At 36.4% G+C, this 72,089-nt stretch overlaps 4 protein-coding genes across 4 annotated transcripts in view; 2 read left to right on the top strand and 2 right to left on the bottom strand.

Moving 5' to 3' along the window:
• Window positions 1-26,762, bottom strand: part of glcci1a (glucocorticoid induced 1a) — a 64,078-nt gene extending 37,316 nt beyond the window's left edge. The window contains exon 1 of the mRNA XM_073821580.1: window positions 26,059-26,762. Coding sequence (XP_073677681.1) covers window positions 26,059-26,542 — 484 coding nt within the window. The 5' untranslated portion in view covers window positions 26,543-26,762. The remainder of the gene's footprint in view (window positions 1-26,058) is intronic.
• Window positions 26,763-29,348: 2,586 nt separating this feature from the next.
• Window positions 29,349-53,537, bottom strand: umad1 (UBAP1-MVB12-associated (UMA) domain containing 1). The gene is made up of 3 exons (XM_073821590.1): window positions 53,049-53,537; window positions 47,182-47,267; window positions 29,349-33,406 (listed from the first exon to the last, which is right to left on the bottom strand). The coding sequence occupies exons 1-3, from the start codon at window positions 53,125-53,127 to the stop codon at window positions 33,128-33,130; spliced, it is 444 nt and encodes a 147-aa protein (XP_073677691.1). The 5' UTR covers window positions 53,128-53,537; the 3' UTR covers window positions 29,349-33,127.
• Window positions 53,538-55,327: 1,790 nt separating this feature from the next.
• rpa3 (replication protein A3) lies at window positions 55,328-56,787 on the top strand. Its single transcript, XM_073821592.1, has 4 exons — window positions 55,328-55,530; window positions 56,235-56,309; window positions 56,402-56,510; window positions 56,592-56,787. Exons 1-4 carry the CDS (start codon window positions 55,432-55,434, stop codon window positions 56,672-56,674), a joined length of 366 nt encoding a protein of 121 aa, XP_073677693.1. The 5' UTR covers window positions 55,328-55,431; the 3' UTR covers window positions 56,675-56,787.
• Window positions 56,788-66,368: 9,581 nt separating this feature from the next.
• Window positions 66,369-72,089, top strand: part of col28a1a (collagen, type XXVIII, alpha 1a) — a 35,720-nt gene continuing 29,999 nt past the window's right edge. The window contains exons 1-5 of the mRNA XM_073821593.1: window positions 66,369-66,532; window positions 67,341-67,485; window positions 69,274-69,839; window positions 71,528-71,548; window positions 71,735-71,794. Of these exons, the coding sequence (XP_073677694.1) occupies window positions 67,365-67,485; window positions 69,274-69,839; window positions 71,528-71,548; window positions 71,735-71,794 (768 nt within the window). The 5' untranslated portion in view covers window positions 66,369-66,532; window positions 67,341-67,364. The remainder of the gene's footprint in view (window positions 66,533-67,340; window positions 67,486-69,273; window positions 69,840-71,527; window positions 71,549-71,734; window positions 71,795-72,089) is intronic.

Below are 72,089 nucleotides of genomic sequence, written 5' to 3'. Positions count from 1 at the left end.
ATTTGGCATTGTACGATGTCTAATGTGAAACATCGCGATGGACGATAGCATCGTCTGCGGGGGGCGGGGCGGGATGGTTGTTGTTAAATAATTTATTCATAACGAATTAATTAATTGTAGCTTACCGTGTCCACCAGTGCTTAATTTGAGCCTGATCCTGTTCTGGAAAATGTCCGATTTTGGATTTTTGCGTTCCGGTATTTGTTTTTAAAGATCCGGCATTAACAAGTACATTAGATCGTGACAGTGCGTGCATGCAGACGAGACAAGAGCAAGCGCGGGTTTATATAGATGCATTTGGAGGATGTGTGTTGGTCCTTAACATATTTTCGAAAAGTCAGCTTTTTTAAGTTCAATAACGCTCTCATTGTTTGCTTACTGCTTAACCCACTCTCTCCAAACGCATTTACTGAGCAGCAGAATGTTTAGAGAGAAAGGGTAATATCAGAAATAATACCAAATCAAGCGAAATATAATGTATTAACATTATAAACACTATAAACATAGCTATAAGTTAGTTACCCTGACGCCTGACCCAAAATGAATGATTTAAATGTAGAGGTATTTAAAACAGAACAGAAATGAAACAAAATATATAAAGTTAAGAAACTAAAACAAAGCGAAACTAAAAATAGCGCGTTGGGCTCACGCACCTCTGTTTTTCGGCACAAATCCAAGTGTTTCCATATTCCCAATGTATTTGAATGATAAAGTGTTATTTATAATGTATACTAGGCTTTGTATTGTACATTCGTATTTCGATTGAAAAAAAGATATACTCTTGTTTTTGTTCCAAGCTCTGTTCATTATGGTAAAACCACGAAAAGGGCATATTTGGTGTAGTTTATTTAATCTAATTTAATTAAAATTATTTAGATTTTTGTTCTGCTGTTTTTGTATGCCTCATTTATTAATGTAAACGAACTTGTATGTAATTCGTTAGGAGTTCACTGTAATTTGTATTGTGATCACTAACAACTTCCTTGTTATTATTTCCTCATAATAATAATAATAAAATTAATAAAGATGCAGAAATGGAAAGCATGCATTTCATTTGGCTTTAAAGTGAGATTAAGTTTGTGTTTTTCGTGAGCGGGTTGCTGCTGCGGCGGGGGCGGGGCGGGGCGCTGCGGGGGCGGGGCGGAGGATCGCGATGCCGGCTCAGCATCGTGATGTCTATTGGCCATCGGCGATGGACGATGGCATCGTCTATCGACCCAACCCTAAAGGCAAGTAGTTGGCTTCCCTATCAATGAGCTTTACTAGCACCCTGGTCTTCTAGCCTGGTAAATTAGAGCAAAACACAAGTTGTTGGAGGACTAGAATAGATAATCTGTCCCATCCCCATCAACCAGATTCAATACCATAGTTTGGCTGGTCAACAGCATGGCTGTGCTGGACTATTAGCTAGACTAACACTAACCAGCATAATCCAGTCTTGATAAGCATGAATCCAGACCAACTGGTGAACTTTGAGTCCTTTGAACTTTTGATCTGCAAATTCTAGTCAGGTGAAACATCTCAAAAAGCAATGCCATGCAACTTCTAATCTGGTGAATCATCACCTCAAAAAACAATTTTGAATTTGATCATTTATGTGGATCTGTCTGACCCCACTAACATGCTTACTAGTCAACTACACTAACCATGTTGCTGTTTGTTGGATAACTAGTCGGCCATCCTGTTCCATTCCCATCAACCATCTTCACTACCAAAATTTTGAATATCTGATAAACAGTATGATTTGTTTGTCCACCATCTAGACTAGCACAAGCCAGGTTGGACCACTAAGGAAATTCAGGATAAATCCAGACCAACTTGTAAGCTTTGTATCCTTGACCTGTTAGCAAGTTCTAGTTTGGTGAATCATCCTGAATTTCATCATATTTATTTGCTTCATTTAAAACCCACTACTAGTAAACTCACTAGTCAACCATATAAGCCAAGTAGTTGGTTTCCCTATCAATAAGCTTTACTAGCACCCTGATCTTCTAGCCTGGTAAATGAGCAGTAAATTTGAGTGACTAGTTGGCTGTCCTATCAATGAACTTCACTAGCAGTTTGACCTTCTAGTCTGGTAAACCAGACCAAAAGAACAATTTTGCATTTGATCACATTACAACTAAATTAGTCAGCTGTTGGAGGACTAGTTGAATAATCTGTCCCATGCCTATGTGTTTCAATACCATCGTTTGGGTGGTTAACATCATGGCTATGCTGGACCATTAGCTAGACTAACACTAACCAGCATAATCCAGTCTTGATAAGCATGAATCCAGACCAACTGGTGAACTTTGAGTCCTCTGAACTGTTGATCTGCAAGTTCTAGTCAGGTGAAACATCTCAAAAAGCAATGACATGCACCTTCTAATCTGGTGAATCATCACCTCAAAAAACAATTTTGAATTTGATCATTTATGTGGATCTGCCACTACACTAACCATGTTGCTGTTTGTTGGATAACTAGTCAGCCATCCTGTTCCATTCCCATCAACCATCTTCACTACCAAAATTTTGAATATCTGATAAACAGTATGATTTGTTTGTCCACCGTCTAGACTAGCACAAGCCAGGTTGGACCAGCAGGGAAATTCAGGATAAATCCTGACCAACTGGTAAATAAACTTTGTATCCTTGACCTGCTAGCAAGTTCTAGTTTAGCGAATCATCCTGAATTTCATCATATTTATTTTGCTTCTGTTCAACTCCACTACTAGAAAACTCATTACTCATGGTCAATTAGACCAAAAGAGCAATTTTGCATTGTATCCCATTTATGGGCTTCTGTACAACTACACTAATAAACTAGACAGTTTTTGGAGGACTAGTTAGATAATCCGTCCCATCCCTGTCAACCAGATTCAATACCATAGTTTGGCTGGCCAACAGCATGGCTATACTGCACCAACAGATAGACTAATACTAACCAGCATAATCCAGCCTTGACAAGTATGAATCCAGACCAACTGGTGAACTCAGTGCATTCCTTAGACCTGCAACTTCTAGTCAGGTGAATCATCATCTCAATAAGCAATTTTGAAATGTATCAGATTTATGTGGTCTGTCTGACCTCACTAATACACCTACTAGTCATCTACACTAACCATGTAGTTGGTTGTTGGATGACTAATCATCATATCCTATTCCCATCACCATCTTCACTATTAAAATTTAGAATTTTGATGTTAACAACATGGCTATAGTGTTCCACCAGCTAGACCAGCACAAGCCAGGTTGGACCAGCATTGAAAATTAGGCAAGTTCTAGTCTGGTAAATCCTAGTAAATTGCATCATGTTTTTTTGCTAACCCATAAACCAAACTCGAACTGGATGGATATTCAGGATGAATCCAAAACAATAGGTATGATCTGCATTCTTGACCTGTTGATCAGCGACTTCCAGTCTGGTCCTCTCATAAGAACAGTTTAGCAATTTATATTGCATTTATGTGCATCTGTGCAACCTCACCCTGCACAGTGAAAGTAACTTTTGACAGAAAGCATGCACAGAACTAAGTACATTAAATGTGTGATTACGCTGTGACCCAAGCCGACTGCTTATTTTACAGCTACGGAGTCGGTTCACACAATAGGCTGTTTTAAGCCTGATGACATCTCACTCAGTTGCAGGTTGCCAAAAGCTGTTCACACCTCCCTCAATTATATTATCATCGTCCATGTGTTTGCATGGTGTGAAGCCCACATCAGACGAGCAAAGCGAGCATCAAGTGAAACCAACAGAGACAGTAATAAAGAAACTGAGAGGAGAATAAACAAGATCAGAGATCCAAGTTAGCTGCGAGTAAATGTCAGAGCAAGTGGGCAAAACGTAAACCACATGTTCTCAGATATGTGGTGTAAATAATTAGATCCAAGGTACTAAGCAGGATTCACAGAATGAGATTACGACTAAAAGACAAACTTGTGCATGAGAGACGCTTTGGACACGGTGAGTGTCCTGTTGCTATGGTGATAAACAGGGTCATTCGGAGCAAAGCTAATGGATTACAGTCCATTCTAGAAGAACATATTTAGACTTGGCCCTTATCTCACTGTGTGCCTTTTAGGAAGTGCCTAACTAGAGACTGAGTCACTGGAAAATTAGGTTAACTCCTTTTAAAGTCCTGGCGAACTACAAAATAAACGTATTTAAACAGCAAACATAGGCCTAATGAATATGTTAACATTTTTTTTGCAAAGTATGTTTTATAAAGATGATGTTTATTCAGAAAAATCATTTGGGAAAGCCTTTTAAGTTCTTAATTTGTAACTTATAAATACAGTTGAAATCAAAAGTTTACATACACCTTGCAAACAATGACTGTATGATTTTGAGATCCATCTTTTCAAACTGTGGACAACTGAGGGACTCATATGCAACTATTACAGAAGGTTCAAATGCTCACTGATGCTTCAGAAGGAAAAGAGCCGGGGGGTGAAAACTTTTGAACAGAATGCAGATGTGTACATTTTTCTTATTTCGTCTTAATATCATATTGTTTTCATTTAGTACTGTCCTTTAGAAGCTACAGAATATACTTACATGTTTCCCAGAAGACAAAATAAGTTAAAACTATGCAACTATTACAGAAGGTTCAAACGTTCACTGATTCCAGAAGGAAACAATGCATTAAGAGTCATTAAATTCGAACATCATGGTAAATTGAACTTATTTTGTCTTCTGGGAAGCATGTAAGTATCTTCTGTAGCTTCTGAAGGGCAGTATTAAATGAAAAAAAAAGGCAAAATAAAAAAAATGCACACATCTTAATTCTGTTCAAAAGTTCACACCCCCGGCTCTTAATGCATCATACTTCCTTCTGGAGCATCAGTGAGCGTTTGAACCTTCTGTAATAGTCCCCCGGTTGTCCTCAGTGTGAAAAGATGGATCTCAAAATCATACAGTCATTGTTGGAAAGGGTTCAAATACACAAAAATGCTGAAAAACCAATGAATTTGTGGGACCTGAAAGATTTTTTTGAAGAACAGCGGGCAGTTTAACTGTTTAGGACATTTTGCAGATTCTGCAAGGTGTAAACATTTGACTTCTACTGTATAATGATTTTAGTTGTGCAGTTCATATGCATTAAAATATAAATGTTATGAATTTATCTGACTTTCGTGTCATGCATTTATTTTGACAAAACCTTTTTTCTGTGGTAAGTGGCATCATGTTGACAGATCTTAATGTTCACTTAACTATCATGTAATGTAATGCTTGTTAATGTTATTCATTTAAGGTATTGTAAGGTGTTATCAATCATCGTTGTATTGAATATATATGAGAGGAATGAAAGATCTCTCTGTTAAGATGTGATAGATGGGAAAAGCTAAAGAGAGAGAGTGAATGACAGATAGCAGGTTAAGTAAGAAGTTGTAAAACAAGCTTATGCTGAGTTATTGTATCAGTTTGGCTCTGACATCTGGACTCGGGCCAGATTTAGCAGTGCATTCACAAGGTCTGTTATACAGTAGATCTAAAAACAACCTCAGACTGTGTTAAAAAAGGAACTGATCTGTAAAAAGCATTAAACTTTTGATTCCTTAAGTTTAAATGACAAAATATTAGACATTTAGTCATGTTCAACCAAATTTATTGATTACAGCAGCCTGACAGATATACAAAACTACTAGAAGTTGCTACAACAACAACAAAAAAGTTGATTAAAACAGGAAGCTGGGGTGAGATATTTAGAGAGGCCTATCATTTTTAGCCTTTAGTTTATGGCACAAAATCTTGGCAAAAACTTTAGCAGTTTACTGTACAAAAATTGCATAAAAAGAAACTAAATTACTTTTTTCAAGTAACTAGTAATTACATTTAGTAAAGTAAGTTACTTTTTCAAATATGGTTTTGTAGGCTTAAGTTCTAGACTTAATGTGAACATGCATTTACTCATCTTACTTGACAAAAACAGGTTCAGTATTCCTCAAAATGAAAAAAAAAAAGTGAAATGCAAACTGTGTTAATTTTAATGTAAAAGGGCTTTTATATATGCCAAACATATAATTTTTTATATTAAAAACATACAAGCACGCACAGCCCAGATGAGAAAAAGAAACGCAAAAGTAATGTAACACATAACTTTTCATAAAATGTAACTTTTTAAGGGGAGACACTGCTGGCAAAAACGATGTTTTTTCATGTACCTATCAAGTTTGAGATGTTAGGCTTTTTTGCTTTTTATAAAGTGTTTTTTTTTTCCGATTAGTGGAAAGAAAACCTCTGAAAAACACTATCTATTTGTGTCAATAGATTTTGCATATTTTTAAAGGCAGTTTTCTTAAAATGAGTTTTTCTCCTACACTGAACCATAAATCTCCACTTCAGTAACACTTACACCAAACTTTACGTTTTTATTCCAGTCTATATCCTGAAGGTTTTTACAGAGGGATTTATTCATATATAATTTGCTTGATACAACACAAAAAAATGGTAAAAATATAGCGTTTCCTGTCTGTTCCAATCATGACGAAATGAGATACCTAAAATCCCCTTTGTAAAAACTTTTGACTCTAATATGTCAAAAAAAAAAAAAAAAACAAGAATTTTGAAACTGACTTCATCCAGTGTTTAGATTTTTGTACTAGAAATGTATGGAAATTAGTGCATATTTCATTAAATAATGCCTTACTTGCATGTGTAAACCTAACATTTTAGAAAACTTGTAATACAAAAAATGTTTGCAATTATCAATGTAATCAACCGGGCAAGTAAGGTGATAACTATTAGTTGTTGTTTTTTTACCCCATTCACCTGCAGTGTCTCGCCTTAAAGAAGTAACTAAATATTGTAATGCATTACTTTTAAAAAAAGTAACTTCCCCAACACTGATCATCCTTTGCTCAGCCTCATGTCATTCCAAACCTGCATGAGTTTCTTTCTCAACACAAAGCCTTGTACAAAGAAGTGCCATATTTCAACACGTTGTAGCATATATGCTAACTACTATGCCACAGCTCCAACCTGTAATTATTCTTAACATTGTTTTTAAACCAAACTGTGCAATGCATTAGAACTGCAAGCTTGGCCTGTTAAAAAGCTAAAAGCAGTCAGATTGCTGTGGTCCTTGGCATTAATTCACTAAAACAAATGCTTATTCTTATCCCACGCTAGCTATGCTTATTTGCACGTCAAGCTGGTATTGTTAAACACGAGGTGGCCGAGTTTGTCTTGGCGTGTGGTTTGACTTGCCCAAATGTTGCTCAGTGAGTGTGGAAGGCATTTGCTCATGGAGGCCTGGCACTGCACCGCTTCCTCTCGGCCTGTTTTACAGTTTCCTGAGAGCAGATGGAAAGAGGCAGGGCAGGCTTATGCCAAGAAGCGTTTCAGGAGAGCATACTGACACCCCCACAGCAGGGCAGGGCCGACAGATTGAGAGATGGAGAGAGAAATATCTTCACGTCATCTTTCCTTTTGACCGATTCAGAGCTGCAACTAACAGCCTTTTTTTAACTGATTAATTTGTTGATTATTTGTTGGAATAATCAGTGAATCAGGATTATGGAAGGGTGATAAAATGATAAACGGTAATTATCACAATATAAATTCCTTGATAAAATGATAAGAAGAGTTTGAAAAATGTTTGATATAATGTGGCAAAAGCGGAACAAAACAGGACTCTTCATGAACATTTAAGCGTTTAAATCTCAGACAATTCTGACACAAACACAAACTACTCTGTGATTTAAACCAATTTAAAGCCGCATGAAAAAGTGCTGACAGACAAACTGACACACACTGTGCATATCGATACAGATCGCCATCATTTACCATGGATTTACTGTAGTAACACTAACTGCACCATGGTATTGTGGCAGAAATGTGGGATATTCATATCGAATTTTATTATATTATTAATATAAACGCATTAAATGTATTAAAGCAGCAATGGAACATAATTACAGTGTTTTTTGCAATTAAGCTATAGAGTTTGTGCATTTAAACTAAATGTATTCACAATAAATCGCATTCAAAATAAAACTTTATGATTACATACTATGTGTGTGTGTACTGTGTATATTTATTATGTATATATATTAGGGCCGGGACTTTAACGCGTTAATTTAGATTAATTAATTACACAAAAATAACGCGTTAAAATTTTTTAACGCATTTTAATCGCACTTAGTTTTGCACCGCGGAACGTTTCTCACTGGATGAGATTCCGCGGACCGATTATACTGGAGCACCAACTAGCATTCAGATTCAGACAAGATGCGTTCGTCCTAAATGGTATTGTATGTCCCAAATCGTAGTTTGTTTAAAAAGGTATTCCAAAGATTCCCGGATGGTTTACTACTTAACGATCAATGCACACTCTTAACGGCTAATATTGCCCGCAACACACTGCGCCGTGAACGAGGATTCGATTAGAACTACAAACACGCATAAAAAGTGTTAAAAAACTACAAACATGGAGGATATGCGCGACCAATGGACTGGTAGACAAAGGGGTTTGAGTGATAAATAATCAGTGTGTAACCTGATAAAAAATATTTTTTAAATGTTATCCGCGTTATATTCCATGTGCAGCAACATTTACAATGATAGGTTTGGTCATTAACGTTTAAATGCATAATTAAGCAAACACAAGAGCAGAGTTCTCGGCATGAAAGACTCGTTAAAGAACGTGCCTCTTGCTACACTTAATGGCAATATTGCACTGGTCTGTTGGACTTGGTTGAACAAAGATAAACAATATTTTGTTGCTTCAGTTTATGTATTCAGTCATTATTCAATGGTATACTAAAAATCCATGTAAAAATCTTACTTCTCACTGTTCTCAGGTCAAATATTTATATGCGATTAAAATGCGATTAATTTCGATTAATTAATTACAAAGCCTCTAATTAATTAGATTAAATTTTTTAATCGAGTCCCGGCCCTAATATATATATATATATATATATATGTATATATGTATATATGTATATATGTATATATGTATATATGTATATATATGTATATATGTATATATGTATATATGTATATATATATATATATATATATATATATATATATATATATATATATATATACACATCGATCAGATGGTATATTTCAAGACATTCGTTCCGTTTTATCCTTGAAATGCTACTGTGAGTAGGATTAATTTCTTATGCAGCGCATCCAACCCTTCGTTGCTAGTTCCAAAACGTCATTTTAGAACTAGTAACCAGTGATGGGAATAACGGCGCTATAAATAAACGGCGTTACTAACGGCGATACTTTTTTCAGTAACGAGTAATCAAACGAATTACTGTTTCCCCCGTTACAACGCCGTTACCGTTAATGACAATAAAATGCGCGTTACTATAATTAACAACACTGAAGCAGTTTTCATGCGAGCAGCGTCTCTCTCAGCCATAGGACCTCTCTTTCTCTGGGGTGTGTGTGTGTGTGTGTGTGTGTGTGTGTGTGTTTGTGTATGTTCGGGGCTGAGGCGGGACACATAACCAGTGATGATGATTGGTGTGTCTGTAAACGTGGTGTAACTGAGAACGCGATGATTGGCTTAGATTGAGTTAATTTCCATTGTTTGCCAATCAGAGGCAGAGTAGTGCGGTTGTTCACACACAAGCACACGCACGGTCAGTCTCACACACAAATATCCACAACATCACAACGATGGCAAGTCCAACAAGTTCAAAGGTAGCTTTTGCAAACTGGAAGTATAAGCACTACTTTTCCCTCGCTGAGGTGAAAGGCAAAAATGTTTATGTAACGTACAACTTATGCCCAGGGAAAAAAAAGTCTCTCTGCGTCGGTGACAGGTAATTCTAATCTACCGAAGCACCTCACATCGTCACGTGCCGCCACAAAATTAGTGGCTAATAACACAGGTGATAACGATATTTAAAGTTCTAAACCATCTATTGTGCTTTACTGTTCCACAATAGTAATTATAATATGTTGAATTTGATAGTTGTCTCTCACGTTGTCCCACAACAACATTAAAATAGTGTAGATTAGTGTACAATGTTTTAGATTTATTTTATAGTTATATTAAATTAGATTTTTTTAAGTAACGCAATAGTTACTTTTCCTGGTAATTAGTTACTTTTATAATGATGCAACTCAGTTACTATTTGTGAGAAGTAACTAGTAACTATAACTAATTACTTTTTTAAAGGTACATGCCCAACACTGCTAGTAACGACGCTTGAGCCGTTGATAGCAAAATAATGCAGTTAATAATGAAGTTTAGACAGACCGACAGACAAGCAGAGAGACAGAAAGAGAGAGGGTGAGAGAGTTTAAGATCATAAATTACCTCTCTCAAGTCTGTGTGTTTCTCAAAGGTGACTGGCAGCATCGTCTCTACTAACAGTTAAACTTTCAGTCCATTTTCTTCAAGAACATGCCGTTGTTACCTCGCGTGTGAGAACTCATGTCGTTTTTAAGTTGTTAATCGTCAGAGCAGCGCTAACTGTATGTGTGTGCATCTGTGAGTGAGAGAGAGCAAGAGAAATAGAGTTTATGCTTTCCGTATATAATAAAACGTAATATTGTGGAAAAACATGGAAATAAACTGTCGTTTTTTTATCCTGTTGTTTACTGTTTATTCGTTTGGACAGTGTCATTGTGGGTTTTGGTTGTTTTACAGTTTAGGGTTGTAAGGACCTTTGAAATAACTGAAATCGTGTGGCGAAGTGATATAGACATGTAATGCGGTCAAAAGCTGCCTGGAACTACGTTCGCCGTGCGTTTCCCTGAAAATAATGCACACCTCTAGAACGTTCGTCAGCCAATCAGATTCAAGCATTCAACGGCCCCGTAGTATAAAATTTAATAATAGTGTTTAGTTTTGAGAAATTGTGTCTGTGATGGTGTTTTCAGTTCCATTGTAGATGGCAACAAGAGACTGTCAGCAGTAAAGACTTTTACTTTTAAAAGTAAACGCTAAAAACATAAGTTATTTTTAGTTTAAACAACAGCTTGACACAGCAAAATCACCCTTAACAGATAAAAGGATATTAACATTACGACAAAGATAACGCTTTCCTCAGCAGATATTCTAATATACTAATGTTCATAATGAATAAGAGACCGATCTGAAGAATGAATGCTGTATCAGATGCTAGTAATTTGCCTCTCATAATACTTTACATAATACAGTGACACAATAAGCTTTTAAGGAAGCAACTCAGTGTTTTTTTTGTTACTAGTTCTAAAGTGACGTTTTGGAATTAGTAATTGAGGCTTTGGCTCAGCTGTTAAACTATCAACTTTAGATTTGAATTTGTGGCAGAAGGAAGTAGTTCTGCACAAAAGAGGGCTTTTAAAGACAATCCATTGTTATTTTATTCATTTATTTACACACTCGTACCATCGAACTGTTGTATAAACACAATATCACACTCATAGACATGAGATATGGCTGTATATATACATGTATGTGTGTGTATTTATATTAGGGTTGCAAAAATTGTGAAAATTTCCAGAGATTTTGGAAACATTCCAGAAATTTTGCAAACTTTCCAGGATTTTTTAGATTTTTCCTGGGATTTTTGGAAAGTTTCCGGGAAATTTACCGGAAATTTTCCACCACTTTGCAACCCTAATTTATATATACATAATAAACATACACAGTACACATATAGTTGTAGTCCACTCAAGCTACTGTCAAATGTGTATTGCTAAGAGACAAAAAAAAGATGTAATATTATTAATATTGCAGCCTGCACTGCAAACTGTGCTGAAGATTTGCTTTAAAGTCAGGCAACACAAACTGTTTCCTGGTTTGAAACAATATCACTCATTAGTACATGCAGAAACTAAGAAATTAATTTCCTATTAAGATATTTATTTTGTTAAGAAAAAAAGTGTTAAGTTTTTAAGTTTCTGATCATAAAAAGTAGTTTAAAAGCACAATTAGCAGTCTGGTTTCTACAAATTTTACTTAGGAGCAAATATCTGCTTTTAAACTTGAAATAACCAAAAATTTGGAAACTTATTGTGATATATATAGCGACAAAATTTGATCATGCTCATTTTTTTTGCCATATTACCCGGCCCTACCTTTAAGCCTACTGTATCATTTGAATAACAAATTTAGAAGGTTTCTTCTAATTTATCAACATGATCAAAACTTGGCTGAAAAAAACGAACACAGTCTAAAACATGCCTTTTGTTGTCTGACTGATATACATATATACGTTTTAAACAAATGATATGCCCTTTTAGTAAAATTGTACTTCCCCCTTCAGGTCATGGTTCATGTATCTTCCTGCCATGAAATCTTTACTGATTTTTAAAGTTAACGTAAACATATATTTTATATTGTTGGTTTATAATGTTTCAAGATGAATATTTATTAGACTAAAGCAAGTCAGGTTTACTTTGGGTATTTTTTTTTGGAAATGTATTGCACTGCATTATATAATGATTTTTTGCCCTCCATAATAAAAACTAAAGAGCTCTGATCATAAAACTCAGCATATAAATGTCATCTAAAACATGTTATTGGGAAATACAGAGTGACAAATGACATTTATGTGATTTTATGAAAGCAGTTTGCAATACTAATTTATTCATTACAAGCTCTCAAAATTTTGCATTACTTTTAGACCATTTTAATATCAGCAACTGAGCCAAATTGCATATTTTTGCTCAGTTTCTTCCCCTAGTATAAGCTCCATATTCTCCTATATCATATTGTTTTATAGGTTCAATAAACTGTTCCATAAAAAAAAAAAAAAAAGATTTTTTTCTGACTATAATTTCATGTTTTACAGTGTTAAAATCAAGTGATGTCACATCACAAAGACTTTTGTGTTGTTGATTACTGTAATTATGAATTATTATCAGTTTTATCCATTAGCCATGCTGTCTCTCAAAGCTGTGAGCGTGGTAAACGGCACAGTAAATGCCGTTAGTAAATGTGTGAGAAGTGACATTTAGTAAAACACTGTGCTTGCAAACCGAGAGAGAGAGCATGTGTGGGTGGACGAACACTGAAAGACCTTCTGTTGTTATTCACACAATCACATTTTGACAAACATCATCCCAATACAGCCAGTTTGGCTCGGGGCTGTGAATTAGGTCATATTAGACGAGGGACAGGTGGTTTTGCTTGCAGCACGGTGGGGAAATAAAACAGAGTAATTGCTTCGCTGCAGAATTGCAGCCTGCAGGTTATGATGTCTTCACATGTTTGGAATTCTTTTATGGCATTAATGTGATTTAATGGGAATTGATGATCGACGCTCCTGGCGTTCGCTCGTGATTGGGTTACTGTGGGCAAAGCAGGGTGAGCAAACTTTATTCAGCGGGATACCACGCATTAGTCTGACAGCCAAGGAAAAGGAAATGCAAGCCAATAACATCACGAACACTGAATATGTGGAAGTTTAAGGCTTTCAGAGGTAAATACAATCCCTGTTGGGAGTCGATTTGCATTGCAGAAAACACAGGCGCTATTGTATGACATCCATCAGCACAGTCGGAGTGCTGTTGGGCCGAACGAAGCGTTTCGCGCAAGGAAACAAAAACGAAGCGCGAGGCAGGGGGACATGCAAATGTGAACTTTTCCCCTCCAAACGCATGAGCGTGCAACACTCTCCAACGAACTCAACCGCGCACGTCATATTTTGAATCACAACAACATCAGTATTCAGACAATCTTTTTTACTTCTGGATGTCTAGAAACATCCTAAAAAGCTGGGATTCATTATGAAACATTTAGTTTCTGTGTCACTCTAATACACAGACTGTCAGATTATTCTTCCATTGAAGCTCAAGATCTTGCTGGAAAACATAAAGTTGTAGACAAACTTCTGGAGTTCATACAGCTTAAAGCAAAAGGGCGGCAAACCAAATACTAAGACATCTTATCTAGTCAATGTGTTGTGCTGATAATATAATTTGCATTTAAGAAGTTTTAAAACATCCAAAATGGGAGCACTAAGTGAGTACACCTCTCACATTTCAGCAACCATTTTAGTATATCTTCTCAAGAGACAATACTATAGAAATGAAACTTGAATATATTTTGTATAGCAGTATAGATTTACTGTCCTCTAAAATAACTCAACATACAGCCATTATTGTCAAAAGTTGACAACAAAAGTGAGTACACCCTAAGTGATAACAGCAGTATGTTGTTTAACCATGCAAAGCCATATGTACTATTCATCATGTTTATGTTTTTGTCTGCTTGACAGAACCATACAAAGTTGTGTATCTTGTATAAGAGCAGTTACAATTAGGTGCTTTAAGTACAATTCTCTCATACTGACCACTGAATGTTCAACATGGCATCTCATGGCAAAGAACTCTCTGAGTATTTGAGAATTACAATTGTTGCTTTCCACAAAGATGGCCAAAACTATTAGAGGTTCAGTCACACCCTGAAACTGACTTACACTACAGTGGTCAGGGTCATACAGAGGCTTTCAAAGATTGGTTCCATTCGGAACAGGCCTTGCAAGGATTAATCAACGAAGTTGCTTTGCGTCAGGTGCAGAACCTGGCTTCAAAAAACAGACGCATGAGTGCTGCCAGCATTGCTTTAAAGGTTGCAGAAGTAGAAGGTCAGCTTGTCAGTGCTCAGACCATACGCCGCACACTGCAACAAGTCGGTTTGCATAGGCATTGTCCCAGAAGGAAGCCTCATCTAAAGCTGGCTCACAAGAAAGCCTGCAAACAGTTTGCTGAAGACAACCTGTCCAAGAGCATGAATTACTGGAATCATGTCCTGTGGTCTGACGAGACCAAGATAAACTTGTTTGGCTCAGATGGTGTTCAGCATGTGTGGCGATGCCCTGGTGAGGAGTACCAAGAAAATTGTGTCTTGCCTACAGTCAAACATGGTGGTGGTAGCATCATGGTCTGGGGCAGCATGAGTGCTGCTGGTTTTGGGGAAACAAGGATTCCATTATGTACTGTACATTCTGAAGCAGAACATGTTGTCTTCCTTCTAGAAACTAGGTCGAACGGCAGTTTTCCAACATGATAATAACTCCAAATGACACCACCAAAATGATAGCTGCCTTGCTGAGGAAGCTGAAGCTGAAAGTGATGGGGTGGCCAAGCATGTCTCCAGACCGAAACCCTATTAAGCACCTGTGGGGCATCCTCAAACATAAGGTGGAGAAGCACCATGTGTCTAACGTCCAGCAGCTCTGTGAAGAGTGGAAGAGGATCCCAGCAACAACCTGTTCAGCTCTGATGAATTCCATGCCTAGCAGGATTAAGGCAGTGCCAGAAAACAATGGTGCTAACACAATGAATATATTGACACTTTGGACACAATTTTGACAAGTACTCACTTTTGTTGCCAGCTATTTTGACAATAATGGCTGCATGTTGAGTTATTTTCAAAGGACAGTAAATCTATACTGCTATACAAGCTGCACATTGACTACTCTAAAATATATCCAAGTTTAATTTCTATAGTATTGTCCCTTGAGAAGATATACAAAAATGGTTGCTGAACTGTAAGGGGTGTACTCACTTTTGTGAGATACTGTAAGTGCAAAAGATCACTTTGTTATGTAATGAAATGTTGGTAATGTTATGCATTACCTATTGAAAATGGTTCATGGTCTACAATAAACGGCTTTTCATTTGCAATGATTTCAGTTTGGGTGGCAATTATAGCGTTGGAACAACTAATGTGTGGTACTGCATATGCAAAACAAGATTACAGTCATTAGCAAAACTGGAGTCAGAGCTTACAGCTGTCGAGGCTTATTAATAGAACCAAGAACAGGAATCTGAGTTGTTTATAAGGCATATGCTGTGTATCCTGGAAGAATGTATAGCAGCCCAAAAAAGTGCTTGAACACTTAAGCTACACTTAAAAATGTCATTGCCATAGATACAAAATATCAAACCAAGTTGTCAAACCAAATGATGCTAGATTTTCCCCGATGTTCACTCTTAAAAATAAAGGCTCTTTATTAGCATTGATGGTTCCATGAGGAACCTTTCATGCATAGAAGCTTTGAAATGCAGACAGGTTCTTTATAGTGGAAAAGGATTTAAAATGCTTTTTTTTTCCTTCAGAAAATGGTTCTTTTCAGAACTGTTGACTGAAAGGTTTTTTGAGGAACTCAAAAATGGTTCTTCTATGGCATCACTGCAAAAACACCCATTTGGAGCCTTTATTTTTAAGAGTGTTTGGCATTTATAAAGTGACCAAATATATTTTGTTTTAATTTTTAACAGTATACTTTTTATTTTGTAATACATCTTACTTATTTTGGTGTATTTTCATAAATGCACGTGGTTTGATATTTTGTTAGCTAACAATGATAGGTTTTCTACTAATAGTTATTATTATTTTTTATGGCCATGTCAGCATATCTTAAGGCTATCTTCATGGCAAAAACTGAGTTGGAATAATATGTGGAAAATGTGATTCTGTGTTCAGACTAGTGTTGTCAAAAGTCCCGGTACTTCGGTACCAAGTCGGTACTAAAAAAATTAAAATGTTACGGTTCCAGGTTTTTTTTAGTATCCGGTCGACTCGGTTCTTGACGCGCTATCTAAAAGGTGCGCACTGCGCAGTTGCGCTCTCTTCGGCGCTGCTGCTGATGCGGTCGCTCTGAATCCACTTGTTGACAAGGAAGAGCCAGGCATGCTCCAAACATTTTCGATTTTCGGCTGAAGAAGGCTAGGTTCTCTCAAAAGAAGGAAACGCATCAAACTGAACAAAACACAGTGAAGGCTGACTGCAGGATCAAATTAAAGAGTTCAAGTACGGTATGTTTCAATTTAATTTCATATTTAGAGCTTCTGTTAAGAACATTATTGCATATTTTAATTCGAATGTCGGATTGTAATGTAGTTAATCATTAGCATAAGCGGTTAACGCTAATATGCTGGGCCTTAGAACGATTTTGAGCTATTTAACGCTCCCATAATTTTTATTAGGGTAAAAGAAAAAAGAAAGACATGATATATGTACTATTTATACACACAAATGACCTGTTTATCCAAAATATGTGTGTTAAAGAATGTACAAATGTATCGTTAACAATGTTTATGTCCTTAATATCAGTCTGTCAGAAAACGTTCTTATTCTTGGCTGGATAACTCTAGCAGGTTTATAAAGCTTTTTATTATTAAATATGAACGCAGTTTGGAATAAATAAAAGTACAGTCAAATAAATCACGTTTGATCTCCAGTTTAGTTTTGTCATACTTTACAATAAGATCAAATTCATGCATTATCTAACAAACTTAAGTGAACAATATATTTTTACAACATTAATTCAAAATGTTCTTCAATACAAATACATGATCATTCATGTTTGTTCATGTTTAACAGTTTAACATGATTTTATGGATTAGTAAATGTTGAAATGAGCCTAACCTTAAGAAGAATAATTGCCATATAACTACTGTTTTTTTTGTAAGGTCATGTTGTCTAACAAATGAAATCGTATTGTAAAGAGTTTTCAATACTGCAGTTTCTATCTGTGATAGACAGTTAACTTAATATATGTAATCTTATCTAAATTTATTATAAAAGCTGAGGTTTGTTATTTACTGAAAATTAATATTTTTGCTGGTGTCAATGATCTAATGTTGCATCTGGTCAGACTTAGCCCACTGCTTTACTTAAATGTATTATATTTTCTTTTTACAGCTGCAGATTGAGGAAGACCATTAAACACCCCAGCAAACTCTAAAACAGACAACAGTACAGATATTTTTAGAAGCAGCAGAAACAAACTTTTGGATGAAGCTTGTGTACATTTTTTGAATGCCTGTAATTTATTTAGTTGTTAAGTAATTATTAAAATGTTTACAATCCTTGAAATACTTTTATTACTTGGAAAAACCTGAAACTAAATTTAGATAAGTATAACGAATGACATTGTTTTTTGCACATTTTATTTTTCTTTAACTTTATTAATAAAAAATAGTGTGTTGTTCAATTAATGTTATTGCGTTTTACTTTGGTACCGAAATTGGTACCGAGAACCGTGGATTTTCACTGGTATTGGTACCGAATACTGAAATTTTGGTACCGTGACAACACTAGTTCAGACCTTTCAGGGTTTTTATGCCTTCAAAAAATCATATAATAAAATGTAGGGTTTATGATTAAGGGTCTACACATTTCCGCAAGTATAATGGAAAAATAAATCCATTAAATCAGTTACAGCTGTACAATATGGTACAAATGTGCAAAGCTGCTGTACTAAAAATAAAAAGTAGGAAACGGGTCTTTTCTGATGACACTGCAAAATCCTTTATGGTGCAAAAACACTTACATTCTAGAAATAGCCTTTATTTAATAATTAATGCAAATAAGAAGTGAAGTCAGGGCAAGGAGAAAGTCCGTTTCAAATGTAATGTGGAAAAGCCTGAAGCCAGAGATATTTTCAGATTGAACCACATATGGCAAATTGAAAAAATGCAATCAGATATTGACCAACTATCAATTACCATTATATTACTGATAGTAGTACCTCAATGCTCAAAGCTTTAAAATAAACACAGATACAAACCAGTAAGCCTAAAAACATGCACTGGTGTTACATTTGTCACCAAAACACTCTTTTACAATTGTAAACATTTTTGTCATTTTTTTGTGATTTAAAGGAACAGTTCACCCCCCAAAAATTAAAATCAGCTAAAAATGTCCTCACCCTAAGTCAAAGATATAGATGAGTTTGTTTCTTCATCGGAACAGATTTGGAGATATTCAGCATTACATCACTTGCTCGCCAATAGATCCTCTGTAGTGAATGGGTGCCGTTAGAATGAGAGTCCAAACAGCTGATAAAAACATCACAATAATCCACAAATTTCCAATTTCCTTGTCAAGGAAAAAAAAAACAGTTGTGTTTCTAAGAAACAAATCCATCTTTACAACATTTTAACTTTAAACTTCTGGCCAAAATACGACTCCATAATCCATAAGGGCACTTATTCCAGTGGAAAAGTCCATCCCCTGCTGTCCTCTGACATCAAAATCCACCCACATATTTTTCTAAAACCGTACTGTTGCTTGTAAACTGTGCTTGATTTGTGCATATTTCTCTCTTGACTCCTCAACTGTCTCAATGGAGAAAACAATATTTTGAATAAATGACTCATATTAAAGTTACAAACACAGACATTAATTGATTGACTGAAGTGGTGTGGATTACTTTGTTTTTAAATCAGCTGTTTGGACTCTTATTTTGATGGCACCCATTCCCTGCAAAGGATTAATTGGTGAGCAAATTATGAAATGCTACATTTCATCTAATTTTATTTTTGGGGTGAACCATTCCTTTAAAAAAAATTTGTAAACAAGCTTATCGTCATGCTTTTTATATAGAGACAGAGTGCATTTAGGCCATGCCCAATTGACTTTGTATTGCGGGAAGCAGACTCCTTGTCATTTCTGACTTATAACAAAAAACAGAACAATGTCAAAAAGCTGCTATGAGACAAGGTGCACAGTAAACAAGCTAAAAAACACAGAACTACATTTTTATGAGCTTTCGACCCAAAAAACGAGTGTTTAGGGACATAAATAGTTGTAGATGTCAGGGTATTTCACGTTGGGCCATTCAGTTGGATCATTTCTCCAACAAAAGGAAGGAAAGGAAAAGGTACACTGACATAGACCAATAAAATTTAGTTTCTCAATATATCTCCTCCTTTCAGGGTGGTGAAATAATCCTTTGACATGGTTAAATAATGAATGTTTATTGTTGCCGTTAAATTTCCCTCCAGTGGGCGTAGTTCTCAGAGTAATATGACATGTTGCGCTCTACTTTTGTGTTCTTAAACACTCATTTTTTTAGGTCGACAGCTTATAAAAACGTAGTTATGTGTTTTTTGGCTTGTTTACTGTACACCTTGCCACATAGCAGCTTTTAGACATTGTTCTGATTTTTGTTATAAGTCAGAAATGAAAAGGAGGCAGCTTCCTGCAATATAAAGTCAATGGAGAGCATTGGATTGTTTTCCTCCCCGGTGGGCGTGGTTTTCAGATTATGACGCGTGTCGCTCTGTCTCTATAGTATGCACTATATATAATAAGTAAGACATGATTATTAGCCTTTCTAGGCAGTACACTTGCGTGCTAGTCCTTTTTGGCACAGACACAAGGGTCAACACGGAAACTGATAAATATAGGAGATATTTTTCATCCATTGTCATTTTTATGCACTGTAATCTATTTTAAATAAGTCTAGCATATGCTGTTGAGGAGAAAAGCGAGAGAGAGTGTGTGTTTTGTCATGATGATGCTCTCAGCTCTGGGACGGGTGTGTGTGATAAGAGGCCTGAGTCAGACCGCCGCTACCTGTCAGCTGAACTTCAACACAAAGCCACAGACAAAATACTGCTGTCTCAGACAAAAGACAAAAGCTGAAGTACAACAGAAGTCTTGATGTATTATGAGAAATTAACTCGCCCAGTCTACGCTCACAGCCCATCAAACGAATAGTGCTTAACACGACGCTGAATGATGAGAGCTCAGAGACAGCATGTCTGAAACAAGAGTTACGACTCTAAAAATATCTCTTCGTTTAACTCATAGCAAAATGTTCAAGAATTCAAGGCCACAGAATCTTTGACGATTCTGTAATTACAAGAAGCCACTGTAGATTAAAAGCCATTTCTGTCAGTGAGTAGTTGACATGGCATTTCATACAGTGTGAAACTTCATTTGAAGTCCATTCAATTATTATACATTCAGCATTTACAACCTTATTAGGAATGGGCCACACTTTTTTACTAAACGCATAGCAAGGTTGATTAGTTTATCAAGACTTTCAAAAGGTTTGAGAAAATGTTTTACAAGTGCATTGAGTTTAACACTTTTAGAAAATAGTTATTTTCTTGCAAAACATACTCCAATAATCTTAATTTACAACTACATCGCATGATGTTAAAATGAAATTTAAAATTAAAATGAAACTTTCTACATACATGTTTAACCTAAACTTCTGATGCTGAATATTACAAATTAACAATAATGTCCATTTTGTCAACTTTGATCAGTACCGCACATTAGAATAATAATATAAATAACTAGAAAATGATTTAGTTTTATATTATAATTAATTTTATATTTTATTGTATTACTTAAAATACATTAATAAGCAAATATACACTACCAGTCAAAAGTTTTTAACGTTTCTTAAAGAAGTCTCTTCTGCTCACCAAGCCTGCATTTATTTGATCCAAAATACAGCAAAATAGTAATATTTTGAAATATTTTTACTATTTAAAATAACTGCTTTCTATTTAAATATATTTTAAAATGTAATTTATTCCTGTGATCAAAGCTTATTTTTAGCATCATTGCTCCAGTATTCAGTGTCACAAGATCCTTGATATATATATATATATATACACACAGTCAAGCCCGAAATTATTCATATTATTCATACCCCTGGCAAATTTTGACTTAAAGTCCCCCTGAAATCAAAATTAAAGTTTTTTGGCTTTTAGTATGAATATATTAGCCTTAAGGTTATCTATAAGCTAGTGTGCTGCAAAACAAAGACAAAATTCGCGTTTACAAGATATGGGCATTCAAAACTTACAGTCTCGTCACTTCCGCCAATATGAATCAAGGATTTGGATGATATCACCGTGCACTTCAGTTTCTCATCAAACGTTCTGTCCAATCAAATGCTCTCTAGAGTCCGTAATGTCCCGCCCCCTACACAGAGACGCATTTACCCGGAGCAGATCATATGCGCTCATATGTGCGGTCGGCATGTATTAAACTACACAGCCTCAGCATGATTATGATCACTATTTCGTTTTAGCAAGAGTTTCATATTGAATCTGTGGGGTAATTTATTAGTCTGTGGCTGTCATAAGCTTACAAATGCGGCTTTACCGAACTCAACGGCTCTGGCCCGAGCAGATATTTGGAACGCTATTGGCTATTCAAAATTAGTGGGCGGGGCTGGGCGATATGTTTTTGTTTCAGTTAAAAGTACGTCACCACATAGAATAACGCTGCGTGTTTCAAGGCACTTCAGTGGACCTTTAAAGTTATTTTTATTCAACCAGGATTTTTTTTTTGACCAGAAATGACAGGCTTCTCCCAAAAGATAATATGACGATGTACAAGAGGCATCATTGTGGAAAAAAATATTTCTCAGCTTTTATTTACATTTATCAAAAAGTGTTATGTCCAAAATTATTCATACCCTTTGCAAACTGTCACAGTCAATGGGAAAATCCAAAGTTCTATACCATTCCAAATAGTCCAAGCTGTTCTCAAGCATCCTAATTACCCTGATTCATTGAGAACAGCTGTTTTAATCAAATCAACAGGTGAAAAACAGAAGCTCTCTGCTGTTGGTTTGTGGACAGTCATGGCTAAGACAAAGGAGCTCACTGAGGACCTGCGGCTGCGCATTGAGGCTGCTCTCAAGTCAGGAAAGGGCTATAAGACCATCTCTAAATGTTTTGAAGTTCCAGTGGCTACAGTGCAGTATTATTAAAAAATACAACACGTTCCGCACTGTGAAAAATCTCAGAGGACGTGGTCGGAAGGATCACCAGCAAGGCCATCCTGATGAATCTGGGCTCTGCTGGTGGCAACATCTCAAGGCAGACAGTCCAACGGACACTGCACACCGCTGGGTTCCACGGATGCAGACCAAAGAGGACACCACTTCTCCAGATAAGGCACACAAAAGCACGCTTGGCCTTTGCAAATGCTTATCTGGACAAAGAAGATGTCTTCTGTTTTATGGTCAGATGAGACAAAAATTCAATTGTTTGGCCACAATGATGTAGCCTTCAAACATGGTAACCTAATGTTTTAGGGGTGTTTTTCAGCTGGTGGCCCAGGGAACCTAATCACAGTAAACAGCACCATGAAAAAGGAGTCAGCAATTATAGGAAGTGTTTGATTGCTGTAATAGCCAATAAAGGCTTTTCTATTGATTATTGAGAAGGATATGAAAAATTTCGGACATGCCACTTTTTGTTCAAATGTAAATAAAAGATGAGTAATAATTTTTTCCACAATGATGCCTCTTGTACATCATCTTATTATCTTCTGGGAGACATCTGTCTCCTTTCTATATATATATATATATATAAATAAATGTATAAAGTATTACTATCATCAATATTTAAAAAAAAATAAGTACAATGGTTTTCAGGGTTCTTTAATGAACAGAAAGATACAAAGATCAGCATTTATCTGAAATAAAAACATTATACACTATAACTTGGGAAAGAAATTGTACGTTTATTCACCAAGGATGTTTTAAAGACATTTATAATGGTACAAAAGATTTCTATTTCAGATAAATGCTGTTATTCTGATCTTTCATCAAAATCCTAAAATCGAATCATTTTAAGTAGTAAAAATATTTAAGTTTCTGCTGTACTTTAAATCAAATAAATGCAGGCGTGGTGAGCAGAAGAAACATCTTTAAAATGTTAAACTTTTGACTGGTAAGTGTTTTGCAAACTGTAATTCAAACTTGAATGGCAAAGGAAGATTTGTTTTTGTTTTTTTTTTCCTCCAATGTCTGTCTCTTTTTAAAATTAGAAACAAAAATGTCTAAACCGAAGGAACTCAAGAGAGAAAGTTTGCTTTCTTGGCATATTAAAGCTAACGAAAGGCAAAGCAAACATAAACAGTTAACAGACATTAGATCTGCTTCCTGAATTTCTTAAACATATTTCTGTAACGATGAAAACATGTCTAACAGACAGCTAATCTTCTATGCAAACAATGACGCAATGATATTTCACATATTACTCGTATTGCACTCACAAACATGTGATAATTAGTCAGTTAGAGTTAAATAGATTTAAAGTCTCTTGCAATATTACTCTGGCCTTTCAGAAATTACATCACAATAAATCATCATGACAAGTCGTGATAAAATACCAGTCATAATATCAGACGCACTTCCTGGTAACCTAGAGGTTAAAAATAGGTATAAAACTATTAGATTCTCCTCCAAAAGTGATGAACATTCACCATTAACCTGTTTCTCTACAGTGACACCTATTCATAACCAAAGATCAAAATAATGTCAAGCGATTCATGACAATAAATGTCAGTCCAATAGTTCTGGCACAAGATGAATATAACTATGAGCATAAATAAAGACACAAATGACTGCACACTTAAACCACAGCTTCCTTCTGTTCACACTGGCCTCAAAAATATTTGGACTCACTGTCTGAATGTGATTACATTACGCATAAATGATATTTAGTTTAATATAATGATTGAATGCAATTTAAATTAATTCTAAGCATAATTCTTAAGCATCCAAATCGCTGACCTCTATATATAGTCTCTTTATACATTTTTGGAGCCACTGTACAATTATTATTATCGTTAAACCCTCATTAGTCAGTTTCTTTTTAAAGGACTAGTTTACTTCCAGAACAGAAATTTAAAGAAATGTAAAGAAATTATGTTTTTTGAGGAAAACATTTCAGGATTTCTCTCCATATATAATGCACTTCTATGGTGCCCCTGAGTTCGAACTTCCAAAATGCAGTTTAAACGCAGCTTCAAAGGGCTCTAAATGATCCCAGCCAAGGAAAAAGGGTCTTATCTAGCGAAAAGATTGGATATTTAAAAAAAAAAAAAAAGACAATTTACTTTTTAACCTTAAACTCTCATCTTGGTTAGCTCTGTGTCAACTGTATTCCGGTTCAATATAGTTAGGGTGTGTTGAAAAAACTCCCATATCAATTTCTCCTCCGACTTCAAATTTGTCCTGCATTGCTGTTTTACCTTTTTTGTAAAGGGTGTTTGACCTTCTTTGCATGTTCACTTTGTAAACACTTTTTCGGTACTTTTGCAGCGAAGTAGGGTGATTTTAAAGCTGGAGAAAATGAGATGGGAGTTTTTTGACATAACTGTATTGAACCAGAATACACAGAGTACATGCAGAGCTAGACAAGCGTTTGAGGTTAAATGTATATAAATTGTACATTTTTTAGAAAATAACTAATTGTTTTGCTAGATAAGACCCTTCTTCCTCGGTTGGGATCATTTAGTGCTCTTTGAAGCTGCTTTCAAACTCGGTGGCACCATAGAAGTCCACAATATGGAGAGAAATCCTCAAATGTTTTCCTCAAAAAACAAATTCTTATCGACGGAAGAAAGAAAGACATGAACATCTTAGACGACAAGGGGGCAAGTAAATTTTAGTTCTAAAAGTGAACTACTCCTTTAATGACAATGCTGGCTAATACCAAACCAGTGTTTTGGCCTAAATATGAATATGATAAGGCAGCCCTGGGAATGAATGAACAGATTCTTGGATGTCACCCTCATTCATTTATCCTACATATACAGTCAACACATAAAGTAGCCATGGAAATCGTTAAATAAAGCTTTAGACGCTCAATTTGCACCATTTAGGTTTCATAATAATGTGTTATGAAGCAGAACAGCAGGGTTGAGGTTGTGTTTGTGACAAGGCCCCCTGTGTGGCCTTCTCACACACACACACATCCACTCAGCCTCCAATTACCCACGTAATTCTTTCCATCCCTGCGCGGTAAACAAGAGCGAATTAACTACAACCGTGAGAAACACATATATGAGCTCATACAGAACCGGAGACACAGAAACAACGCAAACATTGGGAGTTACGCGTGTGTTTACGAAGCTACAAGAGTGCTAGCTTTAGCAGGAGCTGAATCAACGCGGGTCGTGTCTCAAATCCTAGCGAGCGGACTAAATAGAGGGGGCGTGTGCGCAGGACGCGTTCGGAATGGAACCGTGCGTTCCAATCGACGGTGAACGTAGGATATGTTACGTTGACTATCTAACGTTAGGCAGCTCGCTACGTTTTAAAACACAGCCGCGATTATGATGCACAAACACTATTATGATGTCCATTCTGTATTAAACGCATTTGGCTGCATTAGTCTGACAGATTTAGCTCATTGGCTCTAAAGCAGTTTATATATGCGCTCACTGTCATGCAAATGGGTTTCTGTTATAATAACAGTTATAAATAAAGAATGGATGTGTTTTTATTATAAACAGCCTGACCCAATTAAACGACTCCAGTAGCAGCGTATGTGAAGATGCTAAATGAATGGCAGTAAATGTAACAGGATTTGGGCCTGCTGTTTACCTCTAAGAACAGGTGAATGAGGGCAGCGCTCGGGTGAGCTCCTGTGCTCCGGAGGAGAGCGCCTCTGCCGCGGGATCAGTCGACCGTCCAGCGAGCCGCTTCCTGCCGGACTGGCGAGCGTCGGGCTGCCGGGACTGGAGCTGCTGTGTTGGGCTGATGCTGTCGGTTCTGTGTTGCTTCCGACTGAGGTGGAGGAGGAGAAGGACGCGGGAGGAGGGCGGGTCGGGCTGTGCTGCTGATTTCCACGCAGGAGCTGGTAGGGCACCGTGGCGCGAATGGGCTGCAACCGGCTCGTGTTGCCGGCGGAGGATGATGATGATGATGCTGTTGAGGAGGAGGAGGAGGAGGAGGAGGAGGTGTTGATGGGGGACCCGTCATTGCTGCGTCTGACCCGAGTTGAGTGCACAGGTGATGCTGACATGACTGTGCCTAACCAATTTTTAGTTTCACTGCAAAATACGCGAATAAATTCTTCCCCAGGCATTCATTAACTAAACTTGAGTCATTAATTAAAACGGTTAAAATGTTTGGTGTAGTGCGTAGCTTCAGCGTGTCGGTTAGTGCGCTGAATTTGTAGTTTCCCTGAACGAAAATTTGGTTCTTTAGTCATGAAAAATAACTAGTTGATGGTAACTAGTCTGTAAAATGTGTTTAAAGTCTGGAAACCTCAAAAAGTTGACGCTTATCCCGAGTGTCGTCTGTCTTGACACCACTCTTTCCCTGGTGTTACTCCAAATGACAGACACTTCAGCCGCGCAGTCACTGAGACGCGTGGGCGGGAGCGTCCGGCGCTATAGCGCTCTGTGATTGGTGCATGGCATTCGAACTAAAATATGATTGGTCTGACGAAAATGATTGACTCGGGAAGAGCCAATGGATTCATTGTGGTTTAGAACGTTTGGGATTCTGCCTTGCTATTGGTTGGGGTTGTAAACTGACAAGGCTAATCTGAAGGCACAAACATCAGTACTTGATAAAGCAGATGGTCAGTGTAACGGACTTTTAACTGTAAAGAGCGTGGGAAGACGTAAAATGAACCGGGGCTTGTTGTCACATGTTGTGTGTATCTATCTAAAACGATGTTTTGAGTAAAAAAGTATAGTATAAATGTGTTTTTCTCTAACAGTGTTTTAATGTGTTGGTTTCAATAGCCTAGAAAATAATTTTTCATACAGCTTCTGCAGAATTGGTCCAAACTGCTGTCCCACAACCAAAAAACATTAAAGTATTTAAATCTTAGATGTTTACTAAGATCCTTCTGTTATCTATTGAAACCCACAATAATATTTAAAATATTAGTACAATTATATATAAAATCATCATTTATTAGGTACTTTCCACTGGGACGTGGCTATCCTGAACCCTAACTCCTAAATTTCAATTCATGAAAATATTAAAATATTTTTTCAATTGTTGTTTTTAAAAGTATCTTTTTGATTCTTTGAAAAATGAAGTTAAAAAATAAATATATATTTATTTAAAATTTTCTTTGCAATTTAAGAAACTATGTAAATAAAATGTGTCCTGCATTTTCATGTCACTACTGAAACAGTGTATGTTTTAGTCCAATGCCTGAGACTGATTTTAAATACACCTCTACATTTATGATCAATGATATATCATTTATGAGATTATTATAAATTTGTCACTACCAAGTTTCGGTAGTGACATTTAATTTTTTTTTTCTTTTTATAAATTTGTCATTTTTTGGTTATATATCATATATATTATATATCTTTTTTTTTTTATCACTACCGAAGCATTTGGACAAGTTTCGGTAGAGACATCATTGATTTATTTATTTTTTATTTTTTTAAATTTGTCACTACCAAAACATTTGGTGGCAATTCGGTTGTGACATTATAATTAGTTTTTTTTTTATATAAATTTGTCATTATTGATTTTTTTTTTTTTTTGGTGTTATTCCATATATATTTTTTTTCTATAAATTTGTCACTACCTGGAGATCTACATCTGGAGTAGTTTCAGTAGAGACGTCATTATTGATTTTTTTTATTTTTATTTTTTGGTGTTATTCCATAAATTAATTTTATTTTTTAAAGAAATTTGTCACTACCGAAACATTTGGTGTCATTATAATAGTTTCTTTTCCTATAAATTTGTCATTTTTTGGTGTTATTCCATAAATTAGATTAAAAAAAATGTCTCACTACCGAAACATTTTGTGGAGTTTCAGTAGTGACATTATTTATTTATTTATTTTTTGTATAAATCTGTCATCATTGTTTTTTTTTTGGTGTTATTCCATAAATTATTTATTTTTTTCCCATAAATTTCTCATTACCAAAACATTTGGTGAAGTTTTGGTAGTGACATAATTATTATTTTTTTATTATAAATTTGTCACTACCGAAACATTTGGAGAAGTTTTGGTAAAGACATCACTGATTTTTTTTTTTTTTTTAATAAATTTGTCACTACCGAAACATTTGGTGGAGTTTCGGTAGTGACATTTGAATTTCTTTTCTTTTTATATATAAATTTGTCTCTACAAAAACATTTGTTTTGGAAGTGACATTATTTTTTATTATTTTTTTATTATTATTATTATTATAAATTTGTCACTGCCGAAACATTTGGAGAAATTTTGGCAGAGACATCATTGTTTTTGTTTTATTTCTTTTTAGAAATTTGTCACTACCTAAACATTTGATGGAGTTACAGTAGTGACATCATTGTTTTTTTTTTTTTTTTGGTGTTATTCCATAAATTTGTCACTACCAATCCTTTATTTGGGGAAAATAAAATTTTAGTACAGTTATGCCATTTGTTTTGTTTTAGTAGTGTCAGTATGCAAGTTAAAATTATGTAACATGATGTGTTTGCTACCAAAGCATGACTGTCCCTACCAGAAATGTGCAGTCACTACTGAAACATGGGATGTTTTGTCAAAAATAAAGTATTCTGAATTATCAACTAGGATGTTACGAGAGTTTTTGTTTCAATGTATATTCAAACTAAAGAATCCCTAACTTTGAAATCAGTATGGTCAACTTCTTGCCTTTTACAAAGAAAAACAGTACTCAAAATACAAATCTCATAAAGTACACTTGAAATATTGTTAAAAATGTGACTGTTATTGAGAACAAATTGCAAAACTTCCTGAAAATACAAAATGAGAACTGCACAATTCCTAGAAATATGCACCTTGGATATTTATACAATTTGCATACAAATTTTTTGGACCAATTCTGTAGAATGGCCCATATATATCGACAAGGGTCTTCTTACATCTAAGGGTCTAAGATATGAATACACAAAATTGCAAATTGCAAGTTATCAAATAAGGTTTTAATAAAACAACATCATATTACATTGCGCCCATGCTCAATATTTAGCATAAACATCATGAGGGATCAGAATCAATGACGCATTCTGTTCCAGATATGAATCAATAAAGAATCCAACAAAGGAGTTAAGGTGATGGCAAAATATTTACCTGAAGAAGTGGCATTAAATTATTTTACAGACATTTTTGTAAAGCAAACACAACACAATGCAAACTTTGATTACTTCAATACAGTGTTTTAAAAAGGAGATACATTGTCAGAAACACAGAGACTAATAAAAATACATATTTTTTTAAAAACAAAAGTGAGATTTGAGTGGTATCGAGTAAATAAACTTAACCGCTATCAAGTAAAGTACAGAGGATGTAAAGGAGACACAGCAAAACTCCTGAGTGCATTTGTGTAAATAGCAGCACGCACTATGATAAAACCCATCCATTAACTGAAATTTCAGATGAAAGAAATAGAAAAGCAGCGCAACAACCTGTGGCCTATTCAGTAAATCCTACTAAAACCCATGTGCATGTTTTTGCAATCAAACTTTGTTCAAAATACATATCTTCCTCCTAAAACAGGGTGTGTCATGTGTAGACAGATCTTCTTCATGCAATAAAACCAAACAGCAGTCGAGGTATGCATATTCACACCAACAAAAGAACAAAAGCACGCTTTTACAAACAGAGATATAATAATGGTCTATATAATGAGAACGGTCTTGTGATTTCAAGCGCAATTCTTTCATTGTAACAAAGTGATGTTTGTCATTTTATGATGTTAAATACTTCATATACCACCATAAAATGCAGGGACAACTACAATTAACTATATTCTAGACCAAAAAAGTGCAAACACTACCTTACCCAGATAGCACATGTATGTCTGCAAGATGTCTGTTAATGATCTCTTGATCTGGAAAGCATCTGCTGTGTACAAACGTCTGGCAGATCTCTGTAAGATGTCAGTTTTACATACATTCTAAATCATAAACATCTAAAAGACATCTAATAGACGTCTATTTGACATCTGACAGGAAACGTCCAATAGACATAATGCAGATGAGCAAACTACATCTTGCAGATGCCAAATAGACATCTCCAAAATGTACGTTTGCTATCAGGGTTACTACCCAGATAGCACACATATGTCTGCAAGATGTCTGTTAAAGATCTCTTGATCTGGAATGCATCTGCTGTATACAAACTTCTGGTAGACGTCTGTAATATGTCAGTTTTACATACATTCTAAATCATAAACATCTTAAAGACATCTAATCGATGTCTGTTTGACATCTGATAGGAAATGTCCAATAGACATAATGCAGATGAGCAAACTACGTCTATTCTCAGATGTAAATAGCACACGTACATCTCGGAGACATCTATTTGACGTCTGAATTTACTTCTGCAAGACGTAGTTTGCTCATCTGCAATACATCTATTGGACGCTTCGTTTAGATGTCAAATAGACATCTATTCTATGCTTTTTCGCTTTTTGAATTTTAGCCAGTTTCTGGTGTGTATGTTTAGGAATAAAAACATCTACAAAGCTACAAATCTAATAAAAAAATCCCTTTGTTTTCCAGATGCTATGATGTCACAACGCGATCAATTAGAATTTTATTCAAATAAATCCCGTCTACACAAATTGAATCGTTGGCGGGAAGGGAGGGACAAGGTGGGGGATTCGCCTAACTTTACCAATGTAGCATGGACAGCTGCTTCTGGGATGCTTCAGCGAGTATAAATGCAAGCATTGACTAAAGTGTCCGCAAACTGCTCCGGTAGCCGTGCTGTTGAGCTGAGCGGTATAGAGGGTCGAAACACATGCAGAGCCATGGCTGATGTAAACACAAGCATTGACTAGAGTGATGATCATCTGTTGTGCACTGTGTGGTAAGAGATTTATTCATTGTACAGCTTCAATCGTATAGCTTCACTAGCCTTATGCTGGAGCTGGTTTTGGGCATGTAAATAATTAAATACATTAGCACAATAATGATAATATCATGTATTGGTGATCTCGCAGGCTGACGATAGGACCAACACTACTACAGCGTATTATTTACTCACCCTCCATGCATCCTAGGTGTATATGACTTCCTTCTTTCAGACGAATGCAATCAGAGTTATATTAAAAATGATCCTCTACCAAGCTTTAGAACCTCATAGACAAACGTTTCTCTCCATCAGTCCAAAACAAGTCTATCTATAATAAAACGTGCCTCACATGGCTCTGGAGCGGTCAGTAAAAGCCTCCTTCAGCGATCCGATGTGTTTTTGTAAGAAAAATATCCATATTTATAAAAAATGTAAGGATTATTTTAATCTAGCTTGCGCAGTTGTACACAGAACTTACTGCTTTAGGAAACTGGCAAAAAACTGTTTGCCAATTGTAAAACAGTGGGACTGCTAACCAATCACAACACATTTCGTTTTTCGGAAGGCGGACCTTCATCAAAACCAGAACTAATCGAGCCATTTGTGCCAGCCTGGGGAGAAAGCTATCGTAATAATGTCAATTATGTGAAAAATAATGCGTTTTTCGAACCACCAAGCGTGAGAGCATCCAGTGCACCCCCAAAACAAAGAGCATAATAGGACTTTTAACAGACATCTTGCAGATGTACGTGTGCTATCTGGGTCACAATATTGTTCTGTTAAACATCCCAACCTGGCAAAGCAACACTGATTTGACCAACAGCAACAGTTTAGGGTGGGGCTATCCGTTTGACTGACCAATGTCAGCAGTGTTTTTTCTAGGGATGCACCGATACCAATCGGTCGATAAAGCTTGCGCGTTTTGTCAGTAAAGCCGGTTCTGTAATCAGCCGTTGTTTACCGACGAGCTGCGCATAGCAATGTTCATTATCAGTGTGAATGTGCGCAGCTCGTCTGTAAACAACGGCTGTGTGTAGTATATACGGCTCAACGTGAAATCACGCACCTGATGGCATTTACCGCTGATTACAGAACCGGCTTTACTGACAAAACGCGCAAGCATGATCGGCCGATACATATCGTGCATCCCTAGTTTTTGCTTTACCTTTAAGATTTATTAGCACTCAATGTCGAGGTACAGTAAATGGTGGACTTGCCAAAAGGCCATGATTGCATTTTAATATACATATTTAAAATATAATTTGAATTTTAATTAAATACTTCTATTACTGAACCATGTTAGATATATTTAAAGATGATCGAGCAATAGATTACTATAAAATAACTGCTTTTAGTCAATGATCTGCAAGCAAACGCCTTCCATGAATACCGATTCCATGAATTCCAGCGAGTCTTTGCAGAAGTAAGAAAAAAACTGAGGAAGGCAAATGCAGACAATGACATCTGAAACATCAACTACTAAGAAACATAGCCATTTCAAAACAACCCTATTTCAGTTCAGCATATCATCTCATGCTACAGGACCCCACTGAGTCAAAATTGCACTGATTTTACACCCGTAAAATTTGAACTACATTTGAAAAAATGTAAAGCCGTAGGTCATACTCGTCTACTGCGCTAAAACAAGGCAGTAACGCTCCTCTCGCACAATCAAATGCAAGATCCTGAGAGACTGTAAACCGTCTTGATTCTAACTTGGTTAAACTAAAAGGACAATATGTTCATTTGAGCCCAACACCCTTTAGTCAGTGACTGATTTTGTCAACTAAACTAGATCTTAAGAGGCAAAAGAGAATCAACCAAAGGCTCATAGTACACCATGTGTCAATGACATAACTGATATAACTGATAGCCAAAGATTCACGGCTCACAAAGCACTGAGTTCTCCAAGGTGAAGTCATAACGAAAGTTGGCTAGTTTGTCATTTATGTCGTGAGGCAAGGTGATATCTGTGACAAAGGGCAGGCCCGCCTGCATGGCCACGATGTGTGGTGCTAAAGTGAAAGGTATGTCTCCTAGAAGCTCAGGGAGGGCTGGAGTGGCGTCTGCAGCGTGTGTTTCTGAGGACATCTTGGCAGATGTGGGCTGGGAGGAAGGCTGAGGCGTCTCTGTAATTCCTCTGTTCCCGGCACTGGATGGCTGAACAAAAAGAAAGAGAATCTGCGGTGAAAACTGAGAAACCGGATCTCCTGGGGAGCAGCACTGTTATTATATTCATCACAGCATGTGTGACTCAACTATTGTGCCTTTACCAAATTGCCACTGTGAGCAAGCTCTTTAAATCCTCATTAATGCTGGTTGAGTTTAGATTTTACCCATTTTCATTAAAGCTGGGTGACATATATATATAAAATCAGGAGTGACATATATCCTGTATCTTTCATATAAATATGGGAATCACTTTCAAAATAGTTTGTTTGCAATTAGGCTTAGTTAGCTTATATTCACCGCCTCGATGGCAGGCAACTATTTTGATTTAGTTGAAAAAAAATCCTCTTCGTAACATAAGGGTCATATCCAACATTTGTTGTGATTTTCTGTTTATACCTTTTTTCTTGTAATAGTGTCTAAACCAGTACAGACTTTCCTCCATTTCACTTTATTAATATCTTTACATATTATTATATTTTTTAACCATTTGCACTCTCAAGGATTATCTGACATTATCCGAGGTTTACAAGCCACTTTTCCCCTGCGTTTTTCAGTCAATGTATTGCCTTCCTTCCCTTATGAACAGCAAATTTTTCATACATGATAAAAGCTCCTTGTGGTTTCTCGGTTTGACCGATTTGAGCATCCATAAACAACTCAAAACATAGGCATTTTAAGTTTCCTATGAAGAAATATCACTTTGTGTCCTCCAGCTGCATTTCGTGCCACATCAATGACGTCATGTGCAAACAACCTATTGCCAAAAGTATTGGGACTATGGCAAGCCGTTTTAGCCTAAAATATACTAAGCATTACTCGTCGTAATTGCATTTTTACTAGTAACAATTCAACTACAGAGCTCTATAATTCAATTCCTACTGTCCCATATGGCAAGCCGTTTTAGCCCAAAATATGTTACTTGTCAGAAATTGCATTTTTACTAGTAACAATTCAACTACAGAGCTCTATAATTCAGTTTTTTACTAGTAGCAATGCCAATTAGAGAGCTCTCTAATTAAATTTTTACGAGTTACAAATACAATTAAAGAGCTCCCCAATTCAATTCTTACTAGTAACAATTCCAGTTAGAGCGCTCTAATTCAATTACTACCAGTAAGAACTGAATTAGAGCTCTTTAATTCAATTACAGAGCTTTGCAATTAAACATATCTTTAATGTGTTTTTTTTTTTTACTAGTAAAAGTTGAATTGTAGAGCTCTGTAATTGCATTTTTACTAGTAATAATTAAATTAGAGAGCTCTGTAATTGGAATTATTACTAGTAAAAATTGAATTAGAGAGTTCTGTAATTGGAATTGTTACTAGTAAGAATTGAATTGGGGAGCTCTCTAACTGTATTTGTAACTCGTAAGAATTTAATCATAGGGCTCTCTAATTGGCATTGCCACTAGTAAAAACTGAATTATAGAGCTCTGTAGTTGAATTGTTACTAGTAAAAATGCAATTTCCGACAAGTAACATATTTTGGGCTAAAACTGCTTGCCATATGGGACAGTAGGAATTGAATTATAGAGCTCTCTAATTGAATTGTTACTAGTAAAAATGCAATTTCAGACAAGTAACATATTTTGGGCTAAAACAGCTTGCCATATGGGACACCCCCTCCTAATGAACAGGTTTGACTACTTTAGTAATTTCCATGAGTACAAACCTTAAAGTTTAAGCATATAATGATATTCTAGGGGATTGTATCTCATTTTATAGTGACAGTTTGGACAGGACCCTTTTATATTCTTACATGACAATGCCTCTGTGCATAAGGCAAGGTTCAAATCGAAATGATTGATTCAGTCAGTGTGTAAAAACTTGACTAGTCTGCAGAAAACCAAGTCCTAATCCCAGCTGAACAACTCTGGTGTGACTTTACATCCAGACCTTAAGCCAAAAACTCATCACCAAACACCATTGACTTGTACAAAACTACATGGACAAAAGTATTGAAACACCCCTTCTTTAGAACAGAAAAGGCACTTCTAAAACTGTGGCAACAAAGATGGAAACATAATTAATGTATTTACAAATTGTATTTCCATCTCTGTTGCAATGGTTTTGGATTTGTCTAAAATGACTGTACCCATATGTACAAGTCATTGGTGTTTAGTGATAAGTTTTGGGCTCAAGGTCTGCATTTAAAATCACACCAGAGGTGTTCAGATGGGATTAGGACTTGGCTTTCTGCAGAACAGTCAAGTTCTTCCACACAGACTGAATTTATCATTTCAATTTGAACCTTGTCTTATACACAGATGCACTGTCATGTACAACATTTAAAGTGGATCAAAAAATATTAAAAATTGTCCTATGACAAGAACAGGTATTGTTTTGGTTTTGGGACTACTTTGATGAAAGGTTTTATATCTGTATGTCAGATATCAGTTTGTTTAGTACTGTTAGACTGACTGACTGCATGAATGAGTCAAGGAATTTTATGATTATGAAACCTGTGTCATATCCGTACCCCCTGAAAAAGAGCAAAGCCTGCAGCTACAGAGATGAGAAATCTGGTTTTGTTTGAGGTGGATGAGGACTCATTACAGGCCTGAAACATCTCGATGAAGGAAGTCACATGCTGTACCACAGCTAGAGCTGAACTTCACACTTTAACACAACTAATAATGCACACGTGTGTACAGTATATAGATAATAACTGTTTTAAAACTGTTTGTAAATAGCAGTGAATCATTTTAGATATCAATATAAACAATTCTTCTACAATTCAACTACACTACTGTTTGGGATCAGTAAGACTTCTTTGTGTTGTGATTTTGTTGTTGTTTTTAAGGAAATTAATACTTTTATTTAGTAAGGATGCATTATATTGATCAAAGGTGACAGTGAAGACATTTATAATGTTACAAAATATTCCCATTTCAAATTAAAACTGCTTTTTCAATTTTCTATTCATCAAAAAGAAATCCTGAAAAATAAAATATATCACTGTCAAATATTCAGTAGGATTTAGCAGAACGGTGTTCATCATTGATAACAATAATAAATGTTACTTGAGCAAGAAATCATCAAATTAGAATGATCTCTATATGATCAAGTGACACTGAGGAGGTCTGGAGTAATGATTTTGAAAATTCAGCTTAGCATCCCAGAAATAAATTGCATTTTAAAATATATTCAAATAGAAAACTATGTAAGCCCATTTCCAACACTGAATAATTTTTTAGGTAACTGCAAATTTTTGTCTCACAATTCTGACTTTTTCCTCAGAATTGTGAGTTTATATCTCGCAATTGTGACTTTTTCTGAGAATTGTGAGTTTATATCTCGCAATTGTGACTTTTTCTGAGAATTGTGAGTTTATATCTTGCAATTGTGACTTTTTTCTCAGAATTGTGAGTTTGTATCTCGTAATTGTGACTTTTTCTCAGAATTGTGAGTTTATATCTTGCAATTGTGACTTTTCTCAGAATTGTGTTTATATCTCGTAATTGTGATTTTTCTCAGAATTGTGAGTTTATATCTTGCAATTGTGACTTTTCTCAGAATTGTGTTTATATCTCGTAATTGTGATTTTTCTCAGAATTGTGAGTTTATATCTCGTAATTGTGATTTTTCTCAGAATTGTGAGTTTATATCTCGTAATTGTGATTTTTCTCAGAATTGTGAGTTTGTATCTCGTAATTGTGACTTTTTTCTCAGAATTGTGAGTTTATATCTCGTAATTGTGACTTTTTTCTCAGAATTGTGAGTTTATATCTCGTAATTGTGATTTTTCTCAGAATTGTGAGTTTGTATCTCGTAATTGTGACTTTTTTCTCAGAATTGTGAGTTTATATCTCGTAATTGTGACTTTTTTTCTCAGAATTGTGAGTTTATATCTCGTAATTGTGACTTTTCTCAGAATTGTGAGTTTATATCTCGTAATTGTGACTTTTCTCAGAATTGTGAGTTTATATCTTGCAATTGTGACTTTTTCTCAGAATTGTGAGTTTATATCTTGCAATTGTGACTTTGTTTCTCAGAATTGTGAGTTTGTATCTCGTAATTGTGACTTTTTTCTCAGAATTGTGAGTTTATATCTCGTAATTGTGACTTTTTTCTCAGAGTTGTGAGTTTGTATCTCGTAATTGTGACTTTATTCTCGGAATTGTGAGTTTATATCTCGCAATTGTGACTTTTTTCTCAGAATTGTGTTTGTATCTCGTAATTGTGACTTTTTTCTCAGAATTGTGAGTTTATATCTTGCAATTGTGACTTTTCTCAGAATTGTGAGTTTGTATCTCGTAATTGTGACTTTTCTCGGAATTGTGAGTTTATATCTCGCAATTGTGACTTTTCTCAGAATTGTGAGTTTGTATCTCGTAATTGTGACTTTTTTCTCGGAATTGTGACTTTATATCTCGCAATTGTGACTTTTCTCAGAATTGTGAGTTTGTATCTCGTAATTGTGACTTTTTTCTCAGAATTGTGAGTTTATATCTTGCAATTGTGACTTTTCTCAGAATTGTGAGTTTGTATCTCGCAATTGTTACTTTTTTCTCAGAATTGTGTTTATATCTCGTAATTGTGATTTTTCTCAGAATTGTGAGTTTATATCTCGTAATTGTGATTTTTCTCAGAATTGTGAGTTTGTATCTCGTAATTGTGACTTTTTTCTCAGAATTGTGAGTTTATATCTCGTAATTGTGACTTTTTTCTCAGAATTGTGAGTTTATATCTCGTAATTGTGACTTTTCTCAGAATTGTGAGTTTATATCTCGTAATTGTGACTTTTTCTCAGAATTGTGAGTTTATATCTTGCAATTGTGACTTTGTTTCTCAGAATTGTGAGTTTATATCTCGTAATTGTGACTTTTTTCTCAGAATTGTGAGTTTGTATCTCGTAATTGTGACTTTTTTCTCAGAATTGTGAGTTTATATCTTGCAATTGTGACTTTTTCTCAGAATTGTGAGTTTATATCTTGCAATTGTGACTTTGTTTCTCAGAATTGTGAGTATATATCTTGCAATTGTGACTTTTTTCTCAGAATTGTGAGTTTATATCTTCCATTTGTTACATATTTTCTCAGAATTGTGTTTATATCTCCCAATTGTGACTTTTTTTTCTCAGAATTGTGAGTTTACTTCTTGCAATTGTGACTTTTTTCTCAGAATTGTGAGTTTTTGTCTCGTAATTGTGACTTTTTTCTCAGAATTGTGAGTTGTCGTCTCGTAATTGTGACTTTTTTTCTCAGAATTGTGAGTTTATATCTTGCAATTATGACTTTTTTCTCAGAATTGCAATTTTTATCTTGTAATTGTGACTTTTTTCACAGAATTGTGAGTTTTTTATTTTGCAATTGTGACCTTTTCTCATGTGATTTTTTTATCTTGTAAGGCCGTGTTCACACTTGGCGTCTTTTTTTAAGCTGCCAGCGTCTGTTTTACATTATAACCCTATGGAGTAAATCGTCTTTTCAAAAAAGCCCTGAGCGCTTTTTTAAACTCCACCACCGGTGTCTTTTTCCGCAGCTCAGAGCGTCTTTTTAAGTTGAAAAAGTTTAACTTTTCTGTAGAAAACGCCCTACGTCAAGCGCTTTTTTGACAGCTGATCAATGACAAGCGAGTAGCTAGACCTTTCGTTTCCATAACAACAAGAAAAAAATGGGTAAGGTGCCATTATATAGACTTTTATTTTATTGTTGTGAACCGGATTTGCCTCCCCGTTAACTTCAAAAACCGGCGGGCAGCGCCGATAGCTTCTTGAGCCACACATCGACATGCTAAATGCATAAAAACATGTTAGTTTGTCAGTGATTACATGAGCAAAGTTTTCTATTCATGGCTAGAACTTGAGCTGGTGTTTCTGATGCAGGTAAATAGAATTTGGCTGTCAGAGTTGCGGAGGTGGTTTTTCACCCTTATCTTTCCTGTTTGTCTTATATGAAAGCCAAACACATGTTAGACAGGGATTAATAATCTTTCAAATGTTAGTTCCTCACTGTAACACAAGACAGTGTACAGGGCATTGAGGGAGAAGCAAAACCCAAATAACTAACTGAACTGAATAAGGTGGAACTCAGAACTTCCATACAATGAAAGTGAATGTTATTGAAAGCTGTCAAGCCCCGGGGCTAAAAAGCACAATAAATGCAGCCCTTATGAGTTTTGCACTATATTTTGAATGGTTTGAAACCATATGATAGCTCATGTGTGAGAAACAGACTAAAATTTGATTCATTTCATATTGAATCTTATTCTTGACTTTTTTGGTCTGGTATGGAAAAAGTGTAGCTACACTCTTAAATATAAAGGTGCCTTGAAAGGTTCTTCACAGCGATGCCACAGAAGAACCATTTTTGGTTCCACAAAGAACCATTCAGTCAAAGGTTCTTTAAAGAACCATTTGTTTTTTACATTTTTATAATCCTAAGAACCTTCTTTCGCCACAAAGAACCTTTTGTGAAACAGAAAGGTTCTTCAGATGTAAAAGGTTCTTTATTGAACCATTTAAACAAAAAAGTTATTCTATGGCATCGTGAAGCACCTTTATTTTTAAAAGTGTAGGGCATTCTGTTTAAATAACTACATTTGTTTCCAAAACGTCTCTTTGTGACAAATGTAATTTAGTAGATGCTGATTTGTCCCATAGTTTTTTCCTTGCTCTAAGATACAGAGTTATTGGAATGGAGTTTTTAATGTGCTTTCAGAGTCTTTTAGGGTGCAATTGCAGCCGGATCTGGCACTTTTCATTCTGGGATTTTCTGAAGGTATGCATTCATTATCAGGAACACAACACAATCTGCTTGCATACAGTTTAACTAAAGCCAAGAAGTTAATACTGTTCTTCTGGAAGCAAAAGGAGGCTCCTATAAGCTATGGGTTGCAGAGATGATTTCTACTTTACATTTGAAACTAATTAGGTATTGTTTAAAGGGCCAATTTAAGAAGGTTTACAAAATCTGGCACCCTTTTCTGGAAACAGACTACACTCTTAAAAATAAAGGTGCTTTGAAAGGTTCTTCATAGTGATGCCATAGAAGAACCATTTTTGGTTCCACAAAGAACCATTCATTCAAAGGTTCTTTAAAGAACCATGTCTTGCTTACCTTTTTATAGTCTGAAGAACCTACTTTCACCACAGAACCATTTGTGAAACAGAAAGGTTCTTCAGATTTTAAAGGTTCTTTATGGAACCATTTAGACAAAAAAGGTTCTTCTATGGCTTTGTGAAGCACTTTTTTAAAGAGTGTAATGCATCATTTGTTAATGTCATGTTTTTTTTTTCAAGGAAAAAAGTTAATCATACCAGTTTTGAAAGACGCAAGGGTAAGTAATTGATCAGAATTATTAGTTTTGGCATCTGCATAAGGTTTCGGAATGGAAGCTGTGATGAACACCTTTGCGTAGATCAGCGGTTCTCAATTCCAGTCCTCGCGCCCCACCGCTCTGCATATTTTGTGTTTTTCACGTATCGCTTCAGACGTTTGTTCTATTCCAACATTACTGCCCTTCGAAGTGGACATCACAGGATATTCCGCCATTATTCATTAGCAGTGTTGGGGTTAGTTACTCAAAAAAGGAATATATTACATATTACTCTCAAAAATAGTAATGCCTTACTTTACTTTATTACTCCCTGGAGAAAGTAACTAGTTATATTACTAGTTATATTACTAGTTACATTTTTTTTTCTTACACAAAAAACTGTTATTCTAAACAAAAAAGCATGACCTACTGCGTGCATCCAGTGCATACGCGATCTCATAAAGCTCTTATAACACAATGGATATTATGCACAATTAATCTTTCATAAAGGTCTACGTGTGTTGTGATTCGTAAGCACGCAATATTCAGCACTGTTCAAAACTTTTGAGCAGTGAGTGAATTCTATCTTAAACACCATTGATTGACGATGCGTTCCAAAAATCAGCAGATGGCTACATTGCTCATGCTGCAAACAAGTTTTAAATCGAAACTGCCTATTCTTGCTCTTACTAATCATATATGTTATTCTTGCTGCTTTTGTGCAATAGATGAATAACATTTTTTTTTTTAGATATTTTATGTTTAGATATTTCTATATTGTGGGAGTCCCGCGAATCATTTTATTTTCCCGCATCCCGCACACACACACACACACACACACACACACACACACACACGAGTCTCTACCCGCCCGCACCAGCACACGCACTTGTCCATCAAGTTTTGTCCCGCGCCGCACTCTGTCGCGTTGGGTCCCGCGGGTTTGCAGGTCTCTGTTTGCAAGTGCCGCTCTGCTGCTGGCTGCCGGGTGTCGACCAATCGGTGATGGTAATTTAATGATACCTCGTGCCAAACCCAGACCAATTACTGTTCCATTCACGCCCCCCTCCCCTTCCCTTCTGTTCTCTATGTTGTCGTGTGCCTTGTGTGTGATGAAGGTGCTACTGGCAAATGTAACGCAAGTAACTAGCTCGGGAAAACTGTAATAACATTACAATTTTCAGACGAGTAATGCCTTACACTACTAGTTACTGAAAAAAGTAATATTATTACAGTACACCCAACACTGTTCATTAGTTCGAAGCGAGCGTATGTGTTCCATTTGAAAGTCATTAAAGCGTTCGAGATGTAAATTTAAAATGTATTTATTTACAGATACATTTATGTCACACTTCTCTACTAAGTTTCATCTATGTGTGAAGACGCTACATGCGGTGGCGTAGCGCAAACATGTGAATGAATGCTTTGAAGTGTAGTAAACAGATTTCCCCCGCTCAGGGAGTAGGGAGCAATGAACACTGTGCAGGGACCATGTCAATCGGAACACAGTTCCTGCACGGAGTTCACTTCTAACAAGCTGGTTATCTGAATCAGGTGTGTTAACTAAGAGAGACATGCAAAATATGCAGAGCGGTGGGGCGCGAGGACTGGAATTGAGAACCGCTGGCATAGATCATAACACACATTTTGTGTGGTTCCACTGAGTCACAGAGCTGCTGATTCAACTCTGAGGATGTGCTTTTATGGCATTTAACAGCTATCCTGTGAAGTGACACTCTGTTCCTGTCAGTGTTTGTTCATAATATGATTGTGGTGTTTCTTCCCTTCTTGTCTTTCCAGTGTTCCCCTAAAAGTTAGCATGAAGTGGAAATTTCAATCATCTTTTGTTCCTTATCGTGACACATTACTGAGTGAAACTGTAGGGTGTGACTTAATTTTGTCCATCGGGAACTTAGATCGATGTTGTTTGCTGATTGCTGTGATGGTTTCATGAGAGTGACAGGTTGCCGAGGGGGTTACTGTTACGCTTGATTTTAATGTGACTTTAAAGGGGTCATATGATGAAGTTTTTGTTTTCCTTTGTCTTTGGAGTGTTACAAGCTGTTTGTGCATAGATAAGATCTGTAAAGTTAAGACTCAGCTACACCTCCCTAAATTGACTTGTTCAAACACGCCCCCACTGGTCCATATCACGGCATGGGTAGATTTGCATAACACCACCCATATGTATATGGAAAGAAAGAAGGTGTAACTTTTACCGGCATGTTGTGGAGACACAGTGTGTTTCATTGCGAAAGCGAAAGTACTTTGTTTAGCCTTCCAAATGAGGACACAACTAGAAAGCAGTGTTTAAGACTATAAAGTGGGGCCATTCCAACGTTGCAAAGAAAGTCTGCGGTTCTGATTGACGGCCTGTAAGTACATTTTCATATTTAAAGTATTTGCTACTGACTATTCAAACGCAAGTTTTGAGCTGTGTAGAGTAGTGCTTGTTGTTTCTCCTTCTACGATCGAAAATGCAGACATGGAGTTATGTTTACGCGGTGCAATGCAATGCGTAAAAAGACCGTATGCGTCATTATAATAAGTAGTTCTGTCCCCACTGGATGCAACAAATGCCTTGTTTATAATGGGTTTTATTGTTTCCGTTTCGTCGTGCCGAGAAACGGCATCACAACATGGTTAGGGGCACAATATTTACGTCAGATGCTTGAGGTGTTCGGCCAATAACAACGTACCTGATAGCTGGCCAATCAGTGAACACCTCACTTTTCATCAACTATGAGTTTTGTAAGAATCGAAGCGTTTCAGAAAGGCGGGGCAGAGAGGAGCAACAATAATGTACAGTATGTGGAAAATAATATGTTTTTTGAACCTCAATCCACATAAACACATTGCATTACAACAAATACACAAAACAGTGCTCTTTTTAGCAACATCATATGACCCCTTTAACATTAAAGGGTTACTCCACCCCAAAATGAAAATTTTTTCATTAATTACTTACCCCCATGTCGTTCCAAACTCGTAAAAGCTTTGTCTTCGGAACACAATTTAAGACATTTTGGATGAAAACCGTGAGCTTTGTTCTAAATAACACTGTCAAGGCCCAGAAAAGTATGAAAGGCGTCTGTCATCGAAATAGTCAATCTGCCATCAGTGGTTCAACCGTAATTATACGAAGCTATGAGAATACTTTTTGTACACAAAGAAAACAAAAATAACGACTTGGACGCAAACAGCGTACGCTGTTCTCTGCGTCACGTGGATACGCTGTTTTCTTTTGAATCAAAGCGCAAATAAACGTAGAAAACGAATCCATGTGTTGCGGCAGACAGAGAACAGCGTACGCTGTTTGCGTCCAGGGGGTTTATCCAAAATGGCACTACGGTGACGCGAAGGAGAGGAATTGTTAAAGAAAGTCGTTATGTTTGTTTTCTTTGCATACAAAAAGTATTCTTGATGCTTTGTAAAATTATGGTTGAACCACTGATGGCAGATGGACTATTTCGTCTTTCATACTTTTCTGGGCCTTGACAGTGTTATTTACTTGGCAGTCAATGGGACAGCCACAAAGACTAAAGAAGCTTTTACGAGTTTGGAACGACATGAGGGTAAGTGATTATTGACAAAATTTTCATTTTGGGGTTAAGTAACCGTTTAAAGCTCTTTGCTGTTTTTTTTTTTTTTGGCCAAATGTGTCTGTAATTCATGAACTATGTGACCTCTTTGGAACTCGCCCAAGTAATTCTTTGGAAACTCACATCAAACTGCAAATTGTCAGGCTTTTTTTTTTTTTTTCTTCCATGTGGTTTGTCTACTATTTTGTCCACCTGATTGTAAAATGCACTTTTCCCATTCACAAGTCCACAGGCTATTGGGGTATTTGAAAGCCCCTCTTATTTAAAGAGAACGAGTGAGACTGAGCATCTTTCATTAGCCATATGTCTCCAGGCGGTGCTGTGGAACAGATTGCTGAATGGCAGCAGCACATGTTGGCGCTGTTCAGTCTTGCCACCTGGCACCTGTCACACACCCGCTCGGCCAGCGCAACTCAAGGGGCTCTTTCTCTTTCGTCAGTGCTGTTGCGCGTCCAGCACACAGCATATGGAAATCACAGCGGCCCGCTAACATGGATGACTCAATGAGCGATCCTTGAGATTTAATTACTCTGTTCTCACTGTTTACTCAATACACAGCTCAAAGGAAAGAATGCACATCATTTTTTCCTATGTTTCCATCCAATGTTGTGAATTTAACTGTGAACTGTAAAGTTATTGCAAATAATGCATAATTTGCATCTAATGAGTTTAAAGTAGGGATGCAACGATAGGATTTATTTATTTTTTTGCCGCTACCAATACCGATTTTAACAAACAATTATTCACAGATTCTAATACCAATACAGATATTGGTTGATTGCATAAAGCAGTGCTTAAAAAAAAAAGATTGTTCACTCCGAGCAGATCAGTATTTAAACGTTTCTGTTCCTGCTTTCCTCTGTAATGCTTTCCTCTGCTTAGTTTGAGCAAAAAAATACTGGTTAATACTGTTATTTTTAAAAATATGTTTGCCCCCTAAACTTAATAACTTGTTGGGCCACCCTTAGCAGCAACAACTGCAATCAAGCATTTGCTATAACTTGCAATGAGTCTGTTACAGTGCTGTGCAGGAATTTTGGCCCACTCATCTTGGCAGAATTGTTGTAATTCAGCCACACTGGAGGGTTTTCAAGCATGAACCGCCTTTTTAGGGTCATGCCACAGCATCTCAATAGGATTCAGGTCAGGACTTTGACTAGGCCACTCCAAAGTCTTCATTTTGTTTTTCTTCAGCCATTCAGAGGTGGATTTGCTGGTGTGTTTTGGATCATTGTCCTGCTGCAGAACCCAAGTTCGCTTCAGCTTGAGGTCACGAACAGATGGCCGGACATCGTCCTTCAGGATTTTTTGGTAGACAGCAGAATTCATGGTTCCATTTATCACAGCAAGTCTTCCAGGTCCAGAAGCAGCAAAACAGCCCCGGACCATCACACTACCACCACCATATTTTACTGTTGGTATGATGTTCTTTTTCTGAAATGCTGTTACTTTTACGCCAGATGTAATGGGACACACATCTTCCAGAAAGTTTAACTTTTGTCTCGTCAGTCCACAGAGTATTTTCCCAAAAGTCTTGGGGATTATCAAGATGTGTTCTGGCAAAACTGAGACGAGCCTTTATGTTCCTTTTGCTCAGCAGCAGTTTTTGTCTTGGATCTCTGCCATATAGGCCATTTTTGCCCAGTCTCTTTCTTATGGTGGAGTCATGAACACTGACCTTATCTGAGGCAAGAGAGGCCTGCAGTTCTTTAGATGTTGTTGTGGCCTCTTGGATGAGTCGTAACTGCGCTCTTGGGGTAATTTTGTTCGGCCGGCCACTCTTGGGAAGGTTCACCAATGTTTTCGCCATTTGTGGATAATGGCTCTCACTGTGGTTCGCTTGAGTCCCAAAGCTTTAGAAATGGCTTTATAACCTTTTCCAGACTGATAGATCTTAATTACTTCTTTGTCATTTGTTCCTGAATTTCTTTGGATTTCAACATGATCATGATGATAGCTTTTGAGGATCTTTTGGTCTACTTCACTTTGTCAGGCAGGTCCTATTTAAGTGATTTCTTGATTGCAAACAGATGTGGCAGTAATCAGGCCTGGGTGTGGCTAGAGAAACTGAACTCAGGTGTGATAAACCACAGTTATGTTTTCACACCACTGTACAGTTGCACACAAAATTATTCTTGTAGCTTCATAAAATTACGGTTGAACCACTGATGTCACATGGACTATTTTAATAAGTCCTGTTTACCATTCTAGGCCTTGAACGTGTCAGTTACGTTGTCAGTTGCTCTCGGATTTCATCAAAAATATCTTCATTTGTGTTCTGAAGATGAACAAAGGTCTTACATGTTTGGAACAACCTGAGGGTGAGTAATTAATGACAGAATTTTAATTTTTGGGTGAACCCTTAAGTTATTCACTAATTTTCCCCTCCAGTGAACTTGTGCACCTCTTTGAATGGATCAATGAGTTTGTTAGATATTTAGGTTCAATCTTCTGAGATGGTACTTTCAATGAACCGGCTCATCCGGTTCACAAATCATACTGAATGATTCTCACAGACTCAATCATCTGGTCACAGCAGTTCCAACACAATCTCATGGCGATTTTATTTTGCACTTGGGTGAATTGGTGGCTAATTCATATTCATTTGTATATTTATATATTTCCATCAATTTTCTTATGCCTCACTGACAGTTAGGTTTATGAATGGGGTTAGGGGTGGACCTTCATGTTCACATGTGTACAAATCATATTGTACAGATTCATACAAATTTCAAGATCAAGTTAGCAGTTCTCAAGATTATAACTGAATAATGATTTAGAATTTCAGTCTCATAGTTCTTTAGACATTGCTATCTCCTTAGGAAAATGTATATCAAAATATATATCAAACAACTGTAAAGTTGCAGCATTCATGGATCACTATAAAGTAAAACAAACTCACCTTAGATGGCTGTACTATTACATTTGTTGTGGGCTGCACAATATTCATAGACTGAATCTTCTGTCGCTGCTCCTCAAGAGTTTCACCTAAAAAGCAAAAAATAAAAAGAATGAATAATTTTAAAATCAATCCGAGAAGAAAGGCGCATTATTCAGCACACAGCGAGTCCCAAAGCCAATCACGGACCCTTCACGGCAACAGCTTGATTTTTCAACAAGAATAATTGATTTTCCTTTCGCTGCCAAGACAATAATGTGGATTAACTACACTTAACAGGGTACTATTCTGATTACATTAACAGATTATGAAGCATTAGTCCATCTGGGTACTTACAGCCACACTCAGCGACGTTACTTGACAGAAACCTGCAACACCTTGGAATCATAACCAGACACTAACAGTACACTGTATGATATATACACATCCCTTATTCAGGACCTGTTGTTTACATCTCTTCTCTGTGTGGAGGAGGTGCAGATGGTGTAATTCCTTCTTGAAAATTAAACCCAGCCTCTTCCTGTTGCTCCTGAAAATCACAGAGCGTCTGCTCACCTCTGGGGCCTTCAATCACACACAAACACCACGGCTCCTCCCTGTTATTACCAACAACTCCACAAATGAGTCCCTTTGAGATGCAACCCTTTGTTAATGTTCTAGGAAAAAGCTTGTATGGCTTGCGTCTAAAGGGGCGTTCACACTGAAAAGCGATATAATCACCGGAGGTCACCGGGTCGTGGTGTTGGTTGCTAGTAGCTGTTCCTCCTAGACTGCAGTTTCCAACTGCATCATGAGAGGGATCATGTTCTCTGCTACTAATTTGTTCATAAAACTACCATCTAGGGTTGGGACGATAGTCGATGCCTTCGTCCATCGCCGATGGCCGATAGACATCACGACGCTGAGCGGGCATCGCGATCCTCCGCCCCGCGCCGCAGCAGCAACCCGCTCGCGAAAAACACACACTTATGACACGTTCCAGGCAACCCGTTACTCGTGTTTTTCCGACCTTCTACCCGTGAAAGTGCACCCGAACGGCAGTCAAACCCGTGACTTCCCACTCGTGAACTCGTACTAGATCGGTGTACTCCCAGTTCCAAGTTCTGACGTGACATAGCCCGCGAAAACACTTATGTCAGCACCTACGGGTGCGGTGTTTATGCAAGTGGTACACAGTAAAAAAAATAGACTTTAGGACAATATAACGTTGCAAACAAATTAATAATAATGTAAGAATAATCAATGCGCTCAGGCAGTTTGGGGTGACTTGCCTGGAACGCTGCAAAGTCGTGAGTCGTGATTTGAAGTCGTGATTTACGAGCTAAAAAACCTGCCTGAAGCGCAGCATTAATCACACTATATAGCCAAATTTAATGCATGCTTTCAATTTCCGCATCTTTACTTATTTTATTTTTATTATAATGAGGAAACATTAACAAGGACGTTGTTAGCGATCACAATACAAATTACAGTGAACTCCAAACGAATTACATGAACTAGTTCGTTTACGTTAATAAATGAGGCATACAAAAACAGCAGAAAAAATCTAAATAATTTTAGGCAAGGCAAGGCAAGGCAAGTTTATTTATATAGCACATTTCATACACAATGGTAATTCAAAGTGCTGTACATAAAAGGAATTAAAATCATAATAGCATAAAAATCATACAAATTTATAATAATCACAACAATAAAAACAAAATTTAAGAACATTTAAGATGATTTAAAAAAAATGATTTAAAATTAATTAATACAGTAAAATGATTATACATAAAATAATGCAATCTGTTCGGACGTAGCACAGTGCTCATTCAATAAATGCACAACTGAACAGATGAGTTTTGAGTCTGCATTTAAATGTGGCTAATGTATTAGCACATCTGATCTCTTCTGGAAGCTGATTCCAACTGCGGGCGGCATAATAGCTAAAAGCGGATTCCCCTTGTTTTGTGTGAACCCTTGATATTACTAACTGACTCGATCCTAGAGATCTGAGTTGTCTGTTAGGTTTATATTCAGTGAGCATGTCTGCAATGTATGTAGGTCCTAGGCCATTGAGTGCTTTATAAACAAGTAAAAGTACTTTAAAATCTATCCTAAACATAACTGGAAGCCAGTGTAAGGACCTGAGGACTGGTGTGATATGCTCTGATTTTTTGGTTCTAGTCAGAATCCTGGCAGCAGCGTTCTGTATGAGCTGCAGCTGTCTAATGGTCTTCTTGGGAAGGCCGGTGAGGAGACCATTACAATAGTCCACCCTGCTGCTGATAAAGGCATGAACAAATTAGATTAAATAAACTAATTAAATTAGATTAAATAAACTTCACCAAATATGCCTTTTTCATGGTTGTACCATAACGAACAGAGCTTGGAACAAAAAACAAGAGAATATATATTTTTTTCCATCGAAATACGAATGTACAATACAAAGCCTAGTATACATTATAAATAACAGTTTATCATTCAAATAGATTGGGAATATGGAAACACTTGGATTTGTGCCGAATTAGAGGTATACGTGAGCCCAACGCCTGCTATTTTTAGTTTCGCATTGTTTTGGTTTCGTACCTTAATATATTTTGTTTCATTCCTGTTCTGTTCTGAATTCCGTTACGTTTAAATGATTCGTTTTGGAGTCAGGGTAACTAACTTATTGCTATGTTTAGAGAGTTTATAATGTTAATACATAATAATATTTCGCTTGATTTGGTATTATTTCTGATATTACACTTTCTCTCTAAACATTCTGCTGCTCATTAAATGCGTTCGGAGAGAGTGGGTTAAGCAGTAAGCAGTCAATGAGAGCTATTTTGAACTTAAAAAAGCTGACTGATCGCAAATATGTTAAGGACCAACATACATCCTCCAAATACGTCTAAACCCGCGCTTGCTCTGTCTCGTATGCATGCACGGCACGCAGTGTCACAATCTAATGCACTTGTCAATGCCGGATCTTTAAAAATCCGGCTCAAATTAAGCACTGGTGGAAATATAGGCTACAATTAATTAATTCGTTATGAATTAATTATCTAACAACAACCATCCCTCAACCCCGCCCCCCGCCGAGGATGCCATCATCCATCGCGATGTTTCACATTGGACATCGTACAATGCCAAATTGGTCGACATCGCCCAACCCTACTACCATTTCCAAATTCCAATAATGTATTATTTGCTGCAAAATACTGACAGAGTGACTTCCTTATAAAACCTTCCATACCAAAAGGAAGTAGTGATCGACCAAAATAAAGTTCACTAAAACTGAAAAGCTTCTTTTTTAGGCGAAATCCAAAACTGAAAATAAAGTTAGGGTAATTGAAACTAAATTTGAGTGGCTAAACTCTACTGTTAAGGATGTCATCTTCTCAGGTAATTCACTGCAAAAAAGGCTTATCTTACTTAGTATTTTTGAATTGTTTCTAGTCAAAATATCAAACAATTCTTAAATTAAAGGAACGCTCCACTTTTTTTGGAAATAGGTTCATTCTCCAACCTTCGTTCATCTTCAGAACACAAATTAAGATACTTTTGATGAAATCCAAGAGCTTTCTGACCCTGCATCGAAAGCAAAGCAACTGACATGTTTAAGACCCAGAAAAGTAGTAAGGACATTGTTAAAACAGGTTTGAAATGACCTGAGGGTGAGTAATTAATGACAGAATTTTATTTTTGGGTGAACTATAACTTTAAGCCTAATCAAGTGACAATGTGTAAAGGAAAAAGACAAAAATACTCACTGCTGTTGCCTGTATAACTTCAGATATAATAGACACTTCTGAGATTTCTGTATCATCTCTATCATCAATATAATATATCTATTATTGCCTTTCAATCTTCAAATTTTACAGTCAAAGTGGAAACATGAACTGGGTGGTCCTGGGAGAGATCAAGTTTTGGATGAAAAACATGAATTTTTGAAAACATCTGCCGAATGCAGTGCTTTAAAGGGAACACCGGATACCCATTCACAAGTTGGTTAAAATTCCTCAATGGTTGTTTAAAACAACACCCTTTTTACTCTCTTTAAGGGTGTGTTCACACTTGTAATTTGGGTCTTTGGTTTATTTGGTCCAGACCCAAAAGGAAAATTATATATTTGGTCCTGGTCCACTTAGCGTTCACTCTGGCATTTTTGACACTGAACCTAAAGATACCGAACCTAAAGGCATAGTGATACGTTCACAACCTGATTGGTCGGGTTGAACACACTGGCTAAAGTTCAAAAAGTGAAAAAGCATAATAGCACCCCTTTAAGAGATTTATAATCATTTTATCATACTGAAACTCTTGCATAAAGAATAAGAGATTAAAATAAATAATCATTTATTGTATACTTTAGTCCATAGAGTCAATACTGTGTTTTCATGACAACTGGCCATACTGGCGGCACTGAACGTAAACAATGCCACTGAACCCGAACGAAACTCGCAAATTTTGCTGATTATTGCTGCTGAAAATGAACAATTATTGTCATGTTTTGGCCTGTACTAATCGGTCGGACCGGGAAAAACACTTGGAGTAAGCTACTAAACTGCCAAAAGTTATAACAAATCTAGGAGAACAGTGCAAAAAATGTCTGAGGAACAAAGGTCGTTTGTGTTTGGCCAAACTGAACCAGGATTTCCAGGGCAAGAATCTTGATTCATGTTTCTATAATTTTTGGCCAGGTAGGTGAAATATTATGGTAATATCTTAATTAATACTGAAAATCTAACTTTATAGTCAAAACATTGGGCCCTTTTCTGCTCACTAAGTCCTTCTCTATATGATTTATTAGCTTCCACACATTTTGTCCATGGTTTAGACAGCATACATTAGCAGAACAACATGTTCAGTAGTACATTAACCATGCAATCCATGCTGTTGTTTACATCTGAGTATCTCCAATATGGCCATGCATCTGGATAACCATGACATAAAATCCTGAACTGAGCTTACTCTAAAATCTTGCCAATAGTGCAAAGACAGTAATTTAATACCAGTTAAGATTAATGGCACACTAAGTGATAATCCAAAACTGCATGCTTTGATTAAACATCAACTCCAAATGAAAAGCATCATGATCCCTCCCATAGTGAACTCCTCTGTTCACTTCCAAAGCTTTCTCACAGCATGGTTAGCCTAAAATTGGAGAACCATTGGAGTTTGCCAAGCATCCATCTATCCTCAAATATTCAGCAGTAATTTTCCATTCCCCAGTTTGCAATATTTCCTCAAACTCCATGGGCACATGGAATGAGCTATTCAAATCTGGCTCGAGCCCTCAGTCAACATATCCTGCACTTTATGAAGCATGGGATCTCACTTTCCCTTTGACCTACATTCCCTCTAATAGAGTTACAATACAGATTATAAGGATCCTGTCTGCTCAAGGTGCAAATATATGTTACATCAAAACATTAAACCTCATTACTGCAACTAGCACAACAAAAGGAGGAGGTAACGGTGGTAAAAAGTGGTGTCGCCGTATCTGTCAAGGTTACAAGGTTGTTGCATTTGGGACACAGAGGTACAGAGAACCCCAATATATGATGTACTATGATCTGATTAAATTTGAATGAAATATGAACAACAAGAAATCTTTCACTATTGATGAAGTACATTTTTCAAACTAAATGTGAGGATTGAATTATACTGGCCTCTTGTGGTAGATCAGCATTAACCAAACAATGTTTGGATTTATAGATACGATTCTGGTTGTAACACTATTTTGGATGGCTGGATGGAGAAATGGAGATATAAATAGAAAAACAGATAATAAACAGGCAATAGACAGATAGACAGAAAAATAGAGGAACAGGTGAACGGACAGACAGATAGATAGATGTAAACAATGATAAAGGTACTTCTAAAATGATCAAATGACTTACCAATGATGACAAATCCATCAGTTTCTCTCTCTGAAGATTTTTTCCCTCCATCATTCTTGAATCCGAAAAACTTCAACATTTTGTGTGTCTGTTAAAAGTCAAAGTTACCCAATAACACACGTGATATGCTAATACGTAGCAATTTCGAAATCTATCGAATTTTGGTAATCTAATTCATCTATTCTTCATGAACTCAAAAACAGAAATAACGCGGTCTGTTTAAAGTTAAAACACTGAATGGTTTCTGGGCTGTTGTTTTGTTTTTCTTTGACAGCTCTTGAGACAAGCAAGTTAGCAAGCGTTAGGTTTGAAAGAGTCAAACGCTAGTCTGCCACACAGCATTTCTGCTCAAATACTGTAAACAGTGAAAAGAACAGTCTCTTTGAGTTAAATACTGTCTTAGATCAAATCATATAGTGATAATATTTCACTTTGTTCGTGGTAAAAATTGAGCTTCTCGACTAAAGTTTTGTTTACGAGTCCTTCCCACGCCGCGTCCAACTGCCTTTTCGCTCCGTGTGAACACCAAAGTAGGAAGAGATTTCGTTTCGGTTTAAAAAACACATACAACATAATAATAATTGTGTAAATATGACATATCACTGAGCTGTAATAGATCGTTACATCTTATGCAAATAGTGATAATGTCCGATTCATTAAGATATGAACCGACTGTAAAGAGAGCTGATAGTAAGAATGTGTAATTATGGGTAAATGTCATATTCATGAAGATCATTTTAGTCATTTTAGATGTCCTATCGGGTTGTATTTAAGTATAAAACCCTTTATAATCTTTAATAACATTAAACGTTTTAAATATTTTCTCTAAACCTTCTTGGATATTAATACAGAAATTAATCTTCCTATTATAAAGCGATATTTGATTTTCTTAACCTTTGTAATGCCATTTTTTGAACAAAAAAAAAACAAACAAAACATTTTTCTAAAAATTAATTAAAACAATAAATTAAAATAATACGAGTTTTGAATATAGATATTTAAATGACTTTTAAATATTTTAAAATGAAACTGAAAACGCTGGTAGGTGGCAGCGACTCTAAATCTTTGTGACAGAAGATGACAATCCCATACTTTTTTATTTATTAGTTTCCTTAGTTTGTTCTTTTTTTCCTAATTGTTGTATTTCTGTGTAACAAAATGTTTTATATATACAGTTGATTATACTGTTTATGATTAGAATTTGACTCGCAATACAAAAATTCAACCGATTCTTTGAACTGTTCAAAAGAACCGATTCGCGAAAATGTTTCGGACTTACCACCAGTCCACAACTAGGAACTTTTTTTAATTATTATTATAAATTCAATGCAATGCCACAAGAACAATGTTATGAGATTAATGTATACACAAAATAAAGTTAATAATAATAATAGATATAGATATTTAAATGATTTAAATGACTCAATTTATATTTTAAAAATGAAACTGAAAACGCAGGTAGGTGGCAGCAACTCAAAATCTTTGTGAGGGAATATGACAATCCCATACTTTTTTATTTATTTATTTCCTTAGTTTTATTCTTTTTTCCTACTTGTTGTAACAAAATGTTTTACTGTATTTTGATATACTGTGTAATTTTACCGTTTATGATTATAATTTGGCTCGCAACGCAAAAGTTCAACCGATTCTTTGAACTGTTCAAAAGAACCGATTCGCGAAAATGATTGAAAGTAGGAACTTTTTTTATTATTAATTCAACGGCACAAGAACAAGAGGTATTACATATTCATATCAAATTAACATTAGCTGCCAGAGAAAAAGAATAAACAAAAATAGAAAAAAGAAAGAAAGAAAATTACACAAATTTTAATGTTTGTAGAGCATTACATGTTTTCAGTGCTTTTTTGTTTTTTTGTGTGTTCTAAGAGATTTACATAAAATTTGAAGTCATTAATAAAATGAAAAAAAAAAATGGTTTACATTAAGTATATGGACTTTTCCTAATAAAATAAACAAATGTATAATGTTGTTCTTTACAACTTGATCTTTCATTTTCAGTATAAAAAAGCACATCAAATGTGCAAATTTCTGTCATACATTCCATTTTTATGTTAATATAGAATTCCAAATCTTTCCAAAATAAACACAATGAAAAAAAAAAGATGCTAAATGGTTTCTTTTTCTAGACAAAATTCACAGGTATGTGAAATATTAAGCTTAAATCTTTCCAAAACATCACAACTAGGAACTATAGTCAGCAGGCAATTTGTTTCAAACGTTTCTCTCGCTGACGCAACGGAAACAGTGTCATCGAGGAATACGTCACTTGCTCTAAGTTTTCCCGCGATTCTGCTGTTAGACTCAACTGGTTCGGTGTCCTTTCGGGTTTTATTTCTTGTGGGGTTTGCTATAAACACCGACAATGACAGGCGTTTACGAGTCTCCGAAACCAAGGATCAATGCGTCGATGTTGTCTCAATACATCGGTCGACCAATCTGCTTCGTTGGACGCTTGGAAAAGGTATTAACCTATTACACACTAATAGCATTTGTTCATGTTTTTACTTTGTATTGAAACGTAAAACTGTATATAATGAAAAACAAGGGTAAATGATTAATGCCATGAGTGATTTTAAGTAGTTTTCATATGATTTCAAAACGAGAAAGTCTCAAATAAAGAACAGAAACAAACAGAAAAAACAAACACCCAAAGAAAAAACAAGCAATCAAACAGTGAAACTCAAAATAAAACAAACACTCATAGACAGAAACTCAATAAATCATACAAATAATGAAACAAAAATGCAAAGAAACAAGCAATAAGTATTCAAACAAAAACAAACAAAAAAACCCCAAAGAAAGAAAAGAAAAAACTAAGCAATCAAGCCATGAAACAAAATCTAAAAGGAAGTCAAACAAAACCAAACACTTGAAGACCGAACCTGCAAAAAAAATCAAACAATGAATCAAAGACCCCGAATAAAGAAACAAAAAGTAAATAAATATGCAATCAAACAAACAATAAAACAAAAAGAAAGTTAAACAATGAAACAAAGACTCAAAAAATAAGTACATACTCAAACGAAAACAAAAAAACCCAAACAGCTAAAGAAAGAAAAAAACTAAACAATCAGACAAACAACTAAAGAAAAAGGTGAATTATTATGCATAATTCAAAATTAAAGTGATTTCTGTGTTGTGTAACAATAACTTGTGTATTGACAGGTCCATCCATCTGGAAAAGCTCTTACTCTGTCAGATGGAGAAGGAAAGTCTGCATCAGTGGAGCTCAATGAACCTGTGCGTGATCAGATCAGTATTCTGCATCTCTCTGTTTGTGTTTTTGCCATTTATTAAATATGAATAAACTTTTTTTTTTCTGTCTTGTTTAGTTGGATGAAGAGCTGAGCGGGATTGTGGAGGTTATTGGGACGGTGTCAAACAAAGGAGCAATTATGGCTGTTTCATACACTCAGTATCGAGAGGACAAAATTGTTTTCGGTACCTGTCATTATATTGATTCTGAGTTTTATTGTGCTATTGCAAGCACTGGGATGTTAACAGTCTTCTTTTGTTTTGCAGATCTGGAGCTGTACAACGAAGGCTTGAAAGTTCTCCATGATTTCCCCCAGTATTACCCGTTTGAGGTGTCATTAAGTGGTTAAATAGCACTCTTTTATTTGACTTTTACAGTTTTTGTGTTATTTGATATTTACTGTTTGTAAAAAAAAAATGTCAGCTTTGTTTTTGTTACTTGAAATAAAATGGCAAAACCCTTGTTCGCAGTGCTGTGAGAATATGTTTTGAAATCATTTAAGACAAATATAGTTGACAAAAATTAAAACATACCACCTTTTTACAGTATGTGTTTTTAAATCATGAAGCAAAACAGGACTGTGCCAAAATGTAAGAAATTAAATACTTTTTGAAATTGCACTAACTAAATGAATCCTTCATTACTAAAATGAATTTGTCTTCATTAAACCGTTTAGTTATAATCAGAGGTTGGTGTGCTAGATCCCAGATTTAATAGATGCAGTACAGAAAATGTTTTTCTTAAATATGTTTCCAACTGAAGTGACATATTATTTTAACAAATGCGTTTTTAATGTAACTATCTAAATAAGATACACAGTTGGAGTCAAAAGTTTACATTCACCTTAAAGAATGTGCTAAATGTTAATTATTTAACTAAAATAAGAGGGATCATACAAAATGCATGTTATTTTTTATTTAGCACTGACCTGAATAAGATTTCACATAAAAGGAGTTTACATGTAGTCCACATAGTTTTTAATTTATTAAAATGACCCTGTTCAAAGTTTACATACACTTCTTAATGCTGTGTTGTTTTCTGAATGTTTGTTTTATTTATTTTTTGTTTAGTTTGTTTAGTAATTAATAAGTCCCTTGTTTGTCCTGAACAGTTAAACTGCATGCTGTTTTTCAGGTCCTACAAATTCTTTGGTTTTCCAGCATTTTTGTGTATTTGAACCCTTTCCAACAATGACCGTTTGATTTAGGGATCCATCTTTTCACACTGAGGGCAACTGAGCGACTCATATGCAACTATTACAGAAGGGTCAAACACTCACTGATGCTCCAGATAGAAAAATGATGCATTAAGAGCCAGGGGGTGAAAACTTTTGAACAGAATGAAGATGTGTACATTTTTCTTAGTTTGCCTAAATACCTTTTTTATTTAGTACTGCCCTTCAGAAGCTACAGAAGATGCTTACATGTTTCCCACAAGACTAAATAAGTTAAATTTACCCTGATCTTCAAATTCAGGGTTCTTAATACATCATGTTCCCTTCTTCTGCAAGATGAGCCTATTAAGGCACGTTATTCCGCACATTGCAAGTAACACATCAACAAAAAAATAGTTGGCTTTTAAGACCGTTTTAGTAAATGATGTAACATATAAATCTATAGACATAATTTTGCTACTACTTTATATTCTACATTCAAAGGGAAATTCATTTGTTATTTCCAGGTCATTTTTGTTCAATGCTAGTCTCAGGAGATTTAGTTATTTTGCTCTTTTTTTTTTTTTCCAAGTATCTCAGTTCTCTGATATTTGCTTATTTGTTCTACCACTAGATGGCAATAAAGTGAAAAACTAGACCGGTAGTGACTTCTGATTTTCTTAAACCAAATTTTTTTTCCTCTTAGTGTTTTTTCTGGATTTCCACACATTAAGACCTATAAATGTATCACTCATAAACAACAAGATGGAGATGCATTTGTTTCTTCATTAGAACATATTTGGGGAATTTTAGCAGTGCATGACTTGCTCACCAATGGATCCTCTACAGTGAATGGGTGCCGTCAGAATGCGAGTACAAACATCTGATAAAAACCTCACAATAATCCACAAGTAATCCACACCACTCCAGTCCATCAATTAATGTCTTCTAAAGTAAAAAAGCTGCATGTCTCTAATAAACAAATCCATTATTAAGACATTTTAATTTTAAACCACTGCTTCTAGCAATTCCCACTATCCATAATACTGCTTTCTCCACTGAAAAAGTCTTAAATCGTGAGATAACTAACATCACAATTTGAAACGTGGTCTTTCTTCACAACAGTGAGCAGAGGACACTATTTCACTCATGAGAAACCAGAACCAAAATCCTGGAATTTTCTTCCTTAATTATGTGAGGGAATGTTTCCATGGAAAAAAAAAACTTGTACCATTACAAAATTCATCAATCAGTAAATGACAAAGTGTCAAAAAGGGGTGAATGAGCCAAATACCTCAAGCAGTTACTTTAATACAACAATTCATGTTGAGAAACTCCCCTATATTTGACAAGACAAACCACCTCCATCTGATTAAAAGCCATTAGAATAACAAATGAATTCAGATGTGGTAATATTTATATGATGATCAATAGGTGGCCTCTGTAGTGCTCAATGGTGGGTGAGGAGTTGCCCGAGGTCAAGCAGCTGCCATATTGTTGCAAGTTCAGACAAAGTGCAGTTTGTACCACTCACACAGCAGTGTGGCAGTATCCAGAGCTAGCTTAGTTATGTATAAAGTTATTTTAGTAGTGTTAGTATACTAGAAATCAAGTTGACATTACCTTGACCCTTTGCCCTTAAATAAGATAAACACGCAATGTGCATAACAAAATGTACCTGACATGTTTCATAATGTGTTTTTCTTCTAAAATAGCCTTTTCTAGCTAGAAAAAAAGTGTTTTTATCAGATCTTTTTGCTCCATGGATGTACTCACTGCCTCGGGAAGGCTTCTGCATATCATCTTTTGACATGTTTAACAAATCACTTAAGCACAATGGGTTGAAGAAACCTTTCGTAGCCTGTGGTCACGCATGCAACTTCCCAGGGCCGTTAAACTGTCTTTTAGCACCGTGCAACAGCAAATCTCCGCAGTACTTTGAAGTCACCTATTATTTCGCATATTTTGTCTACAGTGAACACCTAAAGTTCACAACGAAGGGAGTCTCATTCTGCGGTTGGTTCTTGCGCTTAAAGGCAAAGAATGATTAAAATGCCTTGCCATTAGTTTTTCCTTGTCATGACTCCCATTGATGCGCCGTGGGCGGCAGATTTGGAATTTGCTTCAATTTGGTGACTCTATGAAAGTACTACAATAATTAAAAATGAAAAATGGAATGTAAAGCACAGCAGCAGAGAAGAACTGACATGTTAGTTTAAAATGAACTTGTCAAACCTAACCAGAAACAATTTGTAGAGGAAATTAGCATGTCAAAAGAAACAAATTGACATATCATATTTGGTGGAAATCAGCAGAAACTTACAGTTTATCAGTGAAATACTTTCTTAATAGCTTTATATCTAGGTCACACTTTACAAATGGTAACTTAAAGGGTATGTATGGCTTAATGTAATGAGCTACTGGCTCCACATGTTGGTATTTTTAACACAATTCAGAATACAAACTAACTATACACAACTGAAAATAAAATACTAATATGATGACCACTAAACTACTAAAAAGAGTTTAACAGTGAGAGACAGAATAACAACAAAAATCCAGAATAACGCATTTCAAAAAATTTACATTGATTTGCATTTTAATGAGTGAAATAAGCCCCCCATCAATCAACAAGATTTCTGGTTCCCAGATGTCTTTTATACAGCCAAGGAGCTGAGATTAGGAGCACTTTCTTAAAGGGAGTGCTCCTAATCTAAGTTTGTTACCTGTATAAAAGACACCTGTCCACAGAAGCAATCAGTTAATCAGATTCCAAACTCTCCACCATGGCCAAGACCAGAGAGCTGTTGAAGGATGTCAGGGACAAGATTGTAGACCTACACAAGGCTGGAATGGGCTACAAGACCATCACCAAGCAGTTTGGTGGGAAGGTGACAACAGTTGGTGCAATTATTCGCAAATGGAAGAAACACAAAATAACTGTCAATCTCCCTCGGTCTGGGGCTACATGCAAGATCTTATCTCGTGACTTTTCAATGATCATGAGAACGGTGAGGAATCAGCCCAGAACTACACAGGAGGATCTTGTCAATGATCTCAAGGCAGCTGGGACCTTAGTCACCAATAAAACAATTGGTAACACACTATGGCACAAAGGACTGAAATCCTGCAGCGCCCCCAAGGTCCCCCTGCTCAAGAAAACACATCTACAGGCCCATCTGAAGTTTGCCAATGAACATCTGAATGATTCAGAGAAGAATTTGGTGAAAGTGTTGTGGTCAGATGAGACTAAACTTGAGCTCTTTGGCATCAGCTCAACTCACCATGTTTGGAGGAGGAGGAATGCTGCCTATGACCCCAAGAACACCATCCCCACCGTCAAACATGGAGGTGGAAACATTATGCTTTGGGGGTGTTTTTCTGCTAAGGGGACAGGACAACTGCACCGCATCAAAGGGACGATGGACAGGGCCATGTACCATCAGGGCCAGGGCATTGAAAATGGGTCGTGGATGTGTATGACCCAAGACACACGGCCAAGGCAACAAAGGAGTGGATCAAGAAGAAGCACATTAAGGTCCTGAAGTGACCTAGCCAGTCTCTAGACCTTAATCCCATAGAAAATATGTGGAGGGAGCTGAAATTTCGAGTTGCCAAACGTCAGCCTCGAAACCTTAATGACTTGGAGAGGATCTGCAAAGAGGAGTGGGACAAAATCCCTCCTGAGATGTGTGCAAACCTGCTGGCCAACTACAAGAAACATCTGACCTCTGTGATTGCCAACAAGGGTTTTGATAAGTCATGTTTTGCGAATACTTTTTTTCAGTCATTAAAATACAAATCAATTTATAATTTTTTTTGTTGTTATTCTGTCTCTTACTGTTCAAATATACCATTAAAATTATAGACTGATAATTTTTTGTCAGTGGGGCAAATGTACAAAATCAGCAGGGGATCAAATAAGCATAGGCTTAAGCCAAATGTCATACCATCGATTTAAGGAGTCTAAATGGCAATATCGAGTGAAATCCACGCTGAGAATGACAAGCGTCGGCATGTTTACATCCTGGGTGGCATCTAGCGTTTCTTGACTCTGCTGTTTTTAAGGTCTTTCAGTAGCTGTGGTCTACTAAAAACCTCAAAGCCATCAGGGCTAAAGTGGAGAGAACAAAGATGTGGGTCTTCAGGAAGCTTAATTTATCCACAGACATCTTCACATTCCTTTCTCCTCTTCTTATCGCTAGAAAAAGCAGCGAAGACTAAATTGCTTCTCTTGTTGCCCTTGTGGCTGAAAATATGGCATTGTTCCATATAAGCTCACCAAGTGTCTGTCAGATGTTTTTACAAAGCAGATGTTTTTCTAGATCAAGTGATCTTTTACAGACATCTTGCAGACGTACGTGTGCTTTCTGGGCACATCCCTGATAGCACACATACATCTCAGAGACGTCTATTTGCATCTGTAATACGTCTATAAGACGTTTCCTATCAGATGTCAGATCAGGCGTGGCGAACGTCGGTCCTGGAGAGCCGCAGCCCTGCAAGGTTTAGCTTTAACCCCAATCAAACACACCTGAACAAGCTAATCAAGGTCTGAAGGGTTACTAGAAAGCTACAGCCAGGTGAGTTTTAATTAGGGTTGGAGCTGAACTCTGCAGGGCTGCGGCTCTCCAGGACCGGAATTTGCCACCCCTGTGTCAGATAGACGTCTATTAGATTTCTTTAAGATGTTTATGAATGAATTATTTAGAATGTATGTAAAACTGATGTCTGAAAGACATCTTGCAGACATACGTGTGCTATCTGGGATCAGTTTGCAATATCAAGCAGGAAAATGTACAGCTAAAAGTAGCTGGAAGCAAATAAGCCAGAAATGTACGAATAGCCACGCCCACTCTTACAGGGAAAAAAAGTGGATATACATCAATTTATACCAACAAAACTAATGTTTATGGGTTAAATCAGGTAGAAATAGCCCTTTAGAAGTTTTGCACTTTTACAAGTTAGAAGAAACTGATATATATCTTATGACGTAAACTTTTCACCTTTGTGTAAAACAGCCAGAATGAGGACAAAAGTCTTAAGGATGTAAATATCGTAGACATGCTGCATATATCACTTGCATCAATTGTCAGCTTGTGACATCTTAAGTGCTGTTTAAAAATACGACTCGTGATGACATCACATTGTCAGAGTACATGTAATGTGATCTGAACTTTACATACTGAAGCATATTGCTAAGATGGAACTACAACAGCACAATGTCTGAGGTATTTTTAAGCAGATTTATGATTTTTACATTGGAGGAAACATATTTGACTTTCTGAGGCCTACCCATGACAAATGGGTTTTCTCCTAAGCATTAATATCAATAATAAGTCACTGACAGCTGTATTTGCTGTGGTTGTCCTCTGATGTTTTTCGATCTTCCTCTCTGTAAGTCATTTTGAGTGACTCATTGTCACTTTTTTGTAGCTTGTCAGACAGAGAGGTATTTCACTCAATGGGTCATCAAGAGTGTTTGATTGTCTTCACATTTTTCAAAGAGCTGAGGTTTGTCAGATCGATGGAGGAATGTGTGTTCATGTTCTTACCTTCAGAAGATGACAAGGTTGGAAATAGGGTATGTGACGTGACCGTTTTCTGACCTGCGTGGTTCAAGAAAACACTCAAAACAAGTAGATACCACATCCAACGTTTGAACACACCTACTCATTCTTTATTATTGTTTCTACTGTACATTGGAGAATAATAGTAAAGTTGTCTATGTATCAGACAAACTGAGGGAAAATAGTACTTATTTAGTCTTCTGGGAAACATATCTTCTTTAAGTATCTTCTAAAGGGCGGTACTAAAAGAAAAATATATGATATTTGAACAAAGTTTTATAAAAATCTTCATCCTGTTCAAAAGTTTTCACCCCTCCAGCTGTTAATGCATTGCGTTTTTTTTGAGCATCATTGAATCATTGGTTGAATAGTTATATTATAGTTATATTTGAATGTCCCTCGGTTGTCCTCAGTGTGAAAAAATGGATCTCAAAATCATACAGTCACTGCTGGAAAGGGTTCAAATATGCAAAAGATGCTGGAAAACCAAAGAATTTGCGGGACCTGGAGGATTTTTTCATTATTTTTTATTAATAATACACAGAAGCCATTTTAAAAACCTAAAAAAATGATCAAATATGTATCTGTTAAAACAAAAATCTTAGTATCAGACAAACTGAGGGAAAATAGTACTTATTTAGTCTTCTGGGAAGCATATCTTCTTTAAGTAGCTTCTGAAGGGCAGTACTAAATGAAAATATATATAACATTTAAAAAAAGTTTTACAAAAATCTTCATCCTGTTCAAAAGTTTTTACCCCCCAGCTCTTAAAGGGATAGTTGGTTCACCCAAAAATGAAAATTTGATGTTTATCTGCTTACCCCCAGGGCATCCAAGATGTAGGTGACTTTGTTTCTTCAGAAAAACACAAACGAAGATTTTTAACTCAAACCGGTGCAGTCTGTCAGTCAAATAATGGCAGTGGATGGGCACCAAACCTTTAAAAGTAAACAAAACCATGCACAGACAAATCCAAATTACACCCTGCGGCTCGTGGCGATACATTGATGTCCTAAGACATGAAATGATCGTTTTTTGTGAGAAACTGAAGAGTATTTATATCATTTTTTACCTTTGATACACAGCCACGTCCATCTGTCATGAGCACGAGCTCATCATCCGGTTCGTTACACGTATACGCGCTCTGGCATAGTATACGCAAATGCCGTAAGGGGAAATCGGTGAAAAGTCCCGGATGAGTTTGCGCAAGCAAACATATTCTTTTAGCTTTAAATCGGTTTGAACAATCAGGATAAGCACAAGTAACTACCATTTTGAATAGCCGCTATACCCACAATCTCTGTGCACTGTGTAAACAATAAGTGTCTTATACATGCGACAGAACGCTTCCGGCGTTTGCATATACTACGCCAGAGTGCGTTCACATGTAACGAGCCGGATGCCAAACTCGTGCTCATGACAGATGGACGTGGCTGTGTATCAAAGGTAAAAAATGATATAAATACAGTTCAGTTTCTTGCAAAAAACGATCGTTTCGTGTCTTAGGACATCAATGTATCGTCACGAGCCGCAGGGTGTAATTTGGATTTGTCTGTCCATGTTTTTTTTTTACTTTTAAAGGTCTGGTGCCCATCCACTCACATTATTTGGCTGGCAGACTGCACCGGTTTTCGTTAAAAATCTTCGTTTGTGTTTTGCTGAGGAAACAAAGTCACCTACATCTTGGATGCCCTGGGGGTAAGCAGATAAACATAAAATTTTCATTTTTGGGTGAACTATCCCTTTAAAACAAAAATCTGAGTATCAGACAAACTGAGGGAAATAGTACTTATCTTCTGGGAAACATATCTTCTTTAAGTAGCTTCTAAAGGGCATTACTAAAAGAAAAATGTATGACATTTAAACAAAGTTTTACTAAAATCTTCATCCTGTTCAAAAGTTTTCACCCCCCCTCCCAGCTCTTAATGCATTGCGTTTTCTATTTAAACATCATTGAATCATTGCTTGAATAGTTATATTATAGTTATATTTAAATGTAATAGTTGTGTATGAGTCCCTCAGTTGTCCTCAGTGTGAAAAGATGGATCTCAAAATCATACAGTCACTGCTGGAAAGGGTTCAAATATGCGAAAGATGCTGGAAAACCAAAGAATTTTCAGGACCTGGAGGATTTTTTCATTATTTGTACTAATAATAGACAGAAGCAGTTTTAAAAACCTAAAAAAATGATCAAATATACATTCATCTGTTAAAACAAAAATCTTAGTATCAGACAAACTGAGGAAAATAGTACTTATTTAGTCTTCTGGGAAACATATCTTCTTTGAGTAGCTTCTGAAGGGCAGTACTAAATGAAAAATATATAACATTTAAAAGTTATATATATATAACATTACGTTATATATATAATGTTATATATAAAATATATAACATTCAAAAGTTTTCACCCCCCCCCCCCCACCCCCACCCCCACAGTCCCTCAGTTGTCCTCAGTGTGAAAAAATGTATCTCAAAATCATACAGTCATTGTTGGAAAGGGTTCAAATATGCGAAAGATGCTGGAAAACCAAAGAATTTGCAGGACCTGGAAGATTTTTCCTCCAGTTGTCAGTTTAACTAATTCAGGACAAACATATTTGGACTACTTTGTCTTACATAAACACGTTTCATGTGAAATATCTCATTCAGGACAGTACAGACAGGTATAGTAGGCAGAACTGTTTCATTCATCCTATCTTTAAATGTACAAAAACATCTATTTTCCATACATAGGCACAATTTGGCAAAAAGATTTTCCATGTGCTTACAAAGCCCTAACATTTTAGTTATTTTTTTTAATATGTTGTTATTTTAAGATCATGAAAAATTAAATTTCAGCCTAAATTGAGACTAAAACACAAAGTTAAATCATTGGAACTATGGAAACAAACAAATAAAGTTATATTAAAAAGCCATTTCTGAGGTGAGAGAGGGCTTCTGTTTTCTATTTTAGCTTGAGGACACCGACAGAAATCCAGTTTAGACCTGCAGATTTCTCAGAGGATTTTCCTCTGCCATCTGCCCATACTTTTATTAAACTTTGAGCCTAGCTATTTATATTATTACTACACTAGTAATATAATTCAATTTAAGACACAATTCTTTATTTTTTGGGGGGTTATTTTTTCACTGTGGTTGTGAGCTAATGGTTGAAAAGACACACATAAAATGTTTGACAGGAGAACAGGAATCAAGGCTGTCAGAATAATCGCCCTCCCTATTCACTGACAAAAGGGGGTTTAACTCTATGAGTCCCAGAGCAGTGAGCCGGTTACTGTCAGGATTGCTACTGGCATATTGAGCTCTGACAGAGTCTAGAGAGGGTATTACTGCATTATTCACAGATTATATGCCTGGACTCTATGAAACTTTGCCTGTTCTGCCTCTAGCACATTTAGACGGAGATATCGCACACCATGAGGATGTAACTGGACCTCAATGATTGCATTGGATTATTAAGGATTACTAAGCAGTCAACATTTTGGTAAAAAATATTTATTACATGTTACAGCTGTTGACATATTGTGAACTTGGTTAAATCTGCTTGATAAAGAGTAAGATAAAATAATACATTTATAGAATTGTGTTAAATATGATATGAATATAATATTTAATCATTTCATTATTTTAATCATAAAAAAAATAATTTAATCAAATATACATTCATCTATTAAACCAAAAATGGATAACATCATCAAAATAAAATGTAAATGTTTTGCAGTAAAATTCACTGGAATAGCAGCAGCATGCTTGTGTCACACTGAAGTGATTTTGTTGGTGCTTCAGGGCTAAAATGGACAGGCCAAGTGCATGACAGCCTCAGGGTAGTTCATAGGATATGCCCTTCTTGACCCCTCAGCATTTCTACAGTCAAGATGTAGATTTTCAGATGCAGAACCTTGGTCCAGGTGTAACATTCAGTTTAACTGGTTGACTTAAAATCGAACTGCACTATTAGTCATTGCAGTACACTATATATGGATTAGCTACTTATAAATATAAATTGGAGAAGGCTTGAAAGCACACTTATATTTCCCCAGGAGTACTTCCCCGAGTTTTTATAGCCTAAAAAACGTATTGTTTTGAAACAGCCTCGCCTGGCTAACTGCTTTAATGAATGTTTTATTTTGCATGTGCATTGTTTGTCATACTACTATAACACAGGCTAGTGGACATTGATGTAGTCATGATGTACTGTACTTAGGATGTCAAAAAATAAATACGCTATTTTATGGACATATTTCCAAAGTTATGTGTTAAAGAGTGAAACAAATAATCTGATTGGTTTGTAGAGTGGTGGTGAATGAGCAGGAAGGATGCAGTGTGGTGTGATGCTGTGTGTCCTGTTGCTGATACTGTCCTGTAGTGCTGCAAAGCACAACAAAAGAAAAAACAGACAGAAGCCTGACAACACTGTTACCTACAATGAAGTCAAAAGTAAGAAGCCCTATTTGTCGTTCTGTCTGTCTGTCTGTCTTTCTCTTCTATCTGTCTTTCTCTTCTATCTGTCTTTCTCTTTTGGTTGTCTCTTTCTGTCTGTCCATCTTTCTTTTTTGTCAGTCTTTCCATCTTTCTCATCTGTCTGTCTTTCTATCTGCCTGTTTTTGTCTTTCTTGTCTGTTTGTTTGTCTGTCTGTCTTTCTACCTCTCTCTGTCTGTCTTTCTCATCTGTCCGTCTGTCCATCTTTTTCTTCTGTCTGTCTGTCTTTCTACTGGTCTACCTGTCTGACTGTCTTTCTTGTCTGTCTGTCTTTATACCTGTCTGTTTTTCTAGCCTGTCTGTCTTTATACCTGTCTGTCTGTCTTTCCGTATTTCTCATCTGTTTGTCTGTCTGTCTTTCTACCTCTCTCTCTCTGTCTTTCTCATCTGTCCATCTTTCTCTTCTGTCTGTCTGTCTGTCTTTCTACCGGTCTACCTGTCTGTCTGACTGTCTTTCTTGTCTCTCTGTCTTTATACCTGTCTGTTTTTCTAGTCTGTCTGTCTGTCTGTCTTTCCGTATTTCTCATCTGTTTGTCTGTCTGTCTTTCTACCTCTCTCTCTGTATGTCTTTTTTTGTCTGTCTCTCTTTCTCCACTATCTGTCTTTCTACCATCTGTCTGTCCATCTTTCTATTTCCACCGGTCTTCCTGTCTGTCTGTCTGTCTTTATACTGTCTGTCTATCTATCTTTCTACCGGTCTAGCTGTCTGTCTTTCTCATTTGTCAGTCTGTCCATCTTTCTCTTCTGTCTGTCTGTCTGTCTGTCTGTCTGTCTTTCTACCGGTCTACCTGTCTGTCTGACTGTCTGTTTATCTGTCTTTCTCTTCTGTTTATTTATCTTTCTATCTACATGTCTATCTGTCCATCTTTCTTGTCAGTCTGTCTTTCCACCTGTCTGTTTTTCTAGTCTTTCTGTCTTTCCGTATTTATCATCTGTTTGTCTTTCTACCTCTCTCTCTGTATGTTTCTTGTCTGTCTCTCTTTCTTCTCTGTCTGTCTTTCTACAATCTGTCTGTCCATATTTATCTTCTGTCTGTCTTTCTTTCTGTTTGGCAATCTTTCTATTTCTACCAGTCTACTTGTCTCCCTGTCTGTCTGTCTGTCTGTCTGTCTGTCTGTCTGTCTGTCTGTCTGTCTGTCTTTCTACTGGTCTCCTTGTCTGTCTTTCTTCCTATCTGTCTGTCTTTCTCTTCTGTTTGTCTTACTACCATCTTTCTGTCTGTCTTTTTTACCTGTTTGTTTGTCTGTCTGTCTGTCTGTCTTTCTACCGGTCTACCTGTCTGTCTTTCTCTTGTTTCTGTCAGTCTTTCTGTTTGTCTGTCTTTCTACTGGTCTTCATGTCTGTCTGTTTGTCTGTCTGTCTGTCTGTCTGCCTGTCTGTCTTTTTATTGTGTCTGTCTGTCCGTCTTTCTCTTCTGTCTGTCTGTCCACCTTTCTAATTGTCTACCTGTCTGTTCATCCATCTTCCTCTTCTGTCTATCCATCTTTCTACTGGTCTAGCTGTCTTCTGTCTGTCTGTCCAATTTTCTGTCCGTCTTTTTCTTATGTCTCTCAGTCTTTCTCTTCTGTCTTTCTGTATTTCTGTCTGTCCGTCTTTCTACCAATCTACCTGTCTGTCTCTCTACTATTCTACCTGTCTGTTTGTCTGTCTTTCTCTTGTGTCTGCCTGTTCATCTTTGGCTTCTTTCCACCTGCTTGCCTGTCTACTGTAATCTGTTTAATATCTTAATTTTCTTTTACCTGCAGCTATGTTTTGTCCAGTGGAGTTGGCGTTTATAGTTGACAGTTCAGAGAAAGCCAAAATGCTTCTATTTGAGAGGCAGAGGGAGTTTGTGTTGCGCTTCAGCACCAGGCTGATGCAGCTTCAGGTATCCGGCTGGCGTATGCGAGTGAGACTCGCCCTTCTCCAGTACAGCAGCACCGTCTCAGTGGAGCACAACTTCCGGGACTGGCAGGACATTGACGTGTTCCACAGCCGAGTGGATACCATGACTTACATCGGCCATGGCACCTACTCAGCTTATGCCATCTCAAACGCAACTCGGCTCTTCACCCATGAGACATCGCCCAGCAGCTTAAGAGCAGCACTTCTGTTGACGGATGGGGTCGACCACCCACGCAGCCCCAGTGCTGTGACTGCAGCCACAGATGCCAAGAACCAGCACATCCGCATGTTTGTCATTGGGCTGTCGGGATCCACCCGAGATGAGCAGGACAATGGTAGACTAAGGTCCATTGCCAGTGCACCACCTCAGCAGCACCTTTTCAGCCTCACTGACCCACAGCTGGATGACAAGCTCTTCAGAGAACTGGTGAGTGTTTAGAGTAAGCACGACATGAAAGATGGATGGGATACAGTTCTTAAAGATCAGAAGGTGGTAAAATGGAAAAATATACATTGAACAAGCACTCATCTGTATACTTGGGGGACTGTAATACATCAAATCATACACATCTCTATGTGATTAAAAACTTTGGCAGTAACCACTAATTTTGATACACACAGTGCCCTGCGAAAATATTCATACCCCTTCATTTTTTTTAAAGTTTTGTTTAGTTGCTGCCTTATATTAAACTGCTTTAAATTATTTTTTTCCACATCAATCTACATTCCATGCACCATAAGAACAAAGCAAAAAACAGAACTGTCACTACTTCATAAATGTATTAAAAATAAAAAAGCTGAAATAAGTACATTGCATAAGCATTCATACCCATAAGTATTACCTTTGCAGCCTCAAGTGTTTTTGGGTATGATGCAACAAGATTTGCACATCAACATTTGGCAATTATCTGCCATTCTTTGCTTCACCTCTTTACCTCTCAAGCTCTGTCAGCTTGGATGGGGTCTGGCAGACATTTCTCCAGATTTCTCTAGAAATGTTTAATTGGGTTCAAGCCCAGGCTCTGTCTGGGCCACTCAAGGACATTCACAGAGTTGTCTATAAGCCACTCTTGCTGTGTGCTTCGTTTCATTGCCCTGTTGGAAGGTGAACACTTTATTTTTGGGATGGTACTTTGCAGTTGATGAGCAGTGCCTGGTTTCCTTCAAACATGATGCTTGGAATTGAGGTTCATCAGACCAGAGAATCTTGTTTCTCATCATCTGAGGGTCCTTTAGGTGCTTTTTTTTTGTTTTGTTTTCATGTGTCTTCACTGAGGAGAGAATTGAGTCTTGCCAAAGCACCATAAAGCCCAGATCAGTGGAGTGTTGCAGTGATGTTTGTCTTTCTGTAAGTTTCTCCTATCTTAACATATGATCAGGGAGCTCAACTAAAGTGACCATCAGGTTTTGGTCACCACTCTAGCCAAGGCCCTTCACCATCAATTGCTTAGTTTGGCCAGGAGGCCAGCCCTAGGAAGAGTCCAGGTTGTTTCAAACTTCTTCCATTCAGGAAAACAGAGACTACATGCTTCTATGAACCTTCAATGCAGCATATTTTTTTCTAAACTCTTCCCCAGATGTGTGGCTTGATGCAATCCTGTCTCTGAGCTCTACAGGCAGTTTTTTTTCTTGGTTTTTGCTCTGAAATGCATTCAGCTTTTACACCTTTTATTAAGACAAGTGAATGCCTTTCCAAATCATACTCATTCAAGTGAATTTGCCACAGGTTAACCTCACTCGAAGTGTAGTAACATCTACAAGCAATATGAATGCTCCTGAGCTAAATTTTTAACTGTCCCAGTCTAAGGGTATGAATACTTATGCAATGGAATCATTTAAGTTTTTTTATTTTTTATACATTTGCAAAGATGTTAAAAACCTGTTTTTGCTTTGCCATTATGGTGTATGGAGTGTAGACTGATGTGGAAAATAAGTAATTTAAAGCAGTTTAACATAATGTGGAAAAAATATAGAGGTATGAATACTTTCGCAAGGTACTGTATATAAATAGGCCTATCACATATGAAAAACATCACAGTCCCCTCAAAATATGTCTGTTAATGGTTTACAATTTTGTTTCGTTCCATTTACAATGCTTTATTTTCTCATTTACAGAGTGAACTTGCGAACACAGTTGTAAGTACAGTTGTTTTATTAAAAATATTGTAAAGTGTAAAAGTTTGTTTCTCAGAGTAAATATAATATGTGACTTAGAGTTTGAGTTAAAATTGCTTTATTACAAAATAAAATAATTAAAATAAAATAAACATAATATAGTGATCTCATATCATTAATCTCAAGTTATTTTTTTCTCTGTTGCAGTGTCCACAACCCAAATCCTGTCAGTGTGAAAAAGGAGAGAGAGGTTTGCCCGGAAATCCAGTGAGTTTATAACAACACTGTTTATATTTCCACAATCAGTTCTCATCATATCACATCCAGATTAATAAAACCATAAAATCTTTGTAGATATTCATGCACCAAAATAAATAACAGGGTTACAGGGTTATTATAGTTACATAAATACATGCTGCATAATATTCATTCATTCATTCATTTATTTTTGTCTACCAGTATGTGTAAGTGGTGTGAATACTCTGCATGGTAGTTTAGACATCAGACATCAGACCTGTGATGTGAAAGACAGTCTGATCTGTGCACATGAGCAAACAAAGTT

Source organism: Garra rufa, chromosome 17 (genome assembly GCF_049309525.1).
Source record: "Garra rufa chromosome 17, GarRuf1.0, whole genome shotgun sequence".
NCBI classification, from domain to species: domain Eukaryota; kingdom Metazoa; phylum Chordata; class Actinopteri; order Cypriniformes; family Cyprinidae; genus Garra; species Garra rufa.
The sequence above is the reverse complement of the archived record's forward strand: the minus strand, read 5'-3'. Positions and strand labels throughout refer to the sequence as shown.

Bases quoted from the DNA above. Each gene is read 5' to 3' on its own strand.
- umad1 (XM_073821590.1), bottom strand. From the start codon at position 53,127: ATGTTGAAGTTTTTCGGATTCAAGAATGATGGAGGGAAAAAATCTTCA. The intron at 47,268-53,048 runs GTAAGTCATTTG...TTTGCTTTTTAG, and splicing joins TGATGGATTTGTCATCATTG to GTGAAACTCTTGAGGAGCAG. The intron at 33,407-47,181 runs GTGAGTTTGTTT...CTTTTTGTTCAG, and splicing joins TAATAGTACAGCCATCTAAG to CCATCCAGTGCCGGGAACAG.
- rpa3 (XM_073821592.1), top strand. From the start codon at position 55,432: ATGACAGGCGTTTACGAGTCTCCGAAACCAAGGATCAATGCGTCGATG. The intron at 55,531-56,234 runs GTATTAACCTAT...GTGTATTGACAG, and splicing joins TCGTTGGACGCTTGGAAAAG to GTCCATCCATCTGGAAAAGC. The intron at 56,310-56,401 runs GTGCGTGATCAG...TGTCTTGTTTAG, and splicing joins CAGTGGAGCTCAATGAACCT to TTGGATGAAGAGCTGAGCGG.